Source organism: Meriones unguiculatus, chromosome 11, assembly GCF_030254825.1.
Source record: "Meriones unguiculatus strain TT.TT164.6M chromosome 11, Bangor_MerUng_6.1, whole genome shotgun sequence".
Classification (NCBI taxonomy): Eukaryota; Metazoa; Chordata; class Mammalia; order Rodentia; family Muridae; genus Meriones; species Meriones unguiculatus.
The window spans coordinates 34737684-34809772 of NC_083359.1; positions in this window are offsets into that span (position 1 = coordinate 34737684).

Genomic DNA, 72089 nt, shown 5'->3' on the forward strand with positions numbered 1-72089 from the left:
ATCACTTGGAAGCAAGAACGACAAGGGAGTTTCCTATATGCAGGCATTTGGAGCCAGCATAGGCTGACCCTGAAACAAAAGCAGTCTTCCTTTTCCTACCAAATTGATGCTCTAGGAGGCTCAGGATGTTGAAAAGTATGTCCTGGCACAATACAGAGGAATTAATCCGGGAATACACCATTCGTAATGAAAAATCACTCTAGACTGAAATAATCTCTAAGGCTGCGTTGTTTTCTGCGCTTGCTTCTCTGCATGCTTTCCCATCTTTTCCTTACCTTCTATCCCAGGTTGACAGGGGAAGAAAATCCCTGCAGGGAGCAGTTTCTTCCCCTGCTTTACTAATTTGCGCTTCACTTTCCGAGCATCTGTTGTCTCTGCAGCCTACCTGTGCCAATGTTCATAATAATTTTATTTCAGCAAGCCTTTTAGTTTTAAAGTTATTTACCTGCCTCATCTGATAAAATTGTGGTGACTTTGATGTCTGCCTAGACTATCTTTAACTTCACACAGAAGACAAGCTTGAAAGTCTCAGCACTGTGGTTGTGCGATCAGTTAAAATGACACGTGATCCACATATATTTTTCATCATCCGGTGCCGTCTTTGGATCTTGGTCAGGTTCACATTTGGTTGTTCAGTGGAAATATTTTATGTGTAACCTTACCTACTGTGCTACGTACAGCAGAGGACACAGCATGACGGATAATTTCTTGGTGTGTCTGTGATGCTGAGATGGAACACAGGTTCTGGAGGTGTTGGCCAGACTCATCCATTCCAAACCCACTAGTCATCCTCTCCTATTGCTGTTTTAGCATCAAGTACCATTCCTGACCCAGGTTTCTCAATCCTGGAACTGATGACGTTGTGTGGGATGTGTCTATGAGACAAAGGTGGTCCTGTACATTGGAGGTTGCTCAGCAGCCTCCCTTGTTCCTACTACCAGATGCCAACAGCCCCTTCCCTGACCTATAGTTTAGACAATAAAACAAACGATATGGTCGGATATTGCCAATAATGTCTTGTAGAGCAAAATCACCTCCGTCTTCCCATCCCTGATCTGAGAATCACTGATGTAGAGCCTCTTCCTCCATAGGGCCTAAAGCAAATTTAACTAGCTCAATGATATCTTTCATCATAAATTAATGGCCTTCAAGGCCAGCCTGGTCTGCAAAGTGAGTTCAGGACAGTCAAGGCTACACAGAGAAACCCTGCCTTAAAAAAAAAAATCACTAGCCTTCATTCTTGTAATTACCAAGCACGTTGTTATGACCAGCATTTATTATATCTACTATTTTTTTTCTGTTGTTCAGCTCTATTTCCCTCAGCAGAATGTGAAGTCCTCAAGGGCAGCTTCCATATTTTTGTATGCTGTAGCACATAGCATACCTGGACATGGCCCAATGGACATGGCCTTTCAAATGAGGTCAAGAGTTAAGGTCTTCATGAGGACTCTGATCTCATCACATAGAAGAGCATAATGGCCTGTCATGTGGCTGCTCAGTAGCCATTACTGCAGTCACATTATGATGGCCTATGTGCGAGGAGAAGAAATTTGGTAGTTCTGTCATTAGACTTGAGAATTTACTCAAGAAACAGGTACAGAGTAACCATGACTGGATAAACATTTCTGAAAATTAGAGATATAAAGGATGATAAACCAGAGAAGGTTTCCTTAAGATGGGGAGAGCATAATACTAGAGGGAATTGGGCTGAGAAGTCAGAAGACAAATGTACAAATGCACAGGGAAATACATTTAATAATCTCAACTAATTTGAGCTGTAAATACTTAAAGAAAATAAACAAAATAGTTGCCCAAGGGCAGAGAGGAGGACATTTCTATTTTAGACAAATAGAAGGAATGCATTGGAAAAACTGTTAGCAAAGTAGGGAATGAACCCCCTCCCCCCCTGCAAAACAAAACAAAACAAACAACCCAACAACAAAGAATCAGGACTCTACAGGAGAAAATAATAATTTGTGTTTAAAGTGTACATCATGAGTCATGGTGACTGAGTACATAGACAAGGGAGATGTAGAGGCATAAAGCACATTGTGTCCGTGACCAAGCTTTGGAATTTAAGAGCAGACAAAAACTATTGAACAGCTTAAAACACAGATGTGGAATATGATTTCTATTTTGTAAATAGCAGTTTTATTGAGATATAATTTGCCTGTCATAAAATTTTTTCTTTTAAAGTGGGCAATTCAGTGGGTCGTAAGATGTTCAGACTTGTGCAACCGAACTATCTAGTTTAGAGTATTTTTATTGTCTCCAAAAGTTCCCCAGATCTAACGCAGTCTCTCTATCCTCCTCTACACTTAACCCTAACACAGCCCGGTTTGTTTCCTTTCTTTATGAACCTGCCTATTTGAACATTTCATGTAAATGGGATTATGAACTGACCTCTTGTATTCAGTTTCTTCCACTTAGTGTAAGGTTTTCATGGTTCATCCACACTACAACGTGTATAACTTCATGTCTCTATGGGTAATAATTGGACAATATGTTGGTACACAACTTCAATTTATCTATCTATTGATAGATCTCTGTTTCCACCTTTTACCTGTGATGAAAAAATGTTTATAAACATCTGTACACAACTTTTTGTGTGGACTTGTTTCTATTTATCTGGAACTAGAAATAAAAGCTCTATTTATCTATTATATATTCTATTTATCTATTCTATTTATAATTATATGTTATTCTAGGCACATTTGTTATATGCCCAGAAATGAAATTCATTATTGATTTGTCTGGTAACTACACACATCTTTTTAAAGGCTTGTCAACCTTCTTCATCAAATACCTGTACAGCTTACAACCATACCAGAAATACATGATGGCTCCATTTCCTCTAACTCTTTTCAACACTGTTATCATCATCTTTTTAGTTTAAACCTTCGTAGGGAGTTTGGACTGTCATCTTGTAGTTCTGATTTGCATTTCTACAATGACCAATCATGATGAACGTGGATCTTGGTGAGTTTTTACATTTTCTTAAAATATATTGCATTCGAATTTTTTGTCCATTTTCCATTGGGCACTTTGATTTGATATTTTTGAGGTAGAAGATTAAAACATTTTTCTAGGTATGTCTTTTAACAGATACCTAACTTGCCAATTTTTTCTCCTATTCTGGAGATTGCATTGATCTTGTTAATTATGTTATTAAAGGTATAGGTTTTTGGATTTTTTTTTCTTTTTTGTAAGATTTGGATGAAGCCCAGGTTACTTTTTTTTTTTTTTCTTTTGATTTTGGTGAAAACCTAATAAGGCTTTGCCTAAGCCCAGCTCACAAATGCTTTACTCCTGTATTTTCTTCTAAGCGTTCTATAGTTTTAATTTCTAAGTTTAGATCCATGGTTCACTTCAATTAGTTTTACTGGAGGCATAGAGTGAAGCCGAACTTCATCCTTTGCATTTAGAATATTGACGTCTTAACTTTTTCAAACTGTGAGGGAGTGCACACTTCCTCAATATCTTACACCTTCTTCATTCATCTTCAACAATGTTTTTTCTACTTTTCAAGCTGTACACCGTGCACTTCTTTAGTTCTATTCTTAAATATGTTATTCTTTCCCATGTTATTGAAAGTGAAATTCTTAATTTTATTGTGGATGCTTGTTAATAGCATGTAGAAACATGATTGAGTTTCGTATACTGACTGTAGAACCTGAAATCTTGCTTAACTGATTTAATATTTACTCGCTATGTCAATTCTTCCTCCTCTGCTTTCCCTTCCACTTCCGCCTCCTTTTCATTCTCCATGTCCTCCTCTTTCTTCCTCTCTTCCACCTCCCCTTTCTCTCCTTTTCTTCTCTCTCTTCTTCCTCTTATGGAACTGGAAAGAGTGGACTTATTTATCTTGTGCATATTAGAAATCAGCTTTCCTTCCATTATTTTTAATTTTTTATTATTATCATTTGTTACAATTTCTTCAATTTGTATCCTGGTTATATACCCTTCCCTCGTCTCCTCCCAATCCCACCCTCCTTCCCTCTTCTCCTCCTATGCCCCTCCCCTAGTCCACTGATAGGTGAGGTTTTCTCTTCTATTTGACCCTAGCCTATCAGGTCTCATCAGGACTGATTGCATTGTCTTCTTCTGTGGCCAAAAAAGGTTGCACCCCCCCAGGGGGAAGTAATCAGAGAGCCTATCACTGAGTTCATACTAGAGAAAGCTCCTGCTTCCCTTATTAGGGGAACCCACTTGGAGACTGAGTCCATGAGCTAGATCTGAGCCAGAGTTTTAAGTCCACCCATGCATTGTCTTTGTTTGGGGTGTCAGTCTCTGCAGGAACCCCAGGCCTCAGTTTCTTTGGCTCTGTGGTATCCTTTTGGAGCTCCTCTCCCCTCCAGGTCTTTCTATCTAAGTTTCCCTGCACATTGCCCAAAGTTTGGCTATGAGTCTTAGCCTCTGACTCCATACCTTGATCAGTGGAGTCTTTCAGAGGCCCTCTGTGGTAGGCTCCTGTCCTGTTGTTCCCTGTCTTCTCTGGCTTCCAATGTCTATTGCATTTGTCCTTCTGAATGAGGATTGAGCCTCTTCCCTAGGGTATTCCTCGTTTTTTAGCTTTTTTAGGAGTATAGATTTTTAGCATGTTTATCCTATATTATATGGCTAATATTCACTTATGAGTGAGTATACACTATGTGTGTTTCTCTGCTTCTGGGTTACCTCACTCAAGATGATCTTTTCTAGTTCCCACCATTTGCCTGCAAATCATGATTTCCTTGTTTTTAATTGCTGAGTAGTATTCCATTGTGTAAATGTACCGCAATTTCTGTATCCATTCCTCTGTTGAGGAACATCTAGGTTGTTTCCAGCTTCTGGCTATTACAAATAGAGCTGCTACAAATATGGTTGAGCAAATGTCCTTGTTGTATAGTTGACCATATTTTGGCTATATGCCTAGGAGTGGTATAGCTGGATCTTGAGTTAGCACTATTCCCAGTTTTCTGAGAAAGTGCCAGATTGACTTCCAAAGTGGTTGTACAAGTTTACATTCCCACCAGCAATGGAGGAGGGTTCCCCTTTCTCCACATCCTCTCCAGCATGTGTTGTCCCTTGAGTTTTTGGTCTTGGCCATTCTGATGGGTGTAAGGTAACATCTCAGGGTTGTTTTGATTTGCATTTGCAGTCCTGATCACTAAGGATTTTGAACATTTTTTTAAGTGTTTCTCTGTCACTCAATATTCCTCTATAGAGAATTCTCTGTTTAGCTCTGTACTCCATTTTTTAATAGGATTGCTTGGTTTGTTGGTGTTTAACTTCTTGAGTTATTTATATATTCCAGATATTAGCCCTCTGTCAGATATAGGGTTGGTGAAGATCCTTTCCCAGTCTGTAGGCTGTCGTTTTGTTCTGACAACAGAGTCCTTTGCTTTGCAGAAGCTTTTCTGTTCCATGAGGTCCCATAATTTATTGATTGCTGATCTTAGAGCCTGTGTTGTTGGTGTTCTGTTCAGGAAGTTGTCTCCTGTGCCAATGAATTCAAGGCTCTTTCCCACTTTTTCTTCTAACAGGTTTAGTGTGTCTGGTTTTATGTTGAGGTCTTTGATCCACTTGAACTTTAGTTTTGTGCAGCGTGATAAGTATGGATCTATATGCATTTTTCTACATGTAGACATCCAGTTAGATCAGCACCATTTGTTGAAGATGCTATCTTTATTTCCACTGTATTGTTTTGGATCCTTTGTGAAAATTCAACTATCTGTAGGTGTGTGGGTTTATTTCTGGGTCTATTTGAATCCATTGATCCACCATTCTGTTTCTATGCCAGTACCATGCAGTTTTTATTACTGTTGCTTTATAGTACAGCTTGAGGTCAGGGATGGAGATACCTCCAGAAGATGTGTTATTGTTCAGGATTGTTTTAGCAATTCTGGGTTTTTTGTTTTTCCATATGAAATTGAGAACTGTTTTTTCAAGTTCTATAAAGAGTTGTGTTGGTGTTTTGATGGGAATTGCATTGAATCTGTAGATTGCTTTTGGCAGGAAGGCCATTTTCAGTATGTTAATCCTACCAATCCATGAGCATGGGAGATCTTTCCATCTTCTGATATCTTCTTCAATTTCTTTCTTCAGAGACTTGAAGATTTTTTTATACAGGTCTCTCACATGCTTGGTTAGAGTCACACCAAGGTACTTTGTGTTATTTGTAACTATTGTATAAGGTGTTGTTTCCCTAATTACTTTCTCAGCCTTTTGTCTTTTGTATACAGGAGGGCTACTGATTTTTTTGAGTTAATTTTGTATCCAGCCACTTTGCTGAAGGCATTTAACAGCTGAAGGAGTTCTCTGGTAGAAATTTGGGGTCACTCAAGTATACTATCACATCATCTGCAAATAGTGATACTTTCACTTCTTCCTTTCCAATATTCCCTTGATCTCCTTTAGTTGTCTTATTGCTCTAGCTAGAACTTCCAGTACTATGTTGAAGAGATATGGAGAGAGTGGGCATCGTCGCCTTGTCCCTGATTTCAGATTGATTTAAGTTTCTCTCCGTTTAGTTTGATGTTGGCTATAGGTTTGCAGTATATTGTCGTTACTATGTTTAGGTATGTGCCTTGTATTCCTGATCTCTCTAAAACTTTAAACATGAATGGGTGTTGGATTTTGTCAAATGCTTTTTTTGACATCTATGGAGATGATCATGTGTTGTTTTTTTTTTCCCTTCTGTTTGTTTGTGTGGTGGATTACATTGATGGATTTTAATATATTGAACCACCCCTGAATGCCTGGGTTGAAGCCTACTTGGTCATGGTGAATGATATCTTCTATGTGTTTTTGGATTTGGTTTGCTAGGTTTTGGTTTTGTTTTTTTTTTGTTTTTTTTTTTAGTATTTTTGGGTCAGTGTTCATAAGAGAGATAGGTCTGAAATTTTCCTTTTTTGTTGGGTCTTGTGTGGTTTAGGTATCAAGATTACTGTAGCCTCATAGAATGAGTTTGGTAATGTTCCTTCTGTTTGTATTTTGTGGAATAGTTTGAAGAGTATTGGCATCATCTTTGAAAGTCTAGTAGAATTCTTTGCTGAAACCATCTGGCCCTGTTTTTTTTTTTTTTTTTTTGTTTTGTTTTTTGTTTTTTTTTTTTTTTGTTTTTTTTTTTTGGCAGGAAGAATTTTGATGACTGCTTCTATTTCCTTGGGGGATATAGGACTTTTTAATCTATTTACCTGATTTTGGTTTGGCTTTGGTAAAAGGAATCTATCAAGAAAATCATCCATTTCGTTTAGATTTTCAAATTTTGTGGGATATAGGCTTTTGAAGCATGATCTAATGATTCTTTGAATTTCCTCATTGCCTGTTGTTATAGCCCACTTTTTGTTTCTGATTTTGCTGATTTGGATAGTTTCTCTCTGGCTTTTAGTTAGTTTGGCTAAAGATTTGTCTATCTTTTTGCTTTTCTGAAAGAACCAGCTCTTGGTTTCATCGATTCTTTAAATTTTCTTATTTGTTTCCTATTTATTGATTTCAGCCCTGCGTTTCATTATTTCCAACCATCTATTCCTCTTGGGTGTTTCTGCTTCTTTTTTTTCCCTAGGGCTTTCAGGTGTGCTGTTAAGTTGCCTGTATGAAATGTCAAACTTCTTTTTGAAGGCACTTAGTGCTAATAACTTTCCTCTTAGCACTGCTTTCATTGTGTCCCATAAATTTGGGTGAGTTGTGTCTTCATTTTCGTTGAATTTTGGGAAGTCTTTAATTTATTTATTTATTTCTTCTCCAATCCAGCTGTTGTTGAGTAGAGAGTTGTTTAGTTTCCATGCATCTGTAGGCTTTTTGTTATTTCTGTTGTTGTTGAGGTCTAGTTTTAGGCCATGGTGGTCTGGTAGGATACAAAGGATTATTTCAAACTGTATCTGTTAAGGCTTGCTTTGTGTCCAACTATATGGTTAATTTTGGGGAAGGTTCTCTGGGATGCTGATAAGGTAAACTATTTTTGAATTTGGGTGAAAGGTTCTGTTGATATCTATTAGGTCTATTTGATTTAGGACCTCTGTAAGTGTCATTATTTCCCTGTTTAGCTTTTGTCTTGATGTTCTGTCCATTGGTGAGAGTAGAGTGTTGAAGTCTTCCACTATTAAGGTGTTAGGATTGATGTGTGATTTGAGCTTTAATAATGTTTCATTTACAAATGATGGTGCTCTTATATTGGGGCATAGATGTTCAGGACTGTGATGTCCTCGTGGTGGAATTTTCCTTTGATGAGAATGAAGTGTCCCTCCTCATCTTTTTTGATTAACTTTGGTTGAAAGTCTGTTTTATTAGATATTAGGCTAGCTACTCCAGCTTGTTTTTAGGGTCTGTTTGCTTGAAAAAACCTTTTTCCAGCCCTTTACTCTGAGGTAGTGTCTGTCCTTGTTGCAAAGGTATGTTTCTTGGATATAGCAGAATGTTGGATCCTATTTCCGCGAACATTCTGTTAGTCTGTGTCTTTTTGTTGGAGAGTTGAGTCCATTGATATTGATAGATAACAGTGACCAACGAGTTGGTGGTGATAGTGTGTTTGTGTGCTTATTTTCTTTTGATTTTTTTGTTGCGGGGTTATCTGTGTTCTATGTTTTCTTGCTTGTAGTTGATTTCATTAGGATGGAGTTTTCTTTCTAGTATCTTCTGTTGGGTTGGGTTGCTGTGCAGATATTGTTTAAGTTTAGTTTGGTTGTGGAATATTTTGTTTTTTCCATCTATGGTAACTGAAAGTTTTGTTGGGTATAGTAGTCTGGTTTGACATCTGTGTTCTCTTAGAGTCTGCATGACATTTGTCCAGGCCCTTCTGGCTTTCATGATTTCTGTTGAGAAGTCTGGTGTGATTCTGATAAGTCTACGTTCATAGGTTACTTGGGCTTTTTCCCTTGCTGCTTTTAATATTTTTTCTTTGTTCTATGGATTTAGTGTTTTGACTATTATGTGACATGAGGTGTTTCTTTTCTGGTGTAGTCTATTTGGTGTTTTGTAAGCCTCTTGTATGTTTAAGGACATCTCTTTCTTTAAGTTGGGAAAATTTTCCTCTATTATTTTCTTGAAAATATTTTCTGGACCTTGGAGCCTGGGATTTTTTTTTTTTTTTTTTTTTTTGTCTATTCCTATTATTCTTAGATTTTGTCTTTTTATGGAGTCCTTGATTTCTTGGATGCTTTGTGTTTGGGATTTTTCTGATTTTATGTTTTCCTTTGAGAGATGTGTCAATTTCTGCAATTTTATCTTCAGTGCCTGAGATTCTCTTTTTTATCTCTTTTATTCTGTTGGTGATGCTTAACTTTGTGGTTCCTGATCCTTTCTCTAAGTTCTCTAGCTCCAGGGTTTTCTCTGTTTGTGTTTTTCTTTATTTATTCTAATTCTGTTTTCATGTCTTGTACCATTTTGTTCATCTGTTTGAATGTGGATTCCTGTCTTTCCATTATGGCATCTATTTTTTTTTTTTTATTCATTTCCTTTCTAGGTGCCTCTATTTGTCAGTGGCTATATTTGCCTATATTTCTTTGAAAGTTTTGTTTGTTTCCTCTCTATGTGCCTCTAGTAACTCAATAAACATAGCTTTAAAATCATTTTCCTATGTTTCCAATGAATTAAAAGATCCAATAATTTTGGGGGTTGCTGGTGAAGCCATGATGTCCTGATTTTTGTTGGATGTGTTCTTACGCCTGCCTCTAGCCATCTGATGGTCAGTAGCCTTTGCTGTTTGTTCCTGGAGCCTGTACTTCAGACTGGGTCTGTCTGTCTCTGGAGTCTGGAGTATTCTTCAGGAAGATGAGAGAGGTCCACCAGTTTGAGAATGGATATTGGTGTTTCAGATGATGCTGAGGGAAGAAGGTCACAGGTGCAAGTGCACAAGGGTAGGGGTGTGCATGGAAGTGTGAGGGAGCTGATGTCTGGCTGCTAGTGTTGCTGGACCCCAACCTGGGGCTCTGTACACACTCTCTCGGAAGCACCCACTTGCAGACATGTCCGGAAAGTGCAGAGTGCCCACTCCTGCTCTCACTCACAGGCATGTGTGGGAAGCACAGAGGGCCCACAAGCATTCATCCACAGGCAGATGTGCAAAGCGCAGAGGGCCCGCAAACTCGCTCGAAGGCGTATGCTGTAAGCTCAGAGAGCCCACAGTTTTCTACTTTCAGATTTAGGCCCCGTGTTTGCCCAACAGAGTAAGGAGGTGCCCAGTACCTGGGGTTGTGCACTGCCTGCCACTCTGCCCCTGAGGCAAGCTGAGCAAAGGAAGGTGCTTCTGGGAGTGCAGGGAGTCATAGTTTGCCACTCTCAGAACCCACAGATGTCCATGGGGGGACCTAGATCCAATCTGTCCCAGCTCATGGGTTATCCTCTCTATTCCAGGAAGCCTTAAAGTCAATGCTTTGGCTTCAGACGCCCATCCACTCACCAGTTTTGGAGTTTCAGATCTTCTGCCCTTCAGAAACATTACGCCCTGGTCACCACCATCTTGGAGCCCACCTCCTTTTCTTCCATTATTAGCTACAATTTCACATGTATTTATTAGATACGTACTTTATTATGTTGAGAAAATTCCCTTTTATTCCTAGTTTGTTAGGTGTCTCCAACATGAAAGGATATGGTATTTTGTCAATATAATATATTTTCCAAGTAAAGTGGGGATTTGGACAATTCATTTTATGAATATGGCGTATTACATTGATTGATTTTCATGTATTGAGCCAACTTTGCACTCTTTGGAAAAATCCTACTTGGTCATAGCTTATAATTTTTCAAATATATTGGTGGGTTTGGTTTGCCGGAATTTGATGAGATTTTTGTACTTATATCCACAAAGGATAATGGAGTATACTTTCACTGTGATTATATTATATATATATATTATATATATATAATTTTTTTTGAGACAAAAGTCTCAATATATAGCCCTGGTTCTCATGGAGTGCACTATGTAGACCAGATTGGCTTTGAACTCACAGAGAATCATTTGACTCTTGAGTGTTGGGATTAAAGGCATGCACTACCATATCCAGCTCAGGAAAGTTATTTCAGGTTACTAATTCATTCCACTTACCTCTCATCAGTCTATTAAGTTTATTTTTCTTTTTGAGTCTCTGTTAGTGTGTGTCTTTTCTACATATTTTTTTTCACTTTACCTGTGATTGTGTGCAACTGATCAGAATATTTCTGTATTAGTTACTTTTTTTGTTACCATTACCAAGGCAACTTATAGAAGAAACAGTCTGTTTGGTCTTACATAGGGATAATTGTGGGCATAAGTTTATGGTGTAATCCAAATGCTGATTTCTATACCCCCACATCTGTTTGCAATCCTTGTTCTGAGAATCTCCTGTCTCAATAGTATGTAAATACTGCTCCCCAATTGTCCTCTGATATGCCAATAAAGCAGCTTACTGCCAATCGCTGAGCATGAGAGAGAATAGGGCTGGACTTCCTGCCGGCCAGGGAAGGAGAAGTTAGAGAGGAGGTAAGGGATTCAGCCACCAGAGAGGTTCAGGTGACATCAAGAGAGAGAGCTGTAACAGGGAAAGCTACAGGAATGTATGCTGGAAGCCAAACTAGCTTAGAGGGTTAAGAATAGAATAACAACTGCTCAGTTCTTTTGCTGTGAAGTGTTTTGAAATAATATAATAGAGTCTCAATTATTTGTGTAATATCTGGATTAAGAGCAAAACTAAGAGAAACAAACACAATTTTATAAAAACAACATTAACGGATAATGGTCTGTCGTGGTGGGGAGGCATGACAATGAACCACAGACATGCAGTTGGAGCAGGAAGCTGAGAGTTCGAATCAAGAACTGAAAACATAAATCGGGGACAGAAAACTACAAGTGGCATATGGTATTAACCCTCAAAGCCTGCCTCCAGGAACAAACTCCAGCAAGGTTGCATATACTAAACCTCCCTAAATAGCGCTGCCAACTGGAGACAAAGTGTTTAAACATCTGAGCCTATGGGGGTCATTCTCAGTCATATCCCCCACATTCCACTCCCTGGATCCTAAAAGCTCATGGCCACATCACAGTGCAAGATACATTTAGTCCAGCTCCCAAAAGTCACCATAGTCTTTTCACAATTTCAACATTGTTTAAAAGTCCAAAATCTAGCGTCTCTTCTGAGACTCAAGAAAAACTCTTAATTTCAAGCTTCTGTAAAAATAAAAAGAAAATTGGATGCGTTCAACATATAACAGCATATAGGAATATGCATTACTATTATAATAGAATATACATTACTATTTCAAAAGGAAGAAAAGAGGATATAGTGAGAAAAGTTTGGACTAAAGCGAGATGGAAACACAGGATGACAAGCACCAAATACTGTAGCTTCTTGTCTAGTGTCAAAGTGCTCTCAAAAGGCTCTGCCCCTCCTACGTTGCTGCCTGGAGTGTATCTCTCTTTTGTCTTGAGCTAGATCTACTCCCTGTAAGCAGATCTCCTTGGCAGATGCCTCGAGGCTCTGCCATAGCCAACATCTTGGAGTTACACTGCACATTCACAGTTACATGTAGTGGCCTCTTACAGCCTCGGATTTTTTCAGGGCCTTCATGCAAGGGACTGCCCAGCCTCACGTTGCATGGCCTCTGCAGCTCTCCGAAAACATAGAGGAAGAATCCATGACCCCTTCACTCATCCATGTTTCATGCCTCTAAAGCCACTACAACCAGAACAACATTACCAAGTTGGCCTGCCAGGTCAGGATGGACTCAGGACCCTCTGATCACCTAAGTAACAGATTTTGTTTGTTGTTGCTTTCTGGGATCAGAACATTCCTTAAGCCTTTTCCTTTCATAAATTGGAAGCTTAACTGGGTGGAGTCTTGCCCAGAGGGTACCTACCCTTTGTTCCAAGGGCGATCATGACTCTCCTTAGGGCGCTGATTTCCCTAACAATTACAACCTCTCTTCCAGCACAAGCCTTGGCTCTAACATTAAGCTTTTTAGTGCTCCTTTTCTCTCCAAACTGTACATTTGTTATTTCTTTCTGCTCCATTTGCTCTTTTTTATTACAAATAAGCATAAGCATTACCAATAATAGCACCACAGATTTAATGTTACGCTGTTTTAAAATCTTTTCTGCCAAAGAGATTAGTTCATTACTTTAAAAGTTTGCCTCAGGAAAGTTCTTAGGATAAGGGCTGAAGGCATCCAGATTTTTGTTTGCCGAAGCATCACAGAAATAACCTCTAGTCCAGTTGTTTTCCCATCTGAAATACCTTGAGCTGGGCATCCACAGTCTACTTTGCTCTCAGCACCGTTATCTTATAGGGTCCTATTAGGGTGGCCCTTAAAACTGCACTTACATACAGCATTCAGCTATTTTCTAGTTTAAAGTTCCAGAGCTTCCCACATTCTTTCAAAAATTAACATGGCCAGGTTCTTCACAGCAACAGCCAGCTCTTCAGTACCACCTTCAGTTTTAGTTGCTTTTCTTTTGTGTTGGGAAAACACCATTACCGATTCAACTTACAGAAGGGAAGGTTTATTTGGACTTACGGTTCCAGAGGGATGAGTACATCGTGGCAGGGAGGCAAGGCAGCAAGTGGCAGGCATGACAACTAGAGCAAAAAGCGGAGAAGTCAGAGAAAGAGAACTGGGTGTTGGGTGAGATTATAAACACCCAATCATCCACCTCCTGCTGCACCACCTCGCCTCCTGAAGGTTCTACAACCTCCCCAAACAGTACCACCAATTTGGGAATAAGTGTTCAAATACCTAAGCCTATGGGGTGCATCCTTATTCTGACCACCATAATTCTTCTTATGATAGTCTTATTTCTTTATATTTGTTTTCACTAATTTGTTTACTGAGTTTTCTGATTTGAGTCTGTTTTCTATCTTTGCTCAGTTCAGATATACTAAATATTTATCAGTTTTACCAGAATTTTTAAAAAAGCAACTTTACTTCATTGCTTTTTCAGTATTATCTTTCTAATTCATCTTTTTATAAAATTAATTACCCCTCTTCATAATTTTCTTTCTGCTGCCTTCGGATTTGGTCTGATCTTTTTCTAGTTTCTTAGGGTTGTTGGTATAATGTTCTTTTGGAATGTGTACAATTTACCCTTGTTCCTTCAAATGCTGATTTCTCTACCCCACTATCTGGTTTCATTCCGGACATTGCTTTTCATTAGAATAAGCATCACCTGTCTCCTTTGTGTAAACATGCCACCATTTGCGCTCTGTAATTGTCAATTAAACCACCAGCCAGTACTGAGCAATGGAGAGACTAGGGTGGGACATCCTGGTTTGGAGGGGAGGAGAAGGAAGTAAGTGGGAGAGAGAGAGATTGGCAGAATAGGACTTGGAACCAGGAGAAAAGATGAACTGGATGGACCTGACATTCGACTAAAAGCAAGTACAATGGGTAAAATCCGAATGGTAGGAAGCTATGGGGTCTTGGAGGTTTAGGATGGAGTAACTATTGCCCAGCATTGTGCTCTAGGTTAATTAAACAATTCCTAGTCTCTGTGTGGTGATTTGGGTGTACAGCTGGTTTAGGAATAACCACTGATTAACTGAAAGATAAATCAATAATAAATGTTAATAACCCACAACATAGGGTAATGGTTTAATATATTTATTTGAGATATTTATTTTTATATTCATGTTATTCATATATATATATATATATATATATATATATATATATACAATATATTCATTGTAAAGTAAGCTTTCCCTCTAAGCACATGCATTTTGGTACAGCATATTTTCCTTCCTCTTACTCAGTATTCCAACTCCATTTGGCCCAATGGTCAACCCACTTATTTGGAAAAGTGTTTTCTGATTTTTTTTTTTACACATTTGTAAATTTCCCAAATCTCCTCCCATTATTGATTTCAAAGTTGATTCCATCCTGTTTAAGAAACAAATTTTGCGTGACTTCATCTCTAAACATCTTGGGCTTGATTGGGGACTCCTTAAAATACTTCAGAAAATGTTCCATGAATACGAGAAGAATATGTATTCTGGCACTGTTGCGGGGAATTCTCTATAGATATGTATTAATACAGTGAGTTTACAGCCCTAAAGACGCTTCCTTCCTTTTGGTAATCACGATAGAATCAGTGAATTTAGAGTATTCAAGTCTCCAGATATTGCTGTTGTCATTCTTTTCTCCTTTGTTTTCTGGCAGGTTAAAAAATGTACTTCATGCTCTGTGTTAAGTGGATATGTTTGTAATTATGATGCCTTCATTATAGATTGTCACTTTTGTCATTATACAATTACTTTTCACATAATATTTTTCTTTAAAGTCTGTTTTCTCTGATTTTAGTATAGTCCTCGATTCTCCCCTTTCCCAGTTTTTTTTTTTTTTTTTGTTATTATTTGCACTGTGTTTGTTTTAGGTCATACTCATTTTAACCTGTAGTGTGTGCTTGACTCTACAGTGAGTCCTTTTTTAACCCCTAACATTTTGATTAAAGTGTCTTACTGTTTTCTGATCCCCACGATTTCTGAAATGAAATCAATTTTACTTTTTAAAAACATTTTTAATTTAATTTTATTTATATATTTATTTATTACAATTTCTTCACTTTGTATCCCCACTGCAGCCCGCTCACTCATCTCCTCCCAGTCCTACTCACCCTCTGTCTTCTCTCCCTATGCCCTTTCCCTAGTCCCTTGATATGGGAGGTCCTCCTCCCCTTCTAGCTGACCCTAGTTTATCAGGTCTCATTGGGACTGGCTGAATCATCTTCCTCTGTGGCCTGGCAAGGCTGCACCCCACAGGGGGAGGTGATCAAAGAACTAGCCACTGAGTTTATATCAGAGACAGTGCCTGTTCCCATTACTAGGGAACCCACTCAAGGACTCTACCCACCAGGGTATCGAAGGAATACTGAGACTCATAACCAAACCTTGGGCAGAGTGCAGGAATCCTTATGGAAGAAGAGGGAGATAGAAATACCTGGAGGGGGGCAGGAACTTCACAAGGAGAATAACAGAGCCAAAATACCTGGGCCCAGGGGAGCCTGCAGAGACTGATACTCTAACCAAGGACCATGCATGGAGAGGACCGAGACCCCCTGTTCAAAGGAAGCCCATTGGCTGCTCAGTTTTCAACTTTTCTTTTTCAAAATCAATTTATCTTCTCACTGTCTTCCAACACTTCAAATAGCATAATCTTTTCTTCTCTTACTTGGGTGTATTGATCACTTTTGTATATACAGATGAATGTTTTTTTTTTAAATCACATTTTAGCAGGTTGGGGTATTTTTCTTCAAATGTATTTCTCTCCTCCTTTCTTTTTTACCCTCATCCCCACCAAGGTTTCTATTTTGTGAATATTGGTATGATTCATAATTCCCACAGGCTTTTGAGAGACTGTTCATTTTGAAAATTTTTTTTCTTCTTTTTTCACTCCAAAAAAGTTGACCTAATAGGTTTACTTTCAAGTTGGCTGAAATTTTCTTTTGATAAATTAAATATAATTTTGTGCTTTTCTGGTGGAATCTCCTCACCCCCACTTTTTATAGAGCTTTATAAGTACATATAATGTGTTCCGATTAAATTCACTCATCATTTTTCTCCCCCTGTTTTCTTATCTTACCAACACCCTCACTTCTCCTCAGCATGGTATTGTCTTGTTGTTGTTTTTAACGTACAGGGTCTACTTACTGCTGTCTGTATATCCACGGGTCAAGGACCATCTGTGATGGCTAGCAGGGTAAACTAGCAGGGGCTTTATTCTGAAAGAACCATCTATGGGAGGATGAGTCACCTTGCAAGAACTTCATCCTGGAAGGACCATCTATGAGAGTATGAGTAACTTAGCAGGGGCCTTTGTCCTGGAATAAACCTGACTTGCCTTCTCCTAGTAGCCACCTAGTCCATTGTTCCTCAGCTCGGGATGCAACTTCAGGTGCTCCTCCCTCATTCAGGCTGGGATTTTGAACCAAGTTGGTCTTGTGCAGGGAGCCCCAATTGAATTCATTTTAGTGATTTTATTATGCTTTAACTCTAGAATTTCCAGAATGTTTAGAAATATTATTTTATTGCTATTCTCCACTTGAAAGATAATCATTTCTCATATTTTCTTCACTTTTACATGATTTTTATTATTGGAACCTGTTTATAAAACAGCTGGTTTACAGTGTTTAGTTATTACAATGTCAGGTTCCTCGGGGACAGTTTATATTCATTCTGTGTATCAGCTGTACTTTTCCATTCCTTTGCATATAATTTGTTTTTATTAAAAATGGCATTTTCAGTACTGTAATAACTCTGATGTCATATCCTACTTCCTTTCCACAGTTTGTCATGTTTCTATTCATTTTTATAGTGACTTTTTTGTAGTGATTCTATAATATCTGGTCGTAGAAAACACTGGTTCCCTCTTGATGACCCCTGGGACCATCCCATAGGTAACCCTTTAGTAGATGTACAGTTCTGAAAGTAAATTGCTGCTGCATCTTAGAGAATGAATTGGAGAGATGCAGTAGAAAGCTTAGTTCATGTTCAACTTGATGGGACTTGAGGTTACTCTGAACAGTGTAAAATATAGAGGAGGGAAATAACGAGAGTTGTAATTTAATCACATTGGAAACTTTTTAAGTGAAAAAAAAATGTTTGAAGAGAGTGTGGAAAGATTGTGAGAGCCAGAGGTTGTCAAGAACATCGAGGAAAAGGTGTTTTCCTCATACAACAGGCCAGATTCACATCTGAACTTGCAGTGATTGCGGGAGCATGCACAAAGCCTATACAAGCTCCAGCCAGAATCCCAGCACACAGGGCTAAAGGTGGACATGAAATCTCTCACGAGCTGAGGAGCTATTGGCATTTAAAAGCTTCCAGAAGCAGGAAAGTGAGTTTCCTTCAATAATATGACCACATGTCAGGACAGGCCTCACTCTCAAGACTGGCTGGGCAACAGGAACTGGACTAGCTAGGGATTTTTTTTTTAAGGAAATGTCTCAAAGTTGAATTGGGAGAGATGAGTGGATGGAAAGGGGAATGATGGGAGTACCTGGGGTTTGTGTGTGTATGTGTGTGTTGTTCAAAATATATTGTATAACATTTTCAAAGAGCTAATAGAAATATTGCTAAAATTATGCTTCCTACATTTAGCATGATGTGAGAGTTTACAGACTTTAAAATCTAAACTCATCCTTACCTGTGCACATTCATAGTTTCCCACACAAATGCCCATTTCTACAGTATACAGGAAAACTCTTTTTCCAGATAGCTTTACCATGGCTATCTATGGGCAGAGCTCTAAATGAGCTTTCATCGTCTCTCAGGGTACTGGCAACCACACAGGAGACATTGTGCTTTGCCATTTTTTTCCTTAAGACAGAACCTAATTAGATCATCTTCTGGCATTGATCAAAGAGGGTCTTTGGAAAGTTTAACACGTCTGAATGGACTCAATTGCCAGACAGCAACCAGTGTGCCAAAAATAGAGCATTAAACAAAGCCAAGAAAATCGGGTTGGCTGAAGCATGGCTGGCTATGGGGCGCTAGGTATTTCCAACAGCCGGGTTTGATAGAAGCAATTAGGAACAGCAGTAATTGCCTGTCGGGCAACTTTGCCATTTGCTGAGGACAGAGCTGATACAGTTAGACACAAAGGCTGCTGGGCCTGCTCTCATGGCCTCCTCCTTTTAGAGTTCTTCTGGTTTCCATTACAAGGAGGCTCAAACTGCCGACCCCATTAAAATGTCAAGGTGGGAGGGAGAAGCTCTTGAAGTCGTTTTTTTCAAGGTTACTACTATGGGTGGTTTTATTTTAGAATGGGGTTCCTGTATGCATTTATTTTCCTTGTCTTTCCCCTAAGTGATGAGAACATGATGCTCCCATCAACAAGGGAGCTGAGAAACAAGACCCTGTTTTCTTTACACGGCACAGTCATGCCATAGGGCACTTTCTGCCTCTTTTCTTTCTCTCCTCCCCCTCTTCCTCTTTCTCCTTCTCCTCCTCCTCCTCTTCTTTGCCTATGGTACTTTTGCACCTGATGCCTACAAAAACCAATGCTCTGGAATTGGATTTACAGAGTTGTGAGCCACTATCTGGGTATTGGGAGTTGAGCCCTGGTCCTCTGAGAGAGAAGCCAACTCTCTTAACCACTGAGCCATCTCTTCAGCCACTATGGCTCTTTCTTTTCTTTGCTATACCCAAAGTGTGAGTTCAGGTGTTCAATAGGATGTTTTCTTTCTTTAATTTTTACAACTTCTTTAAGCAGTGCCCCTCAACTTTGTACAGGCCTTCAAATGCCCATCTTCACAACTGTAAATCTTGCAACAACCTGGGCTGGCCCTTTACGGGCCTGTTGCTGTATGAGTGCTTTGCCTATATGTGTGTCTGTGCATCAAATACAAGCCCGGAGCCAGGGGAGGTCGGATGAGGGTGTTAGATTCCCTGGAACTGGAGTTACAGGTGGTCGTGAGCCACAACGTGGGTGCTGGCAATCAACACTGGGGTCCTCTAAAAGAGCAGTCATTGGTTGTGATCGTAGACCTACTAGCCTGCCTTCATTTTTAGTTTTCTGAGGTAACTTCGTTCACATTTCTGTAATGGTGTGACTATTTTACTTCTTCACTAGCAGCAGATAAGGGTTCCTTCTCTCCTACACAACATCCCGCCTAGAGCTTGTGTCTATGTTTTATTGGTACTAGCTATTCTGACTAATGGGAAGTGGGATCTGAATGTAGCTTTAATTCGTATTACCCCAAGGATTAAAGGATATTGAACATTTTTTCCATATGTCTAATTGCCTGTACTTTATATTTTTGAGAACTATGTATTCATTTGATCAGCCCGTTTACTGATTTGATTATGTTATTTAATGTGTAGTTTCAGTTCTTTGTATATTCTAGATCCTAAGTGAAGACTTTCTCTCATTCTGTAGGCTATCTCTTCACTGTGTTGAGTAAAATATTTCAAATTTCATGCAGCCCCATTGTCAATTCTTAGAATTATTCACTGAGTTAATAGTCCTTTTCAGAAAAATCCTTGCCTGTACCTGTATCTTGAAATGCTTTATTTATGTTTTCTTTGAGCAATTTCAAAGTTTTAGGCCTTATACTATGGCCTTTGATCCATTTTGAACTGATTTTAGCTCAGAGTAAGACATTTGGATGAACTTTTGTTCTTTTACACATGGACATCCTGTTTTCTCCCTACCCTTTGCAAAAGAGCCTGTAAGATGGCCAGTGAGATGGCTCGGCGGGTAACAGCACCTCCTGCAAATCCTGACTGCTGAGTTGGATCCTTCTGGGACCCACATACCCATTTGATGGAAGAGAGAATCTACTCCCGCAAGTTGCCCTCTGGCTTTCACAGATGTGTGCTTTTGATGCCTTTACAAAACACCGGGGAGCTGTAGTTGTCTGGATTTTTTTCTGGGTCTTCTTTTGGCTTACATGCCTGATTTTGGCTCTGGACCATGCTGGGTTTGTTACTTTGGTTCTGTAAATAATTTGAGACGAGGCATTCTGATACACCTAGTATTGCTCTTTCTGCCAGGATTCCCTCGGCCCCTCAGAATCTTCTGTTTCCATATGAATTTCAGGAGTGATTTTTCTGTTTTCGTAAGGAATATCATTGAGGTGTTGATGCACCTCAATGCATGGAGAATGCGCTGAATCTGTAAATCACTTTTTGAAATATAACATTTTTAAAAGTTAATTCTTCCAATCTATGGGCATGGGAGCTTTTTTCATCCTGTACTTTCTTTTTCTTCTTTTCTTTTTTTTCAATATTTTTCTTCAGTGCTTAAAAATTTTCACTGTAGCATTCTTTCATTTCTTTGGTTTCATTTCATTTCCAGAGTAGTTTTTAAGCTACACTCTTATTGGGATTGGTTTCTGGTTGTTTTGTTTTTGTTTTTGTTTTTTCTCTTAGGGTGCTCATTATTGCTGTGCAAGAAGACTGCTGATTTTTGTATAATAACTTTATATCCTGCTACTTTGTGAAAGTGCTTATTTTTTTTTCTAAGAGCTTTCTGGTGGTATCTTTAGGCAATCTCACATATAGGAACATATCGTCTGCAAGTAGGGATAATTTGGCTTCTTCCTATCTCTATTCCTTTCATTTCTCTTGTCTAATTACTTTGGCTAAGACCACAGATAACAGGAGTGGGAAAAGTGAGTAGTCTTGCTTCATTCCTGACTTTCGTAGAAATGTCAGTATTCGGTAGACACAAATAAAGGAAGGAAGCATAGGTGCCTACAGTCAATAGCAGTAGGCTGAGGAGTCAGCCCAAACCAGGATACATGGCTTTTGGTACTGAAAATAATTTTAGGACTAGACAGTTAATGAAGCAGAGCTGGAGATTTTATTAAATACATTTTAATATGGGCATAAAATGAGATTGGGAGGAAAACAGAAAGTTTCCAGGTGTGTAAAGGACTACTTAAGGAGCGAACAGCTCACTGTTTTTACAACCATCATATATGACATTTGGGTGGGGCACAAAGTTACTGTCTCAATCACTGGATGTTTCCTGATAAAATTTCAATGGGAAAAGTAAAGGTCTAAGTCACAAGGCAAAGGAAAGCAGGGCATCATTACTGTAAACAGCTCTGTTTGAGATACTCAGGCAAAGTCCAGGTAGAATGAAGACTTCCCCAGGTCATATATATTCAGCCCTTCAGCCTAGGTCATTGCTACTTTGACATAAGTATCTATATACGAGATCTTGTTGTTTAACCTTTTTAGAGTGTTTATTAGCCATTTGTGGGAATTTTTTTTTCTTTTGAGATGTCTGTGTTCAGATCTTCAGTCTGCTTTTTAAAACTTGGGTTGTTTTGAGTTCTTTGTGTATTCTAGACATAAATTCTCTAACAGAGTTACATCTGGCAAAGATTCTCTCCCAATCTGTAGGCTCTCTTCACTCAACTGACTTTCCTTTGAGGTACAGGTTTTTGGTTTCATGGATTCCCTTTTGTCACTTGTTTGCCTTATTTCCTGAACCACAAAGGTCTTATTTTAAAAGTCCATACCTGTGAATACGTGTTGTATTTTGTAATTTTTCTTCTAGTGGTCTCATAGCATCAGGTTTTACGCTGAGGTCTTTGATTCATTTAGATCTTATTTTTGTGTGGAGTGATAGGCTGAAAGTCAAGTTTCATTCTTCTATATGTACCCATCTAATTTTTAGTGGTTTGTTTTTGTTTGGTTGTTTGCTTGCTTTTTTTTTTTTAAGACAGGGTTTTACTGTGTAGTTCTGGCTGTCCTAGAACTCACTATTTAAACCAGGTTGGCCTCAGACTCACAGAGATCCACCTGCTTTGGCCTCCATAGTGCTGAAATTAAAGGCATGTACCACCACACCTTAGCAACTATTTAGTTCTTACTAATACAATTTATTGAATATGCCGTCTTTCCTCAAGTATGTATTTTTTTTTTGTATCTTTGTCAAAAGTAGTTGTACTACGTCTGAGCAGGGGCTCTAGGTTATATCCATCCATGGTCCTTGGTTGGAGAATCAGTCTCAGAAAAGACCCCTGGGCCCAGATATATTTGGTCCTTGTGGAGCTCCTGTCTTATCCAGGTCTTACTAACTCCCCCTTCTTTTATATGATTCCCTGCACTCTGCCCAAGGTTTGGTTATGAGTATCAGCATCTGCTTTGATACACTGGTAGGTAGAGTCTTTCAGATGTCCACTAGGCAGCTCAGTATCCAAGTGGATTCCTAGTATAGGGAACAGGGACTGTCTCTGACATGAACTCAGTGGCTGGCTCTCTGACCTCCACTTCCCCGCCCCCCTGCCCGCCCCAAAGGAGGAGCAGCCTTGCTAGGCCACAGAGGAGGACATTGCAGCCAGTCCTGATGAGACCTGGTAATCTAGAGTCAGATGGAAGGGGAGGAGGACCACCCCTATCAGTAGACTTAGAGAGGGACAGGGAGGAGAGGAGGGAAGGAGGGTGGGATTGGGAGGGAATGAGGGAGGGGGCTACAACTGGGATACAAGGTAAATAAACTTTAATTGATATAAAAAATTAAAAATAATTTGAAAAAGTAGTTATACTTAAAACTGGGTCTTTATAAGGTTCCATTTATTTATCTGTTTGATTTGGTGCCGGGGACATGTCGTTTCTATTACTGTGCTCTATAGTATAACTTGAGATTGAGTACAGTATTGTGACCCGTTCTTACATTTCTGGGATAAAGCCAGTGTGACCATGGACTATAATTTCTGTAATGTGTGTGTACACAAAGGCATGAGGGGTTAGTTTGTGTTTTTCCTGGAAGTGTTTTCTTTCTCTTTCAGCAATGAAGAATAGTTCTGCTGAATCTAGTAAAGTAGATTGACAGTTACTGATTTCAGATCTTAAAACACATTGTTCCGTACTACCCTGGCTTTTAGAGTTTATGTTGCAAAATCTTTTGTAGTTGTAGTGATGTATGATGGAAAACTTCTTTGCTCGGTACTTTTAGTGTCTTAACTGATGTAATACATGGAGGGCTTTTCTGCGTTTATCCAAAGGTTTCCTGTATCCTCTCATCTCTTTCTTTTGATTTAACACTTACTCTGCTATGATTTTGTTTGATTGTTTTTTATGCTTTTAGTTTGTACTTCTCCTCTCTATGCCATGGTTCATGAATTTTATCTTTCAATAGTGTTCCATGGATCTCCTATGTTCTGTTCATACTTTATCTTTATTGTCAATCTTTTTGTATCTTCAGTGTTCATCTACTTTGTCTTTGAGTCCTGATATTCTGTCATCCACTCAAATCTCTTGAATAGGATTCCTACTGAGATTTTTATTTGACTGAGTGTTTCATTTCTGAAATTTCAGTTTGCTTTTTTCAGTATTTCTACATATTTAGTTAATTATTATTCCTTAACTTGTATTGAATTCTCAATTTCATTAAGTTATTTATTCATATTCTCTTTGAATTAATTAAAGCTTATTTGCTTTCTCATTTCTCTCATCAGTCATTCTTACAATTACCATTTTGAATGCTTTGCCTGAGACTTCACCTAATTAACTCATTGGAACTGTCTAGAATTGGTAAACTGTGAAACCATTTTGCACCGATTTTTCATATTTTTTGTGTTTCTACATTGAGACTTGGGCACATAGGATTATGTTGTGAGTTAGAATTTTTAAAAATCACCTGTATTCTTTCAGTTGAGATATTTACATTATTCAAGTGGGACTCAGTTGTAGCAGGGTGGAGTGTCATTTCTCCCCTCTGAGCTGAGGGTATAGCTCAGTAGCTAAACCCACAGCCTTTATCCTCAGAGGACTTGGCGTAGCTTCCAGTGCCATCATGTAAAACACTAAATGCAGAAGCAACTACAACTGATGGATAAGGTTCTTATGAAGGTATAACAGTAGCCAATCAAAAGTTTCCCCTTAATTCTAATAACTTCGGAGGAATGAAAGAATTTGGATAATACATAGTACAAAGTGTTAGTTACCTAGGGTGGAAATGAAAAGAAAATAAGTGAAATGAGATAAAGAATTGTTCTAAGAACAAGGAAAAAATAGAGGAGGGATAAATAAAGGTGGGAGTTGAGATATTTTTGTAACAAGTGGACATCAAATGTTATTAAAATCATACAAATTTATAATTAAGAACTAAAAAGAAAAGGGGAGGGGAAAGAGAAAATGAGGAATGAGGCATATGGGTTGTAGGTAAGAGAAATAGTACAGCTAACACAATAGAACAGATATAGGCACACAGAGAACAATGATAAACTCAAGGCATATAAAAGCTAAAACAAAATCATCAAACATTTATTCAAGAATAAAAAATTAAATATAACAAAGTAAAATAAAAGTACTATCACATATGCTAAGTTTTCTTCCTTTCTGGGATGGATACCGCCATCATCCTCTCCCACTTGTCTTATGTGGGAGTCCCACTTCTTGTGTCTACAGTGCTAACTCATTAGATCAGACTGGGTGGTACGTAGTGCTTTAGTGGCATTCATACAGTTGAATTTTAGCTTGTATTTCTGCCCAGGCATCATTGGTATCAGCCTTCTCTCAGTAGTCTCCATACCTCAAGATGGGACTGCCATTTCAGAATAATTCTTGCCTGGCCAGCTACTGTCCTCTGGATTTGTGTTAAGCGGCCCCATTTGTTCAATGTGCATCACGAGTTCCAAATGTCTGGGTGGTTGTGTCCACGTCTGTATTTACCTTTGGAGCTGACACTCCTCTTTCACCCAGGCTCAGGATGCTCTTCCGTTAGTGTCTACAGTTCTAGTGTGAGTATGTCTGTTCCACTGAGTTTCCATTCACGTCATTTCCTATGGGTCGTGCATGTGATTCTGAGGTTCTCTGGGTCTCATGGTTTTCATGACAGGGTCAGAGGGCTTTGAAGTTTAGAGATATATTTTCTGCTTGCTCCCTCCAGTAGAGATAGGTGGTGATGTGTGACTAGGGCTTCCAGCTTTTTCTGAAATCAGCTTGTATCTCTGGCATGCACATATTTTTGGGTCTTGCCTCTGGAGATTTTCCTTTCTTCTTTCATCTGTGGATGCAGAGTGGAAGGCAAACCTCTCCCTCTGCTACCGCCTTGTTTAGTGCTCTAAATTGAAGTTTGTTGTTCCTTTTATAAAGCTAATGACTGCTGTTCTGCAATTGCTCTGGTGTCCTAGTTTGCTGTTGACTAATATCCTCCCCAGTCTGCCCATAGTTCTCACCTTCCTGTGACGTCACAGCAGGTTCATGGGGACGTAGGAGGGTGTTGTTAGTCCCAACCCAGTCACCTTCTGCTTTCTGGCTCTTTTCTCTAAAGGACACTAGCCGTTAATGGTGTTCCCTATTCCGGCATGACCTAATCCTTACATTAAGCAATTTTACCTGCAACAACTTTATTTCTAAATTAGGTCTCATTCTGAGGCAACAGAGCTAAAAACTGCAGCGTATCCTTTGGGGGCAAGGGGAGTGGAATTCTCTCCATATAAGGGATTGTTCTAGTTGTCTGATGCAGTTTAGCATCTGTGACTAGGACCCGGTGGAGTAATAAATGAAAAACTCTTCAGAAATGACAGATTATTAGTCACATGCTTGGAAGCCTTTCTTCTCTTTGCCATTTGCTGTGAAGATGTCGTAATATTTTACAAAACTTACATTGTCAACTTGGATACTTGAAGAAATCCATAGCTTATTAATTCCATTAATGTATGGTCATACACCGTATAATGATGCTATGTGGTCTGTGATGGATTGCACATATGATGGTGGTCCCAGAAGATTAAAATGAACTGAAAATTTCCTGTTGGCTAGTTACATCACAGTCTTCTGAATGTTGTTGTACAGTGCATTTCTGGTGAGGCCAGTGTAAACAAATCTCCTGTGCTGAGAACCCTATCAAAAGTAACATTTAAAAATTTTACATGATGAGCAATAGCTGCCTCTGCATGCATTTACAGTTTTATCATTATTTTAGAAGATAGACTTACTTTCTTACTGCTTATTGTAAAGCAGTATATCATACCATACGTATTCAGACAATGTTCACACACTTCTCATGTGTACTGTATGTCTTTGCATCAAGAGACCAAGTCAAGTGAGTAACCGTAGACTATTAAGATTTGTGTAAGGATACCCTAACATTCTCACACAATGACAAAGTTGCCTAACATTGCACTTATCAGGTTGTTTGGCTGTCTTTGAGTGACACCACATGACTGTACACCGTCTTTCTTGAGCCTTCAAAAAGGCTACTACTCTCATGTAGGAGTAAAAACAACTGAGAAATCAAACAACACAAACAAAGGCATACAATATTGTGATAAAGTTATTAGTACTAGGTCTCAGGGACACTGGGATGAAAGGTCATGTTTTAGCGAACCATAATGCTGTGATGATAATTTCTCCCCAGGGGCTTTATTTTCTCATTAGGTGGCTAATTGTGAAGAACTAGAGAATCATGTTCTGATCCAGGGAGAATTATCATTGCTGGAAGACTCTGTTCAATTGGTTCTAAGTCTCTGGAATCTGGTGCTAAAGATGCGAGGTGGGATAAGAATGGAGGGCTGATAGAAAAGAGGGTCAGAGTACGCAGTAATTAAATTGAGTAGGTGAAGTCTCAATTCAGCCAACAAGGCATGAATTAAGTGTTGTGTATAGGATAATTAGCAGTCATTTAGTACAAGAAAATTGCTACCAGCTGTTCAAAACCCAGGAGCAAGAGACTGATCTGTAAATGGTTATCTGAACAACCAAGGAGTTGGCTCTAAAATGAAGCTGGCCCCAAGACCTAAAGGCTGTGTTTTATTGTCCAAAGACAGCCTTGCCCTGGGGTGAGTCTATTCCACTCAATAATTGCTATTACACAAGTTTCTTGAGTTGGCCAAAAGCCCCTAGAGAACATTGGGTCAAGGGGCTGTGGGGAGTCAGAACAACAAAGGGGAATATAGGATTGTCAGAACACTGGAAACCCAGGATCACTCCTCAGTGTGTAGCTCTCACTTTCCTCTTTCTAGCCTGGTTTAAAAACATGACCTTGTCTTTTGACAATGCCCATGTCATCACTGAAGCCTCTGCCTGCTCTTCAGTGAAATAACACAAGCGCTATCCCAACCCATTCTCTTCAATTTAACACTTCATTGCAGTTGCTCTTTTGAGTTATCTGTCAACCTTTGAGACAGCACCAAAAAAAATAACTTGGTCAAAAAAAAAAAAAAGTATGAGATTGATTCTAGGAAGCCTTCTCAAACTGACAACAATAACACTGTTAAAGACACTGTTGATGTCTCAAAGGCAAAAAGCAAGTCTCCACTGACTACGATGGGGCAATCTTAGTACTGATCTACAATATAACCACCAAATGAGTTAAAGCAGTCCAGATATGTTAAACTTCATGAGCTAATAAAGACATAAAAAAACCACATTCACTGGCATGTTGGAAACCGCCCTAGTTTTATTTCTATTGCTGAGCTACAATAGCAGGACAAAAAGCAACGCAAGAGAGGAAAGGTTTATTTAGCTTATAAATTCAGGTTTCAGTCCATCCGTGTGGTAAAATCAAGGCAGTAGAGACTTAAAGCACTTTGTCTTTTTTTATTTTGTGTGATATCATTTCTGGGAAGATGCGAACAAACATCTGTCTGACGACAGACCAAAATAATGGTATCACCAAAGTCCAACTTAGTGACTCATGGAGATTTGCTTGTCTGTTTGTTTACTTACAGCACCATGACTAGGGGATTACTTACAGGAGTTACAAACGACATCATGGGTGACAGTTCACAAAAGCTGAAAACATGGAGCACACTGAACAACTTTCAGGTAGCTCAAGGAGTTTGGAGAATGTCTTTTTTCCAGATAGCTCAGTTGATCTGAGCCTTTTCCTGGATGCTTAACTCATCTCTGTTTGTTTGTTTTTTTTTTTCCAACTCAGCTTTTCTGTGTGTCTTCTAGGTAGCTCAGCTGGTCTTTGTCTCTTTCAGATGGCTTTGCTGGTCTGAGAATATCTCTCATCAGTCCTCATTGCTTATATAAGCTGTAGAGAGAGGCCTGGTATATCTGTTCCATTTCAGGGACTTCCTGAAGACTGTGATTTATTTCCAGAGATTAATGTGCTTCCTTGCAGGACGGAATGTTTTATCTTTCTTTAAAAGATGCTGTGTCTTAATCAGGTTCCCTCCAACATGGAGGTTTATCTAGGAGAAAATTTCTACATACTACCTTTCAACATGTGTTGAAATCTTTTTTTTTTCCCTTTAAGTATGTTTGGATGTTTTACTTGCAAGAATGTCTGTGTGCCTGGTTCACATAGAGGTCAGAGAAGGGTGTTGGATCCCATAGACCTAGCATTACAGGTGGTTGTGAGCCATGTTGTGGGTGCTGAGAATTGAACCCAAGTCCTCTGAAAGAGAAGCTGGTCCTCTTAACCTCTGAGCCATTGCTCTAACCATGTGTTAGAATCTCAAGTCCAGTGTGATAGTGTTAGGCAACTATGCCCTTCAAAAGTTACTTAATTCATAAAGGCTGAATCTGGATGAGAATATTAGAAAAAAGACAGGAGAGGACTATTGTTCTTCTCTACCTTTGAGCTGTCACCAGACACTTTATTTTTAATTTACTAGTCTCTGTGAAAACAGATATTGGTTGGGGATAGAAGTACAGCTCAGTTTGTAAAGTCTTTGCCTGATAATGCACAAACCCTGGGTTTGATCCTCAACACCACATAAATTAGGAGTGGTAACCCACTTGTAATCCTACAACTGGGGTTGGGGAGAGTGGAGACATGAGAATCAGTTCAATGTTATCCTCAGCTTCATAGCAAATTTAAGGCCAGTCTGGTGTGTATGCCACCTAAAAAAAAAACAGAAGAAGAAAGAGAAGAAGAGGAAGAAGAAGAAGAGAAGGAGGAGGAGGAGAAAAAGAAGAAGAGAAAGAAAGAAAGAAAGAAAGAAAGAAAGAAGGAAAGAAAGAAAGAAAGAAAAGGAAGGAAGGAAGGAAGGAAGGAAGGAAGGAAGGAAGGAAGGAAGGAAGAAAGAAAGAAACAAAGAAAGGAAGGAAGAAAGAAAGAAAAATTGTATTTGTTTGTACTGCCCAGTTTGTGGTCTTCTGCTATGGCATCCTACACTAATTAAGAAAATATAGAACTTTGGGCTGGAGAAATGGCTCCACTGTTCAAGGCTAGGTTCACAACCGAAAACATAAAGAAACATAGGACTTCGATAAAGTGAGAGTTCCAGCTCACCACTAGCACCACAAGACCACAGTTAGGGCTGGGAATGCAGTTCTGTGGCAGGGCAGTAGACTAGCTTGTGTGAGGCCCCTGCACCTATAAATCCACAGCGTTGCCAAATAGTAGCTGCCAACAAACAACAGAGCATGTCCTTGAGCAATATAGGTTTGGATTTTGTGGGTCCGTAGCTTTTATTTTGAAGACAGATGACACACTGAAGCAAATGACACACACATTGTACAGCTTAGGAGTACCAAAGAAGGCAAACATATGAATGCAAGAATACATGTCAGTAATCATCTATTTTATCATCATTTCCTTTTCATAAATATACACGCCATATATTATTAAAAGTGAAAACTTACCAAAACATATGCACATAACTACAATGTGCATGGTGTCATGTGCAGTGGAGAACATTTTTAACAGACATAAATGCAGCGTTAGATCAGAACTGCATACGGATAACTACAGAACATACTGCACCTCCACACTAATTTTATGGCTACCTCCTGTTGCTAGTGAGGGGATCTCAAGTGTTACAGATATGCTCTCAAAGCGCTGTGTGATGCTGATCATCTCTGGGTGAGTAGTTCAACTCTTCAGTAAGTTGGGTGTTGTTGTGTAAAGGTATCTCACAGTTCCCTCACATTCGTTATATATAATACAGGTAATACATGAAGTGGGTTGTAAGAAACTGTTTATGTCATCATTGAGGCTGGCAAGTGACAGAAAATCTAAATTTTGGAGGAGTACAACATTGTACCCAGGGGCTGGCTGTTCAATAGTAAAGAAGTTGACTATAATGCAAGAAGTCCTGGGTTCTAGCTTTAACACTAGGCCAGCTATGTGGAGATCTAAGTCCAGATATTTGACTGGGATTGTGTGAGGAATGTGATATGTGTGCTTGTGTATATGTGTGTGTGTTTCCATGTTTCTGGCACCTTCAGTTCACATGTTGCTCTTAAGCATCAAACATAAATAAAAATTTCCTGACCTATCAGTGCATGAAGGAAGACAAGGGGCAGCTGATTTCAGAACAGGAAGGACAGAGCAAAGTATCCTGTTCAATACCACTATAAATTAATTTTAGTTTCTAATATTCAGTGGCTTGATACTCAAAAAGAATAAAATACATAAAATGGCTCCTTGATTGAGAATTCACTATTCACACAGCAGAGAAAAGAGTGTTAACTCTCTATGGAAGCTGCTTAAAATCTTTAAGTAGCTTGTTTCTGGGCCCTGTGATATTCTGATATTTGTTGGGCAGAGATGAACATTGCATATAAGCATCAATCTTGAAAGAATGAAGACTCCTTTGATAATTGAAAGACTTTATTACAGCTCTAGTCTGAGCTCCTTTTTTGCAGGCCCCACTGAGGAAGCCTGTGGATTCATTTCATCAACTTGATGTGACCTAGGGCTTCCATGTTGGGTTGAGAGGGCACCCAACTCATGTCCATCAGAAGGCAGAAGATATGCTCAACTGAATCTTTTAGCTGTCAAGGACAGAACTTATTTTAAAATATTTGCAGCTTGGAATGAAGCAATGAGAAAGGATTCTCTGCTATGTGTGTCCATTTTCCTGCCAGACAAAGACAAGTGGGGGGACTGCTAAAAACTAGGGCCACATTCAGTCTTTAGCACAGCTCATAAACAATCAGGCCCAAGAAGAACCTGAGGGACCTCAACTAGCCACCAAGTTGTCAGTGTGTGATAAGCTACCCATCCAGGAACACCAGAGCTTCTAAGAAAGTGGTTCACAACCTGTGGGTGAAGACTCCATTGGGGGTCACATTTCAAATATTCACATCGCAATTTATAACAGTAGCAAAATTACAGTTATGAAGGAAGCAAAATAATATTATGGTTTGGGGTCACCATGACATAAGAAACTGTAGTAAAGGGTCACAACATTAGGAAGGCTAAGAAGCACTGTTTTGGCATACCTTCCAAAATAGCACATTGCAACATGTATGCTATACATGGTCTTCCAGTACATTGTCATTTTCCATCAAGAAGTTTTGCCCTTGAAACTGGGCAAAACTTTGTGACCATTGGGATGAACACAAGCCAAGAGACACTGCGTGATGTCTGAGGTTAATTTACAAAATGTTCTCTCTGCTGGGTAGTAAGCCCAATCACCATGTTATAAGGAAGCCTAACCAAGCCTATGCAAGAGACCAGCTGATGAAGTCCATGTAGTGAAGAAGTAAAGCCTTTAGCCCAAAGTTAGCATTGACCATTAGACTTGTGCATAAATCCCTAGGCATCCTGAGGTAGAGTATGCTTTCTCTTTATGGGTGTGTCCAAATTTCCAGCTCACTGAATGGACAAGGAAGCAGAATTAGTGTAGAATGTCAACCTCGGAATCTCATGACCATCAAGAGCGGGGGCTCTAAGACACTAATACCAACATGTTGACTTCTGATCATAACTATGTTGGCTTCAGCAGTGTCTGCACAGTCAAAAGAGGAGTAAGTCGAGGTACAAAAAATATTGATATTTCAGAGGCTTTGGTGGATGAGACTCATACAAAGGAAGTATTAAGAAGGATGAATCGAGATAGTCAGCCTGCAGTAGTGAGTTCATTGCCATAGGAAAAACCTGAAAAAAAACACACACCAATGGAACGAGAATATAAAAGAGAGAGGACTAAAAAGCTACCCAAGAAAATTCTGCAGTCCCTGAATTGGTTGTTTAAAATTTTTAGCCATGGTAAATCCATGCCCAAGAATACAATAACAAAATGTTTTTCATCAGAACTACCAAATATATCAAAATTTCTCTTATATTATCTCAAATCAGCTTTACAACAGCCCTGTGAGGTGAGTGGTTATTTATCACTATTTTCTCTTTTATTACAGAAGAATGACAGTGTCACTGTAGAACCGAAGTGTTAGAGTGAGAATGAAGGATCTTCTTTCGCCTCTACCACATTCAATTACTCTCCCTACCTCAGAAGCCCTTACTGTGTCATCTAAAGCATGTTTGGAAATGTGCCAGGAATGTTCCCTCTGTGTGCTTCTTGCATGTTTATGGGTACATAGCTGCTCAAATAATCTAAGGAAAATTACTCTACTTTTGCCATGCATTTCACTACTGTGTTTAACAATATAGGAACAGTCATATCAGCATGTATGATACTCTTAATCCCATTATAAAAGAAGTTTGACATATGCTAAAGTATGGCTACATCATGAATTACTTAGCTTTCTCCTCCTTAAGGGACCCAACTTCAGGATATTACACATAATCCTTCAATAGGTGTCTTTTCATATATTGGTCAGATGTGGGTGGAAGTATTTCTTTATAGGAAAAATTCTAAAAGTATGATTTCTAGGCAAGAGCATGTAACTGTTACTTTTCTCCTCTTAGAATGAAATTCTATGACCAAGACAACATATGAAAGAGTTTATTTAGGGCTTATGGTTTTGGAGGGTTAGATGGTAGAGCAAAGGCATGGCTACAAGAATAGCTGAAGGCTCACATCTTGATCCTCAGGTTATAGAAAAACACAGGGAGTAGTGTAAGTCTTTTGAAACCTCAAAGCCCTTCCTTCTCCAGTGACTCATCACATCCAACAAGGCCACACCCCCTCATCCTTCCCAAACAGTTCCACCAACTGGTAACCAAGTACTCAAACATAAGCCTATGGAGCCTGTTCTCATTCAAGCCACCACAGCGTGTGAATTTCAAATTTTCATTATCTTAATTTTTAAGATGACAAAACATAGTGAGGACTTATGGAATTAGTCCAAGGTTACACAATTGGAGAATGGCAGAGCCAAGATTCAAAACCAAGTCATCTGATTCCAAGTCCCATGTGTTTGCTAATTTGCCGTGCTGCCTAGGAAGAATCAGGGATGAATTACAGCCAATGCTTATTAGATGAGTCCATATATTCTCTTTTTGCTGTGCCTGCCTCCTAGGAAGCAAGGAGGGAAAACAAAGCCCCAAGCCACTTGGTGCATGTACTAAGTAGAGACCCCTGTTGCATCTATCAAGGAAATCATCAGCTTCTATAACATGCCCTCATCTGCAAACAGAAGACAGTGAAGACGTATCCCTTGATTGAAAGGACAAGGTTGGAAAGGTTTCTTTCTGGGAAAGATTGTGTATGGGGTTGTCACAGAGAATAACAAAGGACCCAAAGAAAAGATTAGTGGTAGCAGCCATGTGGGGACCCCGCCCATCTTCCACATAGTGGGCTAAGGTTTGGGGCACTGCAAGGGGCATGGACAAATATCACTGGTAACCCACCTTGACCCCAGGTATCCTGTTACTTCTGTTCATATTTTATTGGCCAGACTCAGTCCTATGTTTGGATTAAACTGTAAGGAAGGGGTGAGAATGCCTGTAATCCCAGCACTCAGAGATGCAGAGGCAAGTGGATCTCTGTGAGTTCAAGGTCAGCCTGGTCTACAAAATGAGTCCAAGACAGCCAAGGCTGCACAGAGAAACCTTGTCTCAAAAAAACAAAATAAAACAAACAAACAAAAGTAAGGAAAGTTGGGTGTTCAAGGCTGACAGTGTGTCCCAGATGAAAAGGAAACATAGTTGAAATGGATGTTATAGTATTGTCTCCCACTAAAGTGAGGGATTAGAACACACAAATGGAGAACTGGCATCAAGCCATCATTGCACATCACGCTGTGTTGTAAGAGCTCTGTCCTGAGAGCACCTTTGGCTGTCAACACTCTACGTTTCCAGATGAGGAAACTGAGCAGTAAGGATATTGGTTTACTCACCCAAGTTCGCAAAGCATCTGAGAACTAAAGCAAAGGATTCTGCTGAGCTGGTTCCAGCATCACACTCCCTGGGATTTCTGCCAGTTAAACCTCAGATCAGTTATCAGGTGCAACACGCACGCGCGCGTAACACACACACACACACACACACACACACACACACACGCCACTGCTTATGTTAAAAAAAGGTTTTGCACTCAACTTTTTTCATGTAAATAGATTTGAGTCTCATTCACAAATGTTCATTTGAATCCTGGCCCGGACACAGGACCTAATTAATCATTTCTTTGGGTCCTCTTTTGTTCCCTGTGGCAGCAACAAATCCTTTCCCAGAAAGAAACCCTTCAGGCTTTGCCCTAGGAGGAAGACTGGGGGTGGGGGGGAAAGAGGGGCCCTATTTCTGTTGGAGCCCATTGTTTATTTAACCCAGTGGCTGAATTATAATCGGGCTTTATTTTGTGTTTAAAGCTAAGAAGGGAATTAAGCTAGTTCTCTACAGTGACTTAGAAGGGAGAGGGTCAAGTCTCTGGGTGTGCATGAAAACCTTGATTTCTTTGTTACCTAGGTTTTTTGTGTTTGGGGTGTGTGTGTGTGTGTGTGTGGTATGTATATGCATGTTATGTAGAGGCCTGGGGTTGATGTTGGGTTTCTTCTGTGATATTGATAAACTTTGTCTGTTGAGGTTCTTCTCTCTTCCTGAACCTAGATCTCTCCAATTCTCACCAGTCTAGCTAGCCTACTTGCCCTGGGCATCCCCCATCTCTGCCTCCTCAATGGCTGGGATTAGAGATGACTGCCACACTCACCAAGCTTTTCTATGCACTCCGGGGGTCCAAACACTGATCGCCATGTTTTAAGGCAAGTGTTATATCCACTGAGTCATATCCCCAACCCTCTATTTTTGTAAAATACACTTTTAGTAGGTAAGATGAAGAGGAAGGGAAGGGGGATAATGAAAGAGGAGCTAGGTGAATGGGAGGAACAGGCAGCTCTCGGTACAATGCCTGACTCTTTGAAGATGAGGGCAGTGTTGGGTAGGCTTGCGGAACAAGCAAGCCTGATATTCATCTCTAAGTCTGAAACCTACGCAGACCGAGAAGCCCATAAAGCTTGCAGGATTGTTGAAAACTATCTGTCTCCGCCAGCTCATGGCACCTCACCGTCATGCTAAGTACTGGGCCCCTCTCCTAGGAGTAAACTCTCCGCAACCGAAGGAGCATCACTCATCCTGCAGGAGATGCAAGACAAGATGAGAGATGTAACTTGTTTATGTCCTAGACCTAAATAGGTGCCCTCTCAGTGCCCGGAAGATAACAAGCACTAGTTTCCAAGTTCTGTGTTCCTCACTTACCTGTGTCCTCTTGCTCATGGTTGGGAGCTCTGTTCCTAGGCTGTGGAGGTCTGGGCTGTTTCCATATCACACCAACAGCTCAAATTTCCTCTAACTCCTTTCCTATGGCATAGACAAGGGCTGCCAAATGGCAGTGGCCTAAGCCATAATAGATTTCCAGATGGTCTTGCCGTAAGTGCCCTCACCCATTAGGTACCAGGTTTGACCATGAGACTCTATGGGGAAAGTGAGGATTTTTTTGGGGTTTCCAAGAAGACAGATAAACTTGGTCTAACACTAATAAAAATTTCTGAGTTTTTTTGTAACACGATCCTCATCGTATTTGATTTTTAGCCTCATATTTAAGTGACTTTCACAATGACCGTAGGAGAACAGAAGGCAGCACACTCACTACTGCATTTTATACTGAGTGAAGGGAATCACATGACTGTCAGTAACGGACAAGGTCACACATGCCATGGTTGATGGCAGAGACAGCCTGGGGCTAGGTGAGCTGCTTCCCTGCCCAGCACTCATCACCAGCCTGTACCACCTACTGCTGTACATATGCTGGCTGTCCTTCCAGAGAGAAGAGGGTCTGCTTAAGGCAGAAAATGCTGCCTCGTCAGCTGCTGACGTTCCACGCTTGTGGAGAGGGTGAACGCTGATGATGCGCAACAGCAAAGAAACCGATGATTTGCTTTTCGTTTGAGAATATGTTCTCAGGTGAGGAATCAGCCTCCTCCATCATATTCTGCTCTATCATGAATAAAAAAAAAGAAAGAGGACTGTGTAAAGAAATGAGTTTTTACCTGTTCTTGTACATAATTTCCTTTATGCATTGTGTCTACCCCTAGCTAAGGGCAGTATTATCCACTCTATGTAAATAAGGAAACCGGGGTCCAAAGTGCTGCACACATCTCTGGAAGCCTCATAGCTTGATGTGCACCTTCCACACCCCCTGAGCGGTGTAACAAGCCCTCTCTAACATCCTGTGGTTCTGCCACATACAGGAAGGCTGTGTGTTCTGGCGTCGGTCCTTAGGTTTTGTTTGCCCAAATCACTTACTACTTTGGCTTCTGAGGCTCCTTTTACTTGTCCTCAAATGCATATAGTAGACCTTCTTCTTAGGGTTCTAGAAGGCTGGGGAGATGTGTCAGTGGGTAAAATCCTCGATGTAAAAGCAAGTTCGGAAGACCTCAGTTTAGATCCCCAGCACTCAAGTAGAAAGTGAGGTGAGGGTGGTGGCTATCTGCTATAACCCCTGCGTGGTCAAGTAAGAGGGAGTGGCAAGAGATACAGGCAGGTCTCTGGGCCTTGCTAGCCAGCTAGTTTAACCAAGCTACAAGCTGAAAAACAATCTTATCTCACAAACGAAAACAAGCAAGATGGAGATCAATAGAAGAAAATACCCAGCATCGACCTCTGGCCTCCACACATGCCCTCACAGAAAAGAGCACCTACACACACACACACACACACACACACACACACACACACCTGCCCTCTTTCTCTATCTCCCTGTCTCTCTCCACCCCCTTCATTGCAAACGCTTTTCCTCGGCAGCTGGTAAGCTGTTTCTCCTCCTCCCACTCAGCTGAATGCCAGTTGTCCCACCAGCCCAGCCCAGCCTCTCATAATGGCTTCAGTTTCCAAGAGACAGCTTGCCTCAAAATGCCATCCAATCCCACTGCCAGAAAGGGTACAGGGATTTGTCCAGCAGGGGAAACAGAAAACACAACATCCAGAGCCACCGCGCCAGGCAAACTGTGAACATGGGTGCCTGGGAGCTGATTCTCTGATGAGGTGGGTGTGACTAGTGAAAATCATCAGCTCGTTGGGGAGCATTTCAAGGTCCAAAGGGGCCTTCGGTATGATCCTGTGGTGGAATTTATCCTTCCGGGAGTTGACTTTATACGAACCATGCATTTTAAGTTACCTATCTGCAGCTTGCGAACACAGTGGTCTGTGACTGAACTCAGAACCCACTCCCACACATTGCTAAATCCATGGAAGCTCGAGTTCCTTATACAAAGTGCCATAGCATTTGTACAAAACCTGTGCATCCCCCATACATTCAACATCATCTCTAGACAACCGATGATATAGTGTAGATGCTGTGCAAACAGTTGTTGGGTTCCAGTGTTTAGGAAAGAATAATGAGGGGGAAAATGTGCTCATGATCAGTTAGAAAAGGTTTCTTTTTTTTAGCATCTTAAATCTCAGTGTGTTGGATACATGGATGACCCTGCGAATTGACTGTGCCTGATTTTGTCCAAAATTTCACTCATGTTTAACAAGAAACTTCAAAATAGCAAAGGGATAGGATTCAAAAATCGTAGAGTTCTCCGATTTACCTTTTCTTGGATTTGGTTTTTTTAACTGTCAGTTCCCTCATAAAGTCATGACAATCTTCTGAGGAAATGCATATGTTGTCTCCTTTATCTGAGAACAAATCTGAAACCGCACATAGCTATGGGAGTAGATCAGCAGACCTAGGTTGGACCTGTCATCAAGAGCTGCAGAGGTTATTACAAAGGTGACCGCATGACCCACACTGGACAGTCAGAACCCTTTGCTGGATTTCCAAAGCCAAACTTGGAATTGACGGGGGCTCCATATTATTGCATCAGAAGCAGTGACTGCCTCCCAACACAGCTGGAGCTCACTGAGGGACGCTGGTCAGATTAAAGGGAAGAAAAACTAAAAGGGCAGCTTCTGCCATTTCGTGATTCTAAATTCCTCATTGGGTGAGCTAATAACTTTTTCCTCTTTCTTGAACTTACTTTCTGTGTTTTGACTGAAACAATGGAAAATGTTTGAAATGGGGCGAAGATGAAGGAACTGTTAAAGTACCCAGTGTGGCAAAACTTGGGATAGCACAGAAGTAGAAACACCTTTTTAAGTGGGATCCTACCTTAGGTGCCCAAAAATACAACTGAAAGTGTTCAAAATACAAAGGGCGTGTATTGACCTGTGCATCTGGGAAGTTGCCAAGTGTCACTCATGTACAGACATCTAAACTCTCAAATACTGTCACCAATAGTCTGGCCTTTCTCCTTCCTACCTCAAATGGTGCTTTATACTGTGTTCCACCCACACAGTGGAAAAAAAGATCATCATAAAGCAGGTGGACTCCCACCCCAACCATGCCACCTGCATGTTTACTCAGTTGGAAAATCTATATAAAAATTTCAACTATGACAGAAATGAGAACTGTGCTTCTGTTTCCATATACTATTTTCAAAATCAACTGTCTTAGTGTGTGTGTGTGTGTGTGTGTGTGTGTGTTTGAAGTGTGTGTACCTATACATCATGGTGTAGGGCTGAAAAGGAAAGAAGGAATATGTAACAGATCCCGAAAACTGCTTACATAGGGTGAGAGGTGGAGTCAAGGAGAAGAGAATAAAAGACTAGTGGAGTTCTCAATAATAACAGTATTTCTATATATTTACTTTATAAGGCTTCTCTAGCTTTTAGGGGCTGCTTGAATTCCTAGGGTCACTGTCCCTGTCCATCTGAAGAGCCAGAAATGGCCAACTGACTCTTTTTCACATTATATCCCACTGACCTAACTCTTGCCTTCATCTTTTGCATTGAAAGACACTCGAGGATACACTGATCCAGCGGGATAGCCCAGCATAATCTCCCTGCTTCCATGTAAGTTGATTAGCAGCTTTAATTCTATCTGCTCCCTTTGCCATTCACGGAAGCACGTTCCAGGTTCTGAAAATTAGAAAGCAGACGTTTCTGAGAGGCCGTCATCCTGTCCTGCATACGTTAGGAGTCCACTGCTACAATTGTGGATGCATTGTTACATGAAGTGACAACTCAAAGTGGAAGGCCATCCCAGTCAGTAGAAATCAGTTTCCCCTCAAATTTTAAAGTAGTGTGCTATCTTTTCAAATATTGGTTGATCTGTGTCAGAATTATTCAGACCTGTGAATGGAACAATGTTTGGTACCTAATTGCTGGTTCCTAAAGGTCTTTTTTTTTAATTTTTAATTTTTATTATTTTTTTTCTTTTTTTTCCCCTAAAGGTCTTAGCACCCATGAAAGAGGTAAGAATGGAAGCAGCAGCCTCAGAGAAGCATGCAACTGGACTCCCTCCCCCCCAAGCATCATTCCATACACAATGAGAGACACAGAGCCAAGGCACTAGAAAAACTCCCATCTGCTAATAATCCAATTAGAGAGAGTCAAAGCCAAGTGGAACACTTGGGTTGATGGATGTATAAACTGCCTTCCAGTGGCTCTGTAAGGAGCAGTGGGAAGTTGAGAATGAAAGCCACACCAAAGATCTAAGATGGTACTTCCCAAAGGAAGCCAGAAACTTTCTTCCTGCTGCCTCCTGCAGCCTCCTCCTATTCTGTCGCCCCCTGGCTGACATAACCCCATCAACTTCTCCATTTCTTGGTCCCTCTGCATCTCCACACTAGCAGCCCTCCAAAAGTGTCTTCTTCCCATTGATTCTTGGCCTCTAGAAAACAATACATATTACCAGCATATTCCAAATTATGAGATATTTATTAGGTGTTTGGTGAAATTACAGGATATTGTGGTCAAAACTTGGGAAGGCCAAGCTAACAAAATTAAATCCACTGTTTCTCCACAAGATACCCAAGACCAATGACATGTTCATATGCACTGTGATACCGTGGGCAGTGGCTATGGAAAACAGTAAATCCACCTAACTGAAGCCTAGTTACTGTTTGGGAATTCTTTTTATAAAATTCAGGAGAAGAGTTTCATTACTAAGGGGTGTGATGAGAGCAGTTTTATGTTTTGACTAACAGATATGGTCATGTCATTATTTTTCTACTGTGTTCATCCTTTCCCTCAATGCTTCTATAATTTTAATCATATACACACCCAATCATACCTAGGCATCAGATGGTAACTAGGGGAGTCTCCCTTATTGTGCACACCCCCCCCCCAACCAGTTCAGGTTGCACCAGCTCCCACTACCCTGTACTAAGATGTTTTGGGAATATGCTATACATTTTCCAACTTTGATGGTAGTAAAAGAGAAGATAAACTTATCCTGTTGTTCCGAGAGGGTTGTGCATACAGCTTGACGCCTGTCAGGGTCTAAGGTTGCCAGGTGAATTGTTCGAAGAGAATGTTATGTGTGGGTAACATGTGCTGGTAAAGGAGGCAGGCTTCCAATTACATTCTGAGGAAAAGAATGATGTGAGTGTATACCACAGAGCAAGTAGAGTCCCAGGATACTTTCTGTGCTTGCCTCCCTCAGGGGAAACGACTTGCCTGAAGTCACATAGGTTATTAATAGCAAATATAATAATCTCCAGTTTCTTGTTCTTTATTTTATGCCACCCCAAGCTATGTTTAATATACACAAAAAAAGGAGGCTTGCCCCGTATGGCAGATCTGTAGGGAAGTACAAAGAATTTCCATATACTTATCTAAGTAAATATTGGGGCACGTGGAATTACATGGAAAGATCTCCTCATTCAACTTCCCACACCTGGTGTTAGCTTCAGCTATAGAAACTCAGAAATGCGATTATAGGGTGTTTAGGGTTTGATGTAAGTTATATTGTTAATGATTTTATACATGCACAGCTACAATGTAAGTTTTGATGTATATACAGTTACAAAATTATCTTCATAATTAATGTAGTAAAGCTTATCTAGAAAGCCAAAATAGTTTCCATACTCTACTATTACTAATCTGCTAATCTTTCTCATCTCACGAAATAGCTTTTCTTTAGTCTTCCTGCTTTTTCCTTGTGCTTTTTCTCTTTTGCAAATGCAGAGATTAAATCCAAGGTCCCAGACAGTATATACTTGGTTAGGGAGAGTGTCTATTTTTTTTTTACTAAATATAATAATTCTAAAACCCATAAATACAGTTCCTTGTATCAATAGATTGTTCTCATTAATTAGTAACTGCTGTTCCATTGTGTGTGTATAACAAATAATTTACCCACTTACTCCTGTACTCTGTTATTTCTGGTTTGGAGATGCTGCAAATGAAGCTGTTATGAATATTCATGTTGAAGTCTTTAGAGATACATGATTTCTTTTCCCTTATGTAAAAACTTTATAATGGAACTTCTTCAGCATTTTTTATTAATGTTTTATGACTTTTAATGTAAAGGTCTTTCACTTCCTTCATTGAATTTATTCTTAGAATTATTGTAGGTGTTATGAGTGGGATTGCAATCTCATTATTGGTATATAAAAATGTTACTGATTTTACATGTTCATTATCCTAGTAAAATGGAATCACCATTCCTTCTCAGGTTAATTTGCCATGATAAGGTAAAACTTCTGGTGAGTGTTCTTCCTGATAGCCGAATGGTTATCAAGAAGGTAACCATTAGAAAACCAAAAGTTTTCCACTCTGATCATCCTGACACCAGTCTTGGCTCTCTGAACACTTACAGGGAGTATCTCCTCTGTTAATTTCTGATGATGCCTTGGTTTGGATGATTTCCTCCCATGAATGCCCTGACAGTCCCCAGAGACTCTGAATAGTCTTCAGCTCTGTGTGGTCACTGGTGCTGCTCTTCCTCTCTGGTCCTCTATGAACCCCAGCCACTGTCCTCAGGACATCCTACTCCCTCACCGCTAGGGTTCTCTCCTCAGAGATGAAGTCTAGCAACTTTTCTCAAGGCAGGAGCATAAAACAACTTAGGAACTTAGCACAATTGTTTCTCATCACACATGGATCAAAGTCTTTTGTTATCTGAGACCAGGCATCTAGGAAAAAAAAAAGTTCTTTTTCTTTTGTTTTCTGTTATAGTTGTGTTCTTGTTAATGTTATTGTTTCAGATGGAGGGCACAGGCTGGTAAATTTTACCGTAACAGCACATGAAAACTCCTGATGACAAGATTTTGATAAGGCCCAGTTCCCTCCCCCTTCCTTCTCTCCTTCTCTGCTCCTCCCTCTTCCTCCTACTCTTTTTCTTCCTCTTTCTCTCCTTCTTCTTTATTCTCCGCCATCCATTTTCTTTTGCTTTCCCGGTTTTCTGATCCTGGGGACTGAATCCAAGTTCTCATGTATGCTAGCCAGGTATGGTGCTGCTGATCTACATGCCCGTATCACTCCGGTTCTTTCTCTGTGTCTTTTTTTTTCCTTCATTTTGTTTTTATTATAGCATGTTTGCTTAATTTACAGCAAGCAGAAAATAAGCTGGGTCTTGTTTTGATCCAAACATTGATGTTTTAAAGGTTGTACACAATATTTGTTAAAAAGAACATATAAAAATACCTTTTCAGAAGCTTCTATAAGAAAGAAAATACAAAGTTTAACCCCACAACTTTCCTCTTTGCTAGAACTGCAAACTACTGCTGTCTTTTTGCCATGCCGCCATTCCATACTTTCTCCCCCTCTCTCTTGCAGGACCTCATTCCAAAACTTCAAGCAAACCCAGATGCTGAATCTCAAATTCCAATCATCAGCCCAGTCTATCGTTCTAATTCCCAGACTAGTTACCCAATGACTTACCATCTCATTTTTCTAGATGTCCCATAAGCTGCTTGAGCTCAACATGTAGAAAATCAATAGTACCCCTACAGATTCCTGGTCCAACTGCCATCTCCATTCATCATACAAACCATAGGTAGCTGTATGTGCTTCCCTTCCTTTTTAGGATGTTTGTGGAGATTGTGTCTCTGTTACTGTTCACCACCATTTAGTACAGCCCGTGACACAAGGAGGGTCTCAGATAATATAGCGAATTACATTGGTGCCAGACACAAGGGGATAATCTGAGAGAGGGGAGAGAAGCAGGCTAAGTTAAAAATTAGCCTCACTGCCCTGAATTTGCTGTGTCCCTATAAGGGTGAATCGGGAAGTGCAGACAGACAAGGATGACAGTTGATATTCTCATGGTGACTGTGAAGGACATATCTGGGGATAGGCAAGGAGAGAAAAATCAAGGGGAAATAATGGAAGGAAGCTAGCTTTCTAGACTTGTAATGAAGAACATTTGCCTCTGATAGTACGTTGTCTCAATTAGGCACTTCTGTGTTGAACGTGTGCTCATCCTGAATGCAATGCTTTTTGAAGTGACTTTGAGTCATCTTAGGTAAAGCTGTCCTTCTTATCAATCATATTATAAATTCTAACTAGGCATAACATGCCTATTTTATCCATGGTTTGGGAGACCAGGGACAGAACCCTATCTCTTTTGTGGGCAAGTGTATTCCCAAGACAGTAACTTGCGAGTCTTCCCTAAAGGCGATGTAGAAAAATATTGTACATGAAAGAAGCAGAGATGTGGAACAGGCTCTGGGATCTCGGTCTCATTTGATTCTGAGACATGTGTACCACACTTTGCTATCTGTGCACCAACCCTGCTTCCATTATACAGGGGAACTGTGCTGTTTTGTGTTGGCAAGCCTACTTCAGCTTGCCTAAAGCTGTTTCCCACAGAAATCTTGGCCCAGCTCCTCCGGATGCAAACTCCCTGGCAGAGTGTCTGTGTTTGGGGAGCATTCTCAGCATGCTCTGCTTCTGTTCAAAGGAGCTGGATGGAACTAGGGTCCATAAAGGAATTGGAGAGCAGGCCAGGCAGGTGTGAAGATTTCTACCAGCTGCCTGAACACTAGAACATCATCTTGCCTGACGCCCAGGTCTGGTTCCTCTCAGAGAGGATGGAATGCCCTAGTCTTCCTTGTGTTAGAGAGTGTGTGAGGTAATTTTGTAACAGGTTCCCAGCCCTTAGTAGGCCCCCGTGCCTTAGCACAAGTGACACCATAGTAGAAGTCCATTAGGGCCTTGGAACCCAGCATATAGGCAGCAATGCCTGTCAAAACAGGAGCAAAGACCTAGGCCACCTGCCAAAACAAGGACAAAGGCTAAGTCAACAGTCCCAGGATATGGCTAAGAAAGTCCATAAATGCACTAACTGCTTTTTTTGGCTTCTGTAGTTCTGCTTCTTGCTAACTGTTCTTGTTAACTGAAGTATGTCAAGCCAGGATATGGTTGTTATGCTTAAAAAAGGCAAGAATGGTAAGGCTTGGAGCTGCATGATTTGAGTCAGTTTCCCATGCAACTGCTGGACAGCTATAAAGTCTTTCTATTGGATTTAAGAGTCCATGCGTTCAAGTGACAGCTCATGCTGGTGAGGGTGTTGAGTAAGCGGAACACTTATCAATTGCTGGTGGGAGGGCAAACTTGTACAGCCACCACTATGGAGATCAGTGCGCAGGTTCCTTAGGAAAATAGGAATGGATCTACCTCAAGATCCAGATATGCTACTCTTGGGCATTGTCTTGGTCAATGTTTCTGTTGCTGTGATGAATCACCACGACCAAAGAAATTTAGGGAGAAAAGGATTTAATCAGCTTATATTTCTACATTACTGCTCATCGTTGAAGGAAGTCAGAACATGAACTCCAACAGGGCAGGAACCTGGAGGGAACCTGGAGGCAGGAGCTGACGCAGGGGCCATGGAGGGGTGCTGCTTACTGGCATGCTCTCCATGGCTTGCTTAGCTTGCTTTCTTACAAAACCATCCTAGGCAGGAGACAGCTTGCCCAGGGATGGTACCACACACAATGGGCTGGACTCTCCCCCAACAATTATTGAGAAAATGCCCTGTAGACTAGCCTACAGCCTGATTTTATAGAGGTAGGTTTCAACTGAGGTTCCCTCCTCTCAGATGACTTAGCTTGTGTGAAGTTGACATAAGGCTATCCAGCACAGGCATATACCCAAAGGATCCCTCATCTTACTGCAGAGACACTTGCTCAACCATATCCATTATTACTCTATTCATAAGTGCCAAAACTGGAAACAACCTAGGTATTCCTTACAAAGGAAATGGTAAAGAAAAAGTGGTACATTTACAGAATGGAGTACTACTCAGCTATTAAAAAAAAATGAAATCATAAACTTTGTAAGCAAATGGATGGAACTAGAAGAAAATTATCCTGAGTAAGGTATCCCATATTCAGGAAGACAAATATGATAGGCATTCACTTATATGTAGATATTAGCTGCAAAGTCAATGATAACCAAGCTACAATCTGCAGAATCACAGAGGTTAGGTATAGAGTAAGGGACAGCAGGCTAGGGCAGGTAGAGCTCCCTAGTAAAGGCAAAGAGAATAGATAGTTATGGATGGATGGGGTGGGCCTGGAATGGAAAGATCAATGGGAAGGGAAAAGAGAGAGGTATAGGGTGGGAATATGGGGAGAGAAATAAACAGAAAAACAAAAAAGAGAGTCCCTGTGTTCTCTGAAGGAATTACCTTGGAACAATTTGAGCTTGCTTGGAAGCTCATAAAGAACCAACTAATTTCCTAGCAACTACACTAGGGCTGTGTTCTATTCAGACTCTATCCTAATAAAGTTTATTAAAATTATTTTCAAAATTAGAGATACAAGATGAAAAGGGGCTAAAAAATAAAGATAGAAAACAATGTGGTTTGATTAAACGACTATGAAGCAACTTTATTTGCCCACTCTAACAGTTGTTTGAAATTGACAACGCCAGTGATGACAAGCATGGGTGAAGAGGCAGTGATTCTCATGCACTCTTGCTAAGAATGTAGAGTGGGGCCCCACTCGTCAGTCTCTGTCAAACCGAATGTGATTATGCCTTTCACTCTAACAATTCCAGTTCTAGCTCTCTGCTCTCAAGACTTCCATACTCAAAGCTACACACTCAAAGATGCTCAGCTCGGCTGTGCTTTATATGCTAAAATGTTATAGATGGTTTTTTTAAGTCAGACAAAATATTTCAAGTACCTCTACCCTTATGAAACCTTAAGTGAAAATACGAAAGAACGAGGAGGTCCTTTGTGTCGTGACAGTGTTTGAAAGACATTGTGATAAAGCCATAAAAATTTTAATTAAATAAATAAATAAACCACAAGGCTCTGTGTGTGATGAATCTCTGCTGGGCAGTGCACAACATTGTTTGATACTTAGTACTGAGACATGAGTGGATAGAAAATAAAAAGGGAATTTTCAATTTCTTTCTATGTTCATCTTGAAAAATAAATGAAAGGAAATGACAGCAGGAAAACTCTCCTCCTCTCTGATATTCTAGAAGAGATGGGAGTTTGGGTCTTTGGAGAAGCAATGTTTCTTAATTCTGCCTTTATCACAAAATCACTTGAGAGATTTTAAAAGAAAAGAATACACTTACTTAACTCAGCTTCTATAAGAAGCAGTTCCTGAAGCAAAAATTAAAAAGCTGAAACTTTATTTGGGTGGATAACAAGGATAATGAAATAAAATAGGCAAGGAAAGATGTAATATGCAGATGTAATAAAACTTGATGGCTATGCTTGCTAACTTAATGTCCAGCTTGAGGCAAGTAGGAGTCATTTGAGAGATGGGAACCTCAATTGAGAAAATGCCTGCCTCTGTAAGATCAGGCTGAAGACAAGATACTTTTTAAATTAATAATTGTTGTGGGAGGGCCCAGCCCATTGTTTCTGAGGCCACCCTGGGGTGGTGGTCTTAGGTTCTGTGGGAAAGCAGATTGAGCCAGCCATAGAGAGCAAGCCAGTAAGCTGCATTTCTCCATGGCCTCTGCATCACCTCCTGTCTTCAGTTTTCTGCTTTGACTTCTTTCAGTGATGGACTATGATGTGGAATTATAAACCAAATACAACCTTTCCTCCCTAACTTGCTTCTGGTCATGGTGTTTCATGACAGCAATAGTAAACCTAACTAGAAACTGGCCAAAATATCTCACAAATAGCTTGACAGGGTTTCTGTAGATGTAGGAACCACATCCTGTAGAAAGAAGAAGGAAGAGGAACCTCTCCAGGTAGATTCTGCTTGTCTTCTCTTTCTCAGTCAAGTATATTCTCAAGGTGAGTTGGCTCCCTGAATTACCCAGACCACTGTAGCTTTCAGAAAGAGAGACATAATGCCTGAAGATGTGGCATTTCATCAAAATGTGGCTCATGAGAACTTTACTCCTTCCAGTTTGACCTTCAGCTCTACCTAGTCCATAGAAGGAGGAATTTGAAGGATTGGGAGATGGAGCAGGTCAGCAAGGGTCTAGAAAAGAAAAGATCATGGTCAGACAGCTATGCAGAGCATGCAGAAGGATAAAGAAGGTCAATGGAGGCCAAGAAAATTCACAAAGCTGTGCTCATTATTATAATTCCCACCCCACCTAATTCCTCACCAATTAAATCAGAACGTCTGGGAATGTGCATCATTTGAAAGGCTCCTTAGAGTATGTGGGTATTCAGCCAGTAGTGGTAACCATTGCTTTTAAGTGCCCCTGAAAACAAACATCCTGGTGAAAATTTCATATCACAATGCCCCATTTCCCTCCTTCTTACTGGGGCATAGCCACTTAGTTAGAAGGTCATTATTGGAAACTATTGCACCCCTGAACCTTAAATTATGTTGAGGCAAGCTCTGGAAGATGGAAGCATTTTGTGACCTTGATTTCTTACTACACAAAAGGCCACAGAAATTCTCAATGCAAAACAATGAAATTTTCTATTAGGTTTCATTTAAGCAGCAATTTTGCAGAGGGTAGGAAGAAACAGCAGGTTCCTCAGTCAGCCTAAATAGGTTTTGTTTGAAAAGTAATAATCAATTCACTGGCTTGGATTTAGAGGGCACATCCATCCTCAGAACTAACAATGTCAGATTTTATTCTTGCCACATAAATTGTGCTCTAGCCGTGTGTATCCAGATGAAACCAAAACATGAATAAAGTGATTCCTTGAGCTTTTCCTAGAAATGCATTTCCCATTACACACCTTCAATTTCCATCTCCTGTGCTCCATCTATTGCATACTGTTACAGAAGAGGAGCGAGAAACTGCCCAGAAAAGAACTTAATATTGCGAGCAAATGCAACTTTCATCTTGGCCCAATTGTATTTGAATACCTTGCCCCTCAGCCCATTTCACCACCCACAGCTACTCTTCAGTCAGGTCAGCAATTGAGTTAAAAAATGAGCACAGGGTCTGGAGAGTCAGGAATAAGATGTGTAAGGTAAGCAGTACTCAGAGCATGTGCTCCTGGAGGTATCATTTCTCCTAGCCCATCACTTTCCGCAGCTGTGGATGAGGTGGAGGTAGTCTTGATAATCTTTTTAGCCCTTTCAGCTCAGGGATTTTATATTTCCAAATTCTTGGACAATAGCCCGAATGCCTCTGTCAACATATACCTACTGGCTTTTTCTGCCTTTGAAATATTCCAAGGACTCCATAAATCAAGAAAAAAAAAATCACCTCAAAATAAAATCTTCAGTGTGTCCTGAAGCAGGCGTACAAGCCAGGTGAGCGGTACGTGGCAAGTGATGGAGTGAGATGATGTGAAGTCTCCTCTGGGAGCTTATCATTTATTATCCGTTATCATCAGATAAAGAGGAAAATGTGATAATAGTAACAGAACCCAGATGTTAAGAAAAATATATGCCAAGTAAAAATTTTAAGTGCGTGTATTATATAGGGATTCTGAAGGTTATAGTTACTGATGATGGTCATGAATTAAATATAGATGAATATTTAGAATCTGTATGAGAGTGAAGACTTAATTTTCTATGTGTGAAGGGTCTGCCGGAATCTGTGTCTGGACACAGCAATCCATGAGCTTGTTGTTATCTGCAGCTCATATTCACGGGGTGTTAGAAACTTTACCAAAAAAAAAAAATGCAAGTGGGGATTAAATAAGTTTTCAATTAAACCGTGTGCATGTGCATCGTGTCTCTGTGTGGGCGTGTGTGCATGAATCCTGGATGAGAATGGTCAGAAGAGGGTGGTGGATCCCTTGATCTGGAGTTACAGGCAATTGTGAGCTGCCTGACATGGGTGTTCAGAACTGCAAGAGCAGTACATGCTCCCAACCACTGAGCCAGCTCCCTAGGTAGGTTATTTTTTTTTTCACATCACTATCATACAGCTGCTTCTCCTTTTTACTAATTTAAAAACTTAATTGTAGAATTATTTAATATGTATTATGCCCAGAGATAATTAGAATCATAGGAATGAAGGAAGATTTTTATTTACCCCAAATTCCTGTGCTAATATTTATCTAGTGTGTATCTAAGGTTTGTTTAGTGGTTAACTAAATGCACCAATGAGCAATGACAACTACCTTCAGAAGAGTAACTGCAGTGTCTGCCAATTAGTCTAAGTACCATTACTCAAGGACAGCTTCATGCCAAGGAGAATATTCTGGACCTTAACGCTTGCCCAAAACTACTTGCTACCATCACACACAATTAAACTTTGGTATGTTATGTTTTCATTTTCATTGCATTCCATTCCATTCCAGGAATTTTTAAATTCCTTCCTTGATGTCTTTCTTGATCTAGTTTTTAGTCAGTCATGTGTTATTTAGTTTCTATGAATTTGTGTGTTTTATGCAGTTTCTATTGATGTTGATAACCAGCTTTATTCTATTGTGGTCAGATAGAATGCAATATGCTATATCAGTTCTTCTATATTTGCTGAGACTTTGTTTTTTTTTAATTTTTATTTTTTTAATATTAGTTACAGTTTGTTAACTTTGTATCCCTGCTGTATCCCACTCCCTCTTTCCCTCCCAACCCCACTCTCCCACCCTCATCTCCTCCCTGCCCCTTTCCAAGTCCACTGAAAAGGGAGAACCTCCTCCCCTTACATCTGATACTGGTTTATCAGGTGTCTTCAGGACTGGTTGCAAAGTTCTCCTCTGTGGCCTAGCAAGGCTGCTCCTCCCTGGGTGGGGGAGGGAGGTCAAAGAGCCTGCCATTGAGTTCATGTCAGAAACAGTCCCTGTTCCCCTTATTAGGGTACCCACTTGGATGCTGAGCTACCAAAGGCTACATATGAGCAGGGGTGTCCTAATATGTGATCTGTTTTGAAGACAGTCCCTTGGGCTCCTGAGAACAATGTGTCATTTTCAGAGTTTGGGTGGGATGTTCTGTAGATACCTGTTATGTGCATCAAAGTTATGATTTCATTTAACTGCAAATTTTTTCTGTTTGGCTTTTTTTTTTTTTCCAGATGATCAATGGTGAGCGCAAGGTAATGAAGTTGCCCATTACAACTGTGTTGTGGTTAATTTGTGGTCTTAGATCTAATAGTATTTCTTTCATGAAACTGGGTGCCCCTGTGTTTGATGGAAACATGTTTAGGACTGTGATGCCATTTAGTGGACTTTTTTCTTTTGTGAGTAGGAAGTATCCCCCATTATTTCTGACTAGTTTTGGTTTGAAGTCTATTTTGTTGGATATTAGAATGGTTACACCTGCTAGTTTCTTAGTTCCATTTGCTTGTAATACCTTTTTTCATCCTGTCACCCTGAGGTGTCATCTATCATTGACTGTGAAGTGTGCTTTTGGGAAGCTACAAAAAGATGGATCCTATTTTTTTTTTTATATAATCTCTTAATCTTTGTCTGTTTCTTGGGAGTTCAGTCAATTAATATAAAGAATTAGTACTGAACATTGTTTATTAATGCCTTTGTTGTTTTCTTAGACTCCTTTTGATTAAGTTATGAGTGTTCCCTATTGGGTATATTTAACCTTCTCTTTACACATAAGTATTCCTTCCAGTGTTCTCTGTAGATCTGCCTTAGTAGTCATAAATTTCTTATATCTGTTTTGATTATTCAAAGCCTTCCTTTTTCCTTTGATACAGCTGATAGTTTTGCTGGGTATAGCAGTCTGAGTCTTTAGTGACCTATAGAACATCTATACACATCCTTCTAGTTTTCATCATCTTCACTGAAAAATCTGTTATTCTGATAACCCGGTGACTTGCCCTTTCTCTCTTGCAGCTTTCAACATCCTTCCTTTTTGTCTGTGCATTCAGCATTTTAACTATTACATGCAGTAGAGGAGTTTCTTTTCTGGCCCCGCCCATTTGGTGTTCTGTGAGCCTCTTACACTTTGATTGGCAACTTTCCCCTTAGATTATGGAAGACTTCTTTTATGATTTTGTTGAAAATATTTTTGGAGGTCAATCAGATCTACAGAGAGTGGTATGCCTCACAGATAAGGAAACAAAATGTAGAGAAAGTCACATGGACACATATGATTGTTTTTGCGTTTTGTTTGGTTGGGTTTGGTTTTTTGAGACAGTATTTCTCTACATAGTCCTGACTGTTCTGGAACTCGCTCTGTAGACCAGGTTTGCCTCCAACTCGGGGATTCTCCTGCTTGCTGCCTCCTGAGTGTTGAGATTAAATGTATGCACCACCATATTCTTCATTTTTTATATACGGTTGATTCTTAATCAGACTATTTTAGGTTGCAGGCTCCATTGCCTTTTACTACAATATTATAGCATCCCAGAAATACAAAGTCCGTTGCTTTTCAACAGACCTGACATGAACAACTCAGAACACTGACCACACTGCTCTAGGCTGTGAGCACTGACATCTCTCTGATAAATGAATGAAGTTTTTTACATGCAACTTACTTTTTCACTATTTTTATTTTTTAATACGTGTGTTTACTGTATGGTGAGCATATTCCTCCCACTGCTTCTTCCTTTCTGTTTGTTGTCCCCTCCCTTCTCATTAGATCCCTTCTTTCCTTTAGATGCTTTCACTTATACTTTCATGTTATATCTTCATACATGGCTCCGTGGATCTATATAACATGTAGGAACTGCACATAAGTCTCAGAAGACTTAATTTCCTTAATATGATTATTTCCATTTTGTCTATTTTTTTTTTTTGCAAATGACCAGGCTTGCTCCTTTTAATGGCTGAAAGCAATTTTATTGTGTGTTCATACCACATTTAATTTATTTATTCGTTTGTTGTTTCACCCAGGTTGTTGGTTCCATAACTTAGATGTTGTGAATAGTGCTGCAATAAACACTGATATGCAAATATCTTTCTGTTAACTTGGAATCATGTGATTCATGTAAATTCCTTGGAATGGTTTGTGGCAGGTCTATTTTAGATGGTGTTTGGTTTTTTGTTTGTTTTGGTCTCTGTTTGTTTTTTGAGAAGTTCCCATATTGACTTTCACAGTGGCTGAAATAGTTTAAATTCCCATCAACATTGTATGGGTTTTTTTTTTCTCCACATTTGTTATTTGTTTTCTTAGTGGTTACTATTCTCCAATAAGTGAATAATATTTAAAGCAGCCAATAGCAGTAGAGACTGTGGAAGTTTGTGGGGTCTAAGTGTCTGAAGAGTGTACAGCTGTGTATCAGTAGTAATGATTTTTCATGCAAGGAACACAAGTTCCAACTGAAAGCATCGGCAGCAGTAAGAAGAGTGTGCATTATGTCATAAAACAAGATGCTCAGTGATAAAAGTTTCTGCATGAAGGTTCTTACCTTTCAAAGTCTCAGCAACTCAGCTATCCATATTCACAACTACACTTCTTTTCATATAATAGCAGCAAGTATTAAATGTTTATGTTTCAAATGATTCTGAATGTTTCACAACCAATCACTTATTCTGTCCTCTCAGAATTCATGTGGCATAGATATTTGAGGTATGAAGAGATGCCTCATTATCATAACTGTAACAGTGCCAACGATCAAATGCAGACCAAAGGACAACCAGCTATAAAAGAATGTATTATGCCCTTTGCCCTTCTCCTTCCCAGACTGGACAGACAATACCTAAGATTTTGTGTTCAAACTAATCACTAGAGCAGAATTGAAATTTTCCCTATTACTTATACACCCCCCCCAGAACATGCAAGAAAATCTGAACTCAAAAAGAGAATGTATCAATTATTCGACTTATTCCAAGATCATAAATAGAATATTCCTAGGCAAGGTCAAGGAGGGTAAGTTCTCAAAATCAAGTGATTGGGCTAGAGATGTGAATGGTTTGCTAATTTCACTGGTAGGTACTACAATAAGTGCTACTCAGCACTTGTAGAAGCACTAGGGAATGGTATCAGAGCTGAAGCGAACACGAAAGGCCTTCGCCCTCATAGGAGACAAAGTCAAGGTCTGCGTTCCACAAGAACGAGGAGTGTTACTTAAAACAATACCATTTAGAGTTTATGGATGTGAAGAAAGAAGCCCCAGTGTGGCTTTAAAGAGGACTACAAGTCGTAAAATATTCCTAGAGGGCACGTGATGCCCTGTTAGGTTGAAATTACAGCATATATAGCCACCTTTTCTCTGCTCATGGCAGAACACTTTCAAGCTATGCAAGGATAAGTATGTCTTCTGGGAAGTAGCTAAAATTACATATGTGTGTGTGTGTGTGTGTGTGTGTGTGTGTGTACTTACATGTGTGTAAATATGTGCAAAAACAACTGCTTATGTGATGAACGCCTCACTGACATGAGCCGAATCCCATCGCACTCATCTCCATTTATATGTTCAACCTTAGCTTCTAGTATTTCATAATGGTCCTGTGTTTGAATATAGGGGCTTGGAAGAGGGAATGATGGTAAAATAAGGGCATGTGGGTAAGCCCTGGGCCAGGACTGATGGTCTCTTATAACCAGAGACAAACAGTAACAAACAGGTGAGCAGAGAGCACAGGAAGAAGTAGAAGATGGTCACCCACAAAGAATTCAAGACTCTTCATTTCTGTTATTTTACCCAAACAGTTTGTGGTGTATACTTGTGGCAGTCCCGGAAAACTATAGAGTGGGCTAAAAACTAGACCCTGATCTAAGAATCTGGATTGGACAAGTTTCCAAATCCAGAGTTTTCTGAATACAGACATGATGTGGTATATGGAAACATCCATGCTATGTGATGAGTGGAACTCATGCCATTTGAAAGAGAATGAATGGGGCTGGGGATTGCCATGCTGACTCAGAAAAAAGTAAGTGCTTCATGTATGCTCTTGTATGAAGACTGCAAGATAAAACACGAAGGTATAAGAGAACCATTATGGAATAAGAAATAGACCAACAGAAGTGAGGAATAAAGTGTGGGTAACAGGAGAGTAAATATGAACCATATGAACATGTGTGAAGCACCATATGAACATATGTGAAGATGCCATGGTAAAACTAATTATCTTTCACAATTAATATTCGCTAGCAAAAAACCACAACATTATTAAGATATCATCTAAAATTACCTTCAGCCCATGTGGATAAATTGTACATGGCCCATAAACGAATTTCATTTCTACACTTGGAAACCATCCAAAGATATCACATAATATACATAAACGTATTGCCACATCAGAAAATATCTTAAATCAAACTACTTCTCATCACAAGCACTTCAGATAATGAATTCTCACCCTACAGCTATGCATATACAGCTATTTATCTTATCTTACACAAGAAAAGACTGTTTACAAAATACTACATATCCACTTAACACATGGCTACCTCTTTCTTTTCTAAAATGTGTTGCATAGGAGAAATGGTATGTTTGTGATAGCCTCATTAAAAACAATTATGTGTGTTAGTTTATGTGTGAGTACATGTTTGTGGGTGTGTGCACATGCCTGGGTAGCCTATTGCAGGATATTTGATCCCGTGGTGAACCCCAAAATTGTGAACTATAAAACACTGTTCCTTGTTTGGTGTGGTTGAGCCCTATCACACTCCTTTAACGCAAGAACTTTCTGTGTATTATAAACAGGTGATTATGGTGTGGTCCAGCCAGCCCTACCACACATCTTTAATCCAAGAGTTTTCTGTACACGGTATTTAATGAAGTTCACCGTAGGTCAAGAGGCAGAGCAAAAAAACAAACAGTTGGCAGGGATTAAGGAACAGAGGGACTTTGAGTTGAGGGGTATTTAAGACAGCATGGAGAAGAAGGCACTTTTCAAGATTGCTCTTTGGGGCTTTAGCTCTGGCCTTAGATTTTTTTGGCAAAAGTATTATCCTTCAATTGAAAATTAAAAAAAAATTCTTTTGAAAGTTTGAAACTAAATATAATTTTAAGTGTAAATATAATTTTAAGTAATAAAATATAATTTTATTTTTAGGTCACAAAGGACATTCACTTTTAACTTCAGCCTGCCTTTTGCAAGCAGCTTTTAAATTTAAACCACTAATTCCTGTGTGTTTGCCTCTGCCTCTGGGATCAAAGGTTTGTGCCTTGCAAGTGCGGGAATTAAAGGTGTGAACCACTATACCTGAACTTAAGTTTTCTTTATGTGGAACTTGGTCTGTATCAGGCTGGCCTTGAACTCAGAGGTCTACATGCTTCTGTCGCCAAGGTGTTGAAATTAAAGGTGTATACCTTCCAAGTGCTGGGATTAAAGGTGTGAACTATCACCATCCTGTTCATTTTAACTCTAGAATTTAGAAATCTACTAGCTTATAGAGACCCTCCTGTCTCTGCTGGGATTAAAGGCGTGGGATACCACTGCCCTGCTCATTTTTATTTTATCTTAGCTCAAATTACTCCAACTCTTGGAGATATAGGAAACAAGTTGGAAGTTTAGTAATACTTTGAATTTATTTAAAAAGTTCTAAATCTCTTAATTGTGTTTTTAATACCAAACAACCAAAATATCCTTTTTGTTTAAGAGAGAAAGTTCTTGGATTAAAGGTATGTGATAGAGCTCAACCACACCAAATAAGAAGCAGCGCTTTACAGTTCACAAATTTGGGGTTCACATTGGGATCAAACATCCTGCAGCAGCAGCCAGAGGTTGATTGAGTATCTTCCTGTACTGCTCTCTGTGTCCCTTATTTTTTGAGGCAGGGTCTCTCACTGAGCCTTGCACCTCACTGGCTGGTAGACTAGTGAGCTCTAGTGATCTGACCAATGCTGTCCCCTCAGCACTGAGGTTATAGATTCACCTGGCTTTTACACGGGTGCTGGGGATTCAACCTCTGGTCCTCATGCTTCTGTGGTAGTACTTAGCCAACTGAGCCTTCTTCCCAGGCCCATGAGTTCACCATCTTATCTCACCCTGATCCATTCTGAGGGAAACTGGGCTCATTGTGCAACAATAAATTTTTTATAATATGCATAATATATCTAATATATTGTGTATATCTATAGATATCTCTCTATCTCTCTCTACCTATATTTATGTCTGTATCTATCTATTTATCTATCTATCTATCTATCTATCTATCTATCTATCTATCTATCTGAGCAAGACTTTCTCTTTTACTTCTGTTCTTGCATCTGTGAAAGAATTTTTGTTCTTAGCGTGGGATTATGTCTTACTTCCATCTTCTTCCTAGCATTTAAAACATTCCACAGGGGAGGGGAGTAATGGGGAGGCAGAAAAAAAATTGCTGTTGATAATCCTTTTGCATTCTCTCCTAAATTGTTTTCTTAGAGCTGGCAACTTAGGTGGTTGTAGCTTTTCTCCTTTCCCTAACAACATTCACTCATCCCTTCTGGCTGTCTCCAAGAAAGGTAAACCTCAAATCCTCTCTCCCTTGTTTAGTGGAAAGCATTTCTTTCATCCTTTCACAACCTGGAGGCCAGATGATAACACTAAGCCCTGGAATCCTAACTTGAATATATCAGAGCATTTTCCCAACAAAAGCCAATGTTTCACTTTAGGCAATTCTTCTATCATATGTTGAGAGAATAAAAGTATATTTTTTACCGTTGTGAGAAAAAGAAAATCAAAAAAAAACAAAAGAGGTTGAGTGTGAGAGCCTTAGCTCCTCCCTTTTCTTTTGTTAGAGAAGAGAAGCCTATATTTTGTGTTTTAAATAATCTGACAAGCTCACTAGCCTAGAAAGACCAGACTGAAAAAAGAAAATCACACAGCTCTGTTTGAAGGAGAGTGAGCTAATCACAATCACAGAATCAGAGAGAGAGAGAGGCAGAGACATGTACAGAGAAAGGCAGAAAGAGCCACACACAGAGACAGAGAGGCAGAGAGACACATAAAGAAATAGAGACAAAGAGAAAGATTAAAGACACACACACACACACACACACAGAAAAAGAGAGAGATAGACAGAGACAGAGAGTGGGGGAGAGAAAAACCATTTTCTTTTCCTGCTGAATTAACATTGACTTGCATTAAACACACACAGGGTAAAATTATGTTTAGGAATGTTTTAACTTTGGCTTCTCTGCAGGGGTAAGTGCCTTAATTTCCTGCAAATCATTGTCAAGTGTCTAGACAGGAGAAGTGGGAGCAAAGATAAGAGGTTCTGAATTTCAACAGAGGAGCCATCAAGCTAACCCAACTCAGCTATGATTCTTCACTTGGCAACAAGTGATAACTCTTTTAGTCACATATCTTCCTTACATGTTGCTTTTCACTTCTGATAAGAAAGAAAAAAGTGGGAAACAATGATGAGTGTTGAAGATAAACAGCCTGACCGTACTGTTGCTTGTATTTTAAGTTAACTGAGCTCCAGAGGAATCCCAAATTTACAGAGTCTGGAGAAGTTTATGAATGCCTGAAGCTACAGATTTAAAAGAGTAATGCTTTAAAAAGAGGAATCAGTGCTTTAGTGCCTTAATTTTAAATATGGCTCTCCATCAATCAAAATCACATTGTAGAAATTGCTACAGTCCCAGGAATTTTTCCGAGAGAGGGCTCTCTCTCATTCTCTCTCTCCTACTCTCTCTCTCTCTCTCTCTCTCTCTCTCTCTCATTCTCTTTCCCTCTCTCTAAGTTGTAGGCAGGACTTCACAGGTCCTCAGCAGCATTTATAGCACACTGGGTCCTCTACCAGCAGGTCAAATTTCTACCCATGTAAGGGTCCAGAGACACCCCAAGGACCTTAGCTCTCACTGTGTCCAAGTCCAAGACATCACCTAGTTTCTTCATCCACTCAGGCACCCTTTAAAACTTTTACTGAGTAGAACGAGAGAGAAATGGGTGGGTTCAAAGGATAGTTGCCTAGTTGGTGCTTTGACTATCTATTAAATGAGCATAATGACAAGAATTAGCTGCTAGGATTACTGTGAGGGGAAAAGAGTTATAGATGCAAAGACAGTTTTATGTGCCAAACACTGTGTTAAAACTCTATTCATCCAATGGGGGAGAAATGATGAAAAGAACTCTTTGATATGCATAATTATCAAGGGGTTCAACAATAACTTGTAAGCCAGTGCTAAGTTAGTTGAAACATAGGACAAAATTGAGCAGAAGGACTAGAGTTTCCAAGGAGAGAGAAGTTGCTGAGTCCAGAAGGAGACAAGATTTCACAGAGGAGGCTTGCCACCCTCCTCAATTTGCCATAGTTTCATGGTGGACCTATGTGCAAGTTGTGGACTGCCTGAGGGTCCATCCTCTCCAGGAAATCCTATATGCTCTTCACCAAATCTGCCCTCTTTTAGAGTTGCTATTTCCTCATCTTTATAGTGTTCCTTTAAACTCACTGTTCTGTAACATAGAACTCACTCTACAATCATTATTCTTATACCAAAGGCGCAACACTTTTCAGGATGTAAAACTCAATGCCTCTGGTTATGTCACCCAGCACACTTTTCCTTCTGGCTTCCCATAGTTCTTTTAGCTAAGTACCCCATGTAGCTAATCAAACCTCTGTTAGGGAATTGGCTTTGTCATTCTCACTTCTAATACACTGTGTCTATGAACTACTTATTGGTAAGCTTTCTGGGCTTTTACCAATTTCCTGATTCTCTTTACAAATTTTGCTATCTTTCCATCATCTTTGTTCATTTCTATAATTTAATACATTTGAACTGGCAAACTACACATGCCTTCTCAATAGATACTTATATTGTTTCTTCAGGTAGAGTTTTATATTTTAATATAATTTGTGTTTGTGTGTCATTTCTTTTCTGACTCTTGGTTTTCAGTCTGTACTATTAGGTCCTCAAGATCAGAGCCTGAATCTTATTTTTCTCCTTGCAAGCACAAGAAGAGCTGATTAACGATAGGCATGATGGAAACCAGGAATGTAAATGCACAAGTCTCGCTTAAGCTATTCAAACGGAGGAAACATAAGAAAAGTTTGTATTCCAGTGTTGGTAAAGGCTGTGGGTCAAGTTCCATGAAAACAGTTGCTATCACTCTGAGAGTTTCTTGCTGCTATTGTTGCTGTTGTTATATTGTTGCTGTTGCTGCTGTTATTGTTATTGTTGCTGCTGTTGCTGCTGCTGCTGTTGTTGCTATTGTTATATTGTTGCTGTTGCTGTTGCTGCTGTTGTTGTTATTGTTGCTGCCGGGGTTAAGGGTAAGGCTTTGGCAGAGGAAGAAACTGTGAGAGTTGAACTGTGATATTAGTCCAAGACTCTCAGTCTGTCTCCTGGGAATCTCTGGAACTGCAGAGGCCCTTTCCTTGCCTGTCTCAACCTAAGCAAAGGTCTTTGATATGCAGTTAGATTACTCTGGATTGGGACAAACCCACTGATAGAGAAAAACTGAGTAAGATAACCGCTTTCAGCAATTTCAGTGCAGGTGTAAGCTGTCAGGAGCTCATACCACCAGCAGCTTTTGGTCCTACAGGCAGTCTGTTGATGATGCCACAGTACCTTACAGTCAGGTGGCGTGTGACAATCTTATTAGCCTCTCATCTTTACCCCTGTGCTTGTCAGTGTGTTTCACATGAGCTCATTCTCTTCGCTGTCTATTTTGCCCAGCATGTTTGATCATGTTCCTAGAGTTTCAAGAGTAAAAGCCTGAGTCTTGGCAGCCCCAACAAACCAAGGTCAGCCATCTATATCCAAGATGCCAATTAAAGAGAAAGAAAAAATGAGGTCCACTGACCCATCTTGATGTTGTCTTTGGGGTATTGACATAATTTTTATGTTTAACTAGTGGGTGAGAGGTGTTTATAATTAAGTAGTCCATGGCCAAGGTGTGGTCTCTTTCATTACTGATCAAGTACTGCCTCCGATTTGGTCTGTCCTGCATGGTGGTCTATGATGTTGTCGGAACTACATGAAAACCCTTTTGAAAATCAGATTCCTTCTCTGGCTGGCTCAAGGCTTCTGCCTTTCCCTTTCTCCAGAATGGGATTCCTTGAAGTTCCTTGGTTAACTACTCAAACAGAAAGAACCAAGACTTGCTTATTAACTAGACCAACAACTGACCAAAGTCTAAATCATCATTTACTCTGGAATCTGTTAAGAAATTGACCTGTTAGTGAGTTCCACAATTTCATGTGAAGGTTCTTTCAGAAGATTCAGCCTTCATGGGAGCCATTTGAAGGAAGCCTGGAAAAATAAATCGGAGCTTCAACACTATAGAAATACTACCTGACCTATAACTGGAAATGTCATAACTCAACAAAGTTTAGAGGTAACTTAATGAAGAAAGGAAAACTGACTTAGCTAAGGGTGTCAAAAGGAGCATCTATACTAATTTTCTTGTTCATGACTTCCTGGAAGAGCTGCTGCTGCCCTTTGAGGGCTCTTCCTTCTCTCTTCCTTCCTACTTATCATATACATACCTCACCTCTCCTTCCAGGCCATCACCTGTACACCCCTTCCACCCAACTCCTCAGCTACATATGCCTACTCTTCTTTTTATTTATTCATTTTTATTTAAATTTATTTACTTTACATCCCCTTCTTCATCTCATCCTGGTCCCCCCTCCTCTCCCTTCTTCCCTTTCTCATCCCTCCAGTCCCCTTCCCTAGTCTTCAGAAAGGAGGTACCCTCCTCCCCAACCAACTGACATCAGACTATCAAGTCTCATCAGGACTGGCTGCATCCTCTTCCTCTGTGGCCTGGCAAGGCTGCCCCACCAGGGGGAAATGATCTAGGAGCAGTGAACAGAGTCCATGTCAGAGATAGTCCCTGCTCCCCTTACTAGGGAACACACATGGAGATTGAGCTGCCTATTATCTACATCTGAGCAGGAGACCTAGGTCCTCTCCATGCATGGTCATTGGTTGGTACATCAGTCTCTGCAGGCCCCCTAGGGGCACAGATTTGTTGGCTCTGTTGGTCTTCTTGTGGATCTCCTGTCCCCTCTGTGTTCTTCTCTCCCCTTACTCTTCCAGAAGACTCCCTTAGCTAAGTGTAACAAGGAGCACCCTAGGGAGGATGCTTAATTCTCATTCAGAAGGGCAAATAGAATAGATACCAGAGGAGGTTAAAGAAAGACAACAGGACAGGAGCCTACCATAGATGTCCTCTAAAAGACTCTACCCATCAGGGGATTGAAGCAGATACCTCCTCTTCTAACCCATCACCTATATACACCTCCTCTTTCAATTCATCACTTATGTACTCTTATTCCATTTCCTACATACCCCTCCCCTCCCAACCTCTCACCTACATACTCCTCCTCTTCCAACCCATCACCCATGTACCTCTCCTCCTCCATCCAAGCCATCACTTATGAACCTTTCATCTTTAGAAGTTCTTTCACTACTGTTGATAATAAATTATAAAACTGAACAAATGCAGAAAACAATAAAGATAAATGAAATACTTAAGTATCCCCTTCCTTGGGTTTACTCTTCTTAAATTTATCATATTTACATCCTTGTTCTTTTTTTTAAGATTTAATTTACTTACTTATTATGTATACAGTGTTCTGTCTGCGTGTACACCTGCAGGCCAGAAGGGGGCATCAGATCTCATTATGAATGGTTTGGAGCCACCATGTGGTTGTTGGGAATTTGAACTCAGGACCTTTGGAAGATCAACCAGCTATTGCTATTAACCTCTGGGCTATCTCTCCAGCCCCCAACTCCTGTTCTTTTTAAATGAAAGGTATCATAGGAAAATAAAAATTGCTTCTGTGTCTACCTTCTATAGAGAATGTTAATCATAATATAGAGATGTATTTCCTTGTTTATTTTAGATATTTTAAATGCATAGTTTGAGACTATAGATAGAGATTATAACATCTATCTCAAAAAACTAAAGAAAGGATTTTGAATTTTTTTTCTTTTTTTTTTTTTTGCCAGGCTTCAGAAGACAGCTGTTTTCATGTGTTAATTCAACATTTACGTTTTCACATGTTAATTTAAAAAATTCTTTTAGGCAGAAATAATTAAAGAAATGTGTTTGTTAGCATTCATGAAAAATGAAAGATAGTTTTGTATGTGATTTTAAAATTAGGTAAATAGCAACACGCTATAATGTAGCCTTTTTCATCAAGTCTTTTGAGAGTTCTTTACATTGCAATTTATTGATTTACTTTATTTTCAACTATTTACAAAAGCCTGCCAAAAAACCATGGTGTATTTTATTTATTCATTCTGCCACTGGTAGGCATTTAAGTGACTTTCACATTTCACCTTTTTGTGAATTCCTTTCCTCCCCTTCCTTGACAGCTCTACTTGAATGAAATGTCCTTTCATTTTTAAATTTCTTGCTGAGACTGACCAGACCTTCAGAGAGGAATTCCAGCTTTTGTTCTTTGCCCCTCTGCCTAGACTGTGACAATCACCAGGCACTTTTCCTACAGTTCCTATTGTTTCTGGGTGAGTTCTGTCAACAGACTTAATTCTTAGCCAGACCTCCAGAGGAGCTGAACAGAGAAGTGACAACTGTGGGCAAAAATGAGCAGAGTTCACTGAGCCTCAAAATAAAATTGAAGTTATTTCTAGAAATCCACCCCCCCCCCAAAAAAAAAAACTTAAAGAGAGAAAATAGCTTATGTACGCGGAGGCTTTTTTTTTTTGGGGGGGGGGGGAAATGAGAAATAAAATGGCTAACGGAGGCCTTATATAAAATCATGGTGGATCAGTTCAAAAGAAGGCTGTTCGTTCCTGCATGTGGTGATTCTGAGAGCCAAGCTCTAGGGTGCTATCACACGGACTTGATCTTTCAAATTCAAATGAGTTGAATCTCAGCCATTATATGTCACCTTACCAGTAGCTGAGGAACAAATGGTGGTGGGATGTTAAGTGGAAAGCACAGAAAGCAAAGTTACATCTATAATATATAAAAGCATCTTTGCATTTCTGGTTTAAAAAAAAAAAGGTGAGAAAGGAGAACAACAGGTTTACAGCAGCAGAAGCAGGGATGTCAGGAAACTTTTCTCCTCCGGGACCTAATGCTCTGTCTCCCTTCACACACAAACCAGGAAGCGTCTGAGGTTCCAAGGTCGCCACATACCTGAGGTTCTGTGTTCCAGTTACATTACTGTATTCAGCTGTGGCATAAGAGCACTGAGAGGAAAAGCTAAGCAAACAATCCATTTGGGAGTAATGTCAATGACATTGTTATAATTGTTTTACTTCATTGTTAGTTTGTTACTATGATTAATTTAAAATTAAAACTTATCATAGGTATGTATGTTCAGGAAAATGTCTCTCTCATATGTGTATATGTGCATATGTGAGTGTCTGTCTGTCTATCTGTCAGTACTATGATTTCAGGCATCCACTTAGGTAGGTCTTGGGAAAGATCCCCCTTGGATGGGTGGGAACTACTGAAAACTATTTTGTGTTATAAGTCAGTAGGTAAGCTAGAGCTTATATCTAGGCCTTTTGACTCCAGAGTTTCACTCATATACTCCTCTGAGACAAGGAGAAAACGTCTTTCCTTTATAGTTCTCATATTTGTGTAATAAACAGACATTTAAATGAAAACTTCCAAAGAGGGAGGAGAAAAGAAAGTCTGCAAGGCCTTTCCTTTCCCTATGCTCCCTTCTGGTCCAGAACTACAGGGTATAAGATGACTCTTTGATTTTGCAGCCTCGCCCTTAGGGTTCCTGGTAGAGAAGAGAAGGCTGCTGGAAAGAAGGTGGCGGTCAACAGACAGAGCCTATTGAATAGGGAATAGGATAAGCCATGTACTGCCCAAGGCCACTTGATCAAAGTTCTTTCACCAACGCTTCTCAGCTGTTATGTGATGCTACCGAGAGCCAGCCCCGGAACCCTGAGCTGCTGTAAGTATGTGGCTGCTCCCAGGGCCAGCCTTCTGCATTCCAGCCAGAATCACTGAGCAAAAGGACAACTGTAGTAGGAACCAGGACTTCTGGGTTTTCCAGTATCATTTCTGGCTTTAAGGGAATGTGTCCATGAAGTTCTGCATTCTCGTCTTCAGCAGGGAAAATTATCCTTCTTCTACATTTATGTCTCTTTGGTTCTCTGCTATTCACAAAAAAAAGTGGTCCAGTCTAGTATCTGGAGAAGTTCTGTGTTAACTCTGACTTTTAAGGGTAAGGCTTATTCTCTTGACTTCAGAAAGGAGGTGCCGCCTACCAACGCTTCTGTGATCTTTTCACCCACTAAAGCAATCACTACCTCCCTCACAGGGACTTTGCAGAGTCTGTGTTCTGGGTTTAGTGAGTGGAGATACTCTAGCCTAATGGTGCATAATGAGCTCTGACTACTCTCACCTCATCCCATCTGGTCAGCAAGTGGCCCTGGCTTCATTCTACTTCTGCTCTCATGCAGGAGGCATGCCAGAGCAGCTCTGAATCTGCCTGCAAGGGAACATCTAAAGGGTCAGCATCTTCCTTAGCTTTCTGATACACCGGGGTACAGCAAGGCTGCAGCCTTCCAGACAGCTATTTGACTCACACCAGCTGTGCAGGCTCCAGAGAGGGCACCAAAAGTTTACACGTGGGCCATGGCAGAGAGGAAGCAGTGGGAGGCCCCTTGTGACTTCAAAGTCAATTTTGTATATAAAAACACGGAATACCAGCGGCTCAAATTGGAGGGTTAATAAAGCTGATCCTGGAAATTGCAATTCCATAAGCTCTCTCTCTCTCTGCTGCTATTAATGTTTAAGAACCCCAAAGAGAAAAATGTGTGGATAATTAGCAACCCCAATGTCAAGTCTAGAAATGTTGCCAGGGACCAAGTTGTTACTAGGAGTGTGGGATGATGGTGGCACCAGGGGAGAGGAGGCAGAAAGTGGGTGGCAGAAATAAAACTGCATTTCTGCCATTGATCTTTTGAAGACTCAAAGGAGTTAAAGATAACAGTGCTAATCCCTAATCCCAGGCTTTAAGGGGAAAGTGGTGAGTAAATTTAAGGCTCTCTAGGGATGTGCCCTTGCATTCTGGGAACCCTCACATGTGGAAATGGTCGAAGGTGTCTGCAAGATTTCTTGGGAAGTGGAGAGGCAGCAGCCAGTAAATTGAAGTCCAAGGATACCACACCACCTCTGTAGCACATAGGCACAGGCAAAGCTAAACCACAACAGTTTTCCCGATTACAAAGGAGGGAACATCATATCTCCTTCACAGGGCAGTTGCAAGTAGTTAATGGGTAATGCGTGTCAAGAGCAAGCACATATCCAGCATCACGAGGTTGGTACACCAAAGTCTTAAGTTTGGCAAGGGCAGGGGTCACTGTTGCATTGCTAATTAGTGGATCCCCGATACCTAAACTAGTGTGTCAGAAGTTATTTCTTGTTGTTGTTGACATTGTTATTAACATAGTGGAGAGGGGATGTGAAAAAATAATATTTACAATCTTGATTCTCCTCAGAACAATAAAGATGTTTTTTTCCATCCTTCTTCAGGAACCATCACTGAGCAGGTAGATACGAACTAACCCAAAGTAATCAAGCCAAATAAGGTCTTACCCATCCTTTCTCCCTAAACAGGACTGGAAAACAGCATAATATCCCCTCTCATACATATGACATAGTTTGGTTTGATTTCATTTGGGTGACTTTTACATTCTTTTCTTTTCCGACTCTCATCTCAGATCCTCCCCTTCAAGGGAACAACACAGTGCCAGGAGATACGCTCATGTGTCAAAGTTGCCAGTGAGGGAGGAACCTTTGTTGTAATAAGAACAAAAGAAAGATAGGCATTGTTTTTTCCTGTGAAAATAACTTACTTTTTGAGAATAGATGTTCCCCATTCTATTATATCCAGACTAAACAGAAGGTACTGAGGGCTTTGAATCCAGGAATTTTGCCAATGTGAAGGAAATTTGCGTTCCAGTCATGATAGGCCACAGTGAGTAGACAAAGCAAGAGCTATCACCTGGATCTAGATTCGAGGTACATAACCTTTTCCATTAACCGTCTGTGCTCTTCAGCTGCCGCCATCAAGCAACATCTTTGGTAGCCAGCCCTCCAGGAGGCTATTGTAGCTTCAGGAGCTTCTCGGATCATTCACATATGTACAGACAAGTTTAAATATTGAGGCTGTCTGTCTAGACAGCTCTTCCAACCTCTGCACTTCTCCCATGAGACCCACCTTCATTCCTCCTCCATCCAGCTGCGGAAATGATTGACATTTTGGAATCCTTGTAGATACGTGCTTTCTAAACACGGAGTCTTGGAGTGAGAGAAGGGGAGAACTGAATGGTGACTGGGTCAGGCTCATGGATCGTCCCTCCAGAGGAACTGGCATGCGATGGAGACAGAACATGTTCAGACACCCAGAAATCTCAAATTTGAGACTAGAAAAATCTCATCCCAAGAACGGAAGGCATGGGTCAAAGCTCTCTTCTTGTGTCTATGCCTGGCTCAGGAGCATGTGACACAGCCCCCAGGTGGTTACAGGTGGTCAGTCACTGTAAGCTGTCACTTGTTCTCTTTCCTCATGTAAACAGAGCATTGCCAGCATCCTACCACACAACCATCTCCCAAACCCTTCCCCACTGCCCAAGGTTTATAATGTGCCTGTTCATGAAATAAAGAACGCCATCTGTTTCATCAAAGATTGTCTAAGACTCATGGTTTATTCTGGGGAAAGAAGGGCTCACCTCCTCCCTGAAGGATTCACTGTTGGATATCCTTGACTTCTATCTAGGAACTGCCTCAGTCACTGCAAGACAGCTGCTTGGTTTGTCTCGAGTCTGCTGGAGCTCTCCCAGCCTCTCCTCAACTCAGGTCGGGCCTCTCAGAGTCCTGAGCTCCTGAAGCTTGGATCTGCCACTGAACCTGTGTTCTAGCTGTCACCAGATCATGTATGGGCATTTGCCCTCACCCTCTATTGGCTGTAACACTGTGCCATCACCACTGGGCTGTAACACTGTGCCATCACCACTGCCTCAGCTTCAGAACCCCGAGTTTCCAAGTGTTCTGGTACCAGCAATCTCATTAAAAAGAGCTGACTGTAACAGAGTGCAAAAACTCTTTTCCATGTCCCCATAAGTCTTGAGATTGGAAGTCTTGCTTCTCGAACTCTAGCCGTTCCTGAGGGAAGTGGAACCCGGGACTCCGCATTTTAACCATTTCTGCTCGGAAGTTGACAACATTCTGACCTTCCCTCAGAAAAATAGTGTGTATTTCTGACAGCGGTGGTGGCAGGAGAGATAGAACCACTGGAGACTTTATTTCTAGGGAGGTTTCACAGACTGCTCATAGCTGCATGGAGTATGACACAATGAGATCAGACCCCAAGACCAGTATAAGAAGGACTATCTTCCAGTCTTCCAACTGGCTTCAAGTAGATGAAGGCAAGTTCTGTGTAAGATCACTCGGGTTGTTTTACTGGAGTATTATCAACTGGGTGGCCTAAGCCGCGGGAGAGGACTAGCTGACATCTCTAGAGACTGATAATTTGGAATCAATGTGCTAGAAGGGTTGTTTCCTTCAGTGGAATATAAGGGGACATTCTGCTCCGTCTCTTTAGCTAATACATGGCTGTCCTCTCGTGGGTGTCTTCATGTTGTATTTTCATTAGGTATACCTATGTCTATGTCCAGATTTCCTCATTTCATAAGGACACTAATTAGATCACAGACTGTCCTAATGGCCTTACTTTAACTGGAATGCCTTGATAAAGACACTCATATCAAACTGTACTCATTTTTGGAAATGCTTGGGATAAAGGCTTCCATATATTAATTTTTGAGGAGAGGAGCAAAATTTAAGCTGTACAAACTCTAAGTTGGGGCTTTATAGGTTTATGCCACTTTTGTAACCTCACATCTTCCCTCTATATACATAATTACTCCTTTAATATTTACTAAGAAATTTGCTTTAATAACATAGATTTACTTGAAGGATACCTTTATTTATATTATTAATAGAAAGGTAATGCTTTTAAATTATACATTACAATGATTATTAAAATTACATCCCCTTTTCTCTGTCACTTAGGAATTTGTTCATCTGCTTTAAGAGACACAGAGAACTATGGAAGAACTTTGAATAGATAAAATAAGATGGGATAGGGCACATTTAACTTGAAAGTTCATTGATTATGATGATTTTAAAGAAAGAAAGTTTTGGGAAGGCTACAGGGGTTAGTACACTGAACCACTGTATTCCCAGCTCATGACCACACATTAATTAGGCTGCTGAAGAAATATATCAGAAAGAGTAACTGTCCTGGTGCTCTTTTCACATCTATGACCAATTTTCCATGGACCTTTGTACTGCTGAACCTTAGAAGACATTGAAATTCTTCTGACCATAACAGTCTAGGAAGCCACTGTGTGTGTGTGTGTGTGTGTGTGTGTGTGTGTGTGTGTGTATGCATATTGAAATTAACAAGTCAGTCTCTAGATACTAGTTTGGATCACCCTTTCTTGCCACCACAAAGGGCCAATTTTTAAAGTAGTTTTGAGCAAACATTTACCTTTTTTTCTCCCTCCCCCTTCTCTACCTCTTTCCCACCTCAGTCCCTTAAAGGGCTTGGCTGAAATGCTACCCTCCAAAAACACCTTTCTTTAGAAATATTAGGTACCCAAATAAATACCTAGATTCTTCCTGCAATTCTTCCCTTTCTTTTTGGTATGATGAGTTCATATAATTTGCTACATCTTACGTTTTAATGAACTATTTTCTTTTTTTAAAAACTTTTTACTTGATTCTTTGTGAATTTCACATCATGTGCCCCAATCCCACTTATCTCTCTCTCCCCTCTTATCCACCTTCCACCCTTGCAACCTCTCCCCAAACAGAGGAAAAAATTGCATTGTGGAAGCTGTATTCTGTCAGTGTGTCCCACGCTATACCCTTTTGTCCATAATTTTTTGCCTGCAAATGTTCATTGCAATCACTCATTGGTCTGGTACAAGGCCTCTGGCTTGGGCTACTCTATCAATACTGGAATCCCACTGGGACTCCTCTCAAATATCCTGTTGTTGCACTGTGTCATGGTGACCCGGTAGTTTTGGATCTGTAGGACTGTCCCCTACATGCACTCAAGCAGTTCATCAATGGAGTAGATGTTGGACTGGGTCAATTCAAAGCCCTCTATCTGGGCCTGAGAAGTATCTGAGCTGGTCAGCCTGCCAGCTCTCCCCTTCTCATATACTTGTGGCCAGCACACCAGCACTCTCCACTACCAGGGCCAGCTCTACCCTGCTGCTCCAGCAAGGAGCAATCCCAAGGGTTGCAACAGGTGAGGGGCAGGGATAGCTCTCCTGCTCTGATGACCTCAGGGCCAGCGCTTCTGCCTGCCCTCAGTAGCAATGGGCAAGGGGAGGGAGGGTGTCTCTCCTAGCCTGTGTTACTGCACAGTGGAGAAGTTGCAGGACCAGTTCTTGTACTCTCACACCCTCAGGGCCTGCTCATCTGTGCCCCCACCATCATAATCAGCTCTACTGTGCTGCCTAGGTGAGGTGTAGGGCCTGATTTCCTGAGTGCTGTTGCAGGTGAGGGGCATAGCTAGCTCCCCTGCTCTCATAACCCACATCACTGGTCCTCATCAAAGGAACTCAGGACAGGTACTCAAACATGGCTGGAACCTGGGGGCAGAAACGGATGCAGCAGCCAGAGAAGGGTGCTGCTTACTGGCTTACAGCCCATGGCTTGCTCAGTCTGCTTTCTTATAGAACCCAGGAATACCAGTCCAGGGATACCACACCCACAATGGGCTGGGCCCACCCCCATCAATCACTAATTAAGAAAACATCCTACTGGCTTACCTAGAACCTCATCTTCTGGAGGCATCCTTAATTGAGGTCACCACCTCTCAGATGACTCTTGGTTGTGTCAAGTTGACCAAAAAAAACATCCATAACACTATGGAAGGAAGATGCAAAGGAAAGAAAGGTGAAGAGCAAGAAAGAACAGTCGAGGCAAAAGAGACAAAGGCAGGGTGGGAGGAGACATTGGTACCAGGTGCTCAGTGATCAGTCAGAATTTTATTTGAGAAGTGGGTGTGAGAATATGGAGATATCTTTGTCTCTGCCCAAGACCTTGCCACCCGACCCACCAGTAAGAATGTCCATTTCCCAGACAAATTGTCCTCCTCTTTCCCTCTAACTGATCTTCCTCATCGGCTTCATACAGTGGTCATATGCTAGCATTCTCTGATATGTTCTGTGTTGTATAGATTAAACCAGGGAACTTATCTCTGTCTTTCTCACAGACTGCTGACTTTGGCACAATGAAGAGCTACCCATGGCTTGTCAGAAGGCGATTTTAATGGCCTGAGCCATTTTCTCCGTGTTCATTTCATACTCTAAATAGGGAGTAAGCAAGAAGATGCCTAGTAGGCCCCCATCAGGTTATACTCTTCACAGTTTTGCCGCTCATGACTTAAATAGTTATTCCCCCGCTCAGAAATCTACCAGCTGAAGGGAGAAAAGGATGGCATCTGCTATTAGCTGTAATTCCCAGCCCCAAAACTCCACTCAGAGACCATACAGGCCTTTCTGGCAGGCCAACAAATACTGGAAACCCGTTCTTCTGGCATCACGCTTCCTCCCCAAACTCTTCCTGAACTTGTGATGAGGGCCCTCTGGCACCTCGTAGATCAGAACTATCCCAGGAATTGCAGAGAGAAGAGGCCCACGGGGCCACGGGTGAGGGCGTTTCGCACAGATCTGGTTCAGCAAGCGTTACTTTCAGGGGGCTTCTCGCTACGATGCACATCAAGCGCACTCCAGGCAGATGTATGTACCCCTCAGACACGGAGAACATTACTAAAGATGCGAAATGTTCCCGGCATGGCTTGCTACAGCGCTTTATGGGATGTGAGAATGCCGTTCATAATTGTTAGGAATTTGGAAAAGCTTTGCAGAATGGAAGCTGCCAGCGTCCCCAGGGATTCTCAGAGCTGCTCATATGGCAATATTTGCATTAGTCATTCCAGATGTGCGAGTCTTTTTTGATAAATAAGTGAGAGGGGTTGAGGGCATCTCATAGGAAGAAAATGATCTGTAAAAAGCGAGAGGCAGAGGAACCCGCCTTATCCTCAGGCCTTCCCTGTCATCACAGAAAACAGTATCTTCTCTTATCTCTCACACTCTGGCACTTACTGCCTCTTTTATTCCCAGCACTTTCCATCTGCTATTTAGGTCAACACCTCAGTCAGATTATCAGCCCTTTGCAGCGGGAAGTCATGTTTATGTCTCTCTCATCTTTGCGTCACCGCGTCACCCATGTGCTAGAGACATTAGAAGCAGTTTAGTTTTAGTTCTTTGGTAATTGGTGCATTCCATATGTTAAAAAGACAGCGTATTTGTGAATCTAAAACGTGAGTGTGCCTGCTTTAGGCCAGGCATTTCTTGGGGATCCTGAGCTGCCAGAGTGCCAGGATGGTGGAGACAGTACTAATGTCACAGTTAGGACAACTAACCTGTACTGAGTGCTTATCCTACGCAGCGTGTCTTCTGCACATTGGATGCATCTTATCTTGCTTTTTTCTTATAATAACCCTGGTGTCGTATTAGGATTTGCTCCATCTTTCTTATTTAAAAAAAATTTATTATTAAAAATACAAAATTATCTTAAAATGTAAAAATATTTTATTGATTTTTGAGGATTTTATATGATTGTAATGTAATCATATCACCCCCATCTCCTCCCCTTAACTCCTCCCAGATCCACCTTTGTACCTCCT